The 58503-nt window shown below is 46.8% G+C and overlaps 1 protein-coding gene across 1 annotated transcript; it reads right to left on the bottom strand.

The window, feature by feature from the left end:
- Nucleotides 1-579: 579 nt before the first annotated feature.
- Nucleotides 580-58179, bottom strand: ABCC11 (ATP binding cassette subfamily C member 11). The gene is made up of 29 exons (XM_010982624.3): nt 58081-58179; nt 56464-56582; nt 53665-53823; nt 49629-49776; nt 47820-48053; nt 42913-43086; nt 41955-42102; nt 41650-41798; nt 40188-40295; nt 35783-36040; nt 33755-33826; nt 31333-31457; nt 29040-29112; nt 27161-27364; nt 25753-25887; nt 25578-25674; nt 23799-23888; nt 21509-21612; nt 19826-20023; nt 16623-16849; nt 16361-16498; nt 14948-15134; nt 10839-10928; nt 9080-9269; nt 7453-7612; nt 3605-3683; nt 2903-3013; nt 1179-1343; nt 580-1052 (listed from the first exon to the last, which is right to left on the bottom strand). Exons 1-29 carry the CDS (start codon nt 58177-58179, stop codon nt 957-959), a joined length of 4137 nt encoding a protein of 1378 aa, XP_010980926.2. The 3' UTR covers nt 580-956.
- Nucleotides 58180-58503: the final 324 nt, after the last annotated feature.

Raw genomic sequence — 58503 nt, 5'->3', positions numbered from 1 at the left:
ACAAGCATATAATAGACAGCTAGTATTTGGGGGCCTGCCCAGCATCCATGTCCATTTTTCATTAATGGAGTAAGCGCAGCCCAATTTTATTTTGGAGAAACCACCCCCTCCGTTCTCCATCCATGTGATTCAGGGCAGCTGACCCCATCCCCAGGCCCAAGTGTGGGCATGTGACCTGGGCCTGGCCAGTCGCTATATTCCAGCAGCCTTGCCCATGACTGGTTCAGGGATGAGAACATGACCCAAGCTGGCCCAGTGATATTCAGACCTGGAGAAAGAAGACCTGGGAGTGCTGAGCTGGTGGGGCATGAGCCTACAGCTACTGGCAGCCATGCCGCCACCATGAGGAGAGAAGGTCAGAGAGAGAAGCCAAACAAAATATTGCTGAGAGTAGAAGAAAGGCAGAGGCTGCAAGGTAGACATCCTATGATATTGACACCCAACCCAGAACTTCTGGACCTTTGCATCACATGAGCCAATCAAGTCCTTTTTTTTTCCAGAAGTCAGTTTAAGGATGTCTCTGTTCCCTGGAGTGGAACGAGACTAGCTAACATAGAAAGCAGAACAGAGGATGTGGCTTATTTTTACTTTTATTATTTTGCAAAATCAGTACATCATTTGTAATGCTTTTAACACCGATCAGAAAACTATAGTAAACCTTAACATTATTATGAAATTTCTCAACATATCAGTTAAAAAGAGACACATGATCCTTTGATTAACTAGTCTTCAGTAGGGCTGGGTTTCCCACTTTTGGGGAGCCACAGAGGGCCATGTTCTAAGTTTTGCTCCTCAGTGTCCTTGCCGTCCATCACCAGCACTCCTGAGCACGTAGCAGCCCCACTTTCCGGAGAAGCAGCCATCTCTGCACAAGGAGGTCATAGACTATGGTCTCCCAGCTGCGCTCCTGTGCGCCCTGGTGAGCTGGGACTCCCGCCTCCACTCGATCCCCATCCTCATTGGCTCAGAGAAGAACTGGCTGATGCCAACAGGGCTGCAAACACGGACCCAGGCTTCTTCTGCAGGACCTCAGGCCTGTCAAACTCCACCACCTGGGAGCCGGGGAGAGGAGAGGAGAGGACAAGGGAACAGCTGAGTTCGGTCATGAAGGATTCGAAGTCCTCCGGTGGTGCCAGCCTGAGAGCCATCCTCCCCGCAGTCTGGGGATACCCCCTCACCTTCCCTTTGTCCATGACCAGGATGCGGTCACAGTTGAGGACAGTGGAGATGCGGTGTGCGATGACCAGCACCGTGCAGCTCCGGAAGCCTTCGCGGATTGTGTGCTGGATCAGGGCATCAGCCTCCAAGTCAATGGAGGCTGTCGCTTCATCAATAACGATGATCTGGTGGACACGAGACGAGGGTGAGCAGCTCCCTCAGGCTGAGATCGGGGTCTGGTCCTGGCTCCGTCCACCACTAATCTACCAAGTCCCTCAGCTGGAAAACGAGACCTTCGGACTGGGTTCAAAACCCACCTGGAACGCTCAGTTAGCCATTACATTATGAAGAGAATGTTAGGTCTCAACCAAGAGCTAACTATTTTAGTGACTGGAGAATCTAGTTCTCGAAAATGAATATGTGCCAATGGCAACTTCTTGTTTTGTGAACCACCTTATTATTTGTCTGAATGAACACAGAGCAGTGTTCCCCGAAGAAGGGCCAGGCACACGCCGCGGGTGGCACAGGAGATGGTGTCGTCAGTATACGGATAAAGGTTCTTTTTACAATAATATGCACGAGAAAAATCTGCAGATAAATGTACTTTTTACCTTAACAGTTTTGTGTTCCTTTCATTAGCAGCATGGACCAGAAAAATCTAACTAGCACAGAAAGTGTGATTTTACACACATTCCTGTATAAGATGAGGCCGTGTTGATTTTTTTTTTTTTTTTTTTTATGGAGGCACTGGGGGTTGAACCCAGGACCTCATACATGCTAAGCATGTGCTTAAGATGAGGCCATTTTTAAAAGAGAGCATTGTGAGTAAATCACAGGTTAGGTGGTATCCAGATATGACAAAAATCATTAAGAGATAACTCAAATTTGGGAAACAATATACAGAAAGCAACTTCCGTGTCCAGCAGCTCAGTAACTGAAATACGGAGCTGAGAGGCTGAGGAAGTGCTCCATCCATATTTCAAGTCCCGTCACTCCTGTCTCAGGAAGAGGGGAGGGTCCTCCTCTGAAACCTGCTTCAGGCCCCATCGCGCTCCGCCTGCTCTTGCCCAAACTCTGACAGTCCACACCCACATGTTTTGCATTTATCACTAAGTAACCACGCTGTGTGTTGCGTGTGCGTGTGCAAGTACGTATACACGTGTGAGTGTGGAGGTGTCTGTAAGTGTGGATTATGGTTGTGTATCGCCTCCCTTGTGACAGAACGTTTGCTCCAAACTAGCCCCTGGAGCACCTGAAATTACTGCCCAAATATTTGGAAAACTTCAAGAAACATTGTCAGATGAAACATTTAAAAAATAGGTCACTTCGCCCCGGAACAGCTGTCATCTGATTCTCAACTCTAATCAAGACAAGGGAGTGCCCTGCATCCAAGTTTTAAAAGGAAAGCACGGTAGGTGATTTTTATTTTACTGCGTTTCTAACCTTGTGACTTTCTGTAGAAGTGTGTCATGACTTGGTGGTGTCAGCTTAGGTCAGGATGCCGGGGTCAAGGGCACCCAGGCAGAGGCCGCCCCCCGACCCTGGCCCCAGCACACCCCAGCCCACTCCCCACCCCCGCCTCCGTGCGCACACGGAATGGCAGAAAGTGACACAGCAAGCCCTTGTGGGATTTGCGAACAGAATCCAGCACAGGCCCAGAGTCCCGTGGTGCCCGAGGGAGACACGGCCAGCATGTTTCCCAGGCCAGGCGTCACCGGGACCAACACGCACCCACACCTCTCACCTTGGAGCTGCAAAGGAGGGCCCGGGCGATGCAGAGCAGCTGCCGCTCCCCTACTGAGAAGTTTGCACCATTTTCCACTTCTGCTTGCAGTCCTTGAGGCAGCTTTGAAATCTGTGACATCAGGGAAGAGGCCCTCCAGCCACTGTGCAGTGAACCCTAACCAAACGTCATACCCCCTCCTCTCTCATCCTGTGACACTCCTCCCATCTCTACACCCCCAGCCGATGGCCTTTCTCATTCTCAGCTGCGCCCGTCTCACTCCTCTGGGAGTCTCCGCATCTGTTAGACCCTGTGCCTGGAAAGTTCGTGAAGACCTGTGCCCGGCTGCCCCCTCAGTAATTGGTCTCAGTCATACGTGCGTCTTTACAGAGCCCCGGCCTGGCCCGGCACTGCAGTGTCTGCTGGTAGCATCACTACCTGCACAGGACTTGGTGGTGTCTGAAAGCATCTTGCGTGTTCATTGCTTATTGCCTTTGTCTCCCTCGAACGTAAACACCAGGAGGACAAAGTCATACCCGCCTGGCCCTTGCTGTGCCCCCTGAGCCAGAGCACGCTCACCTCATTGCTGCTGTCTGAGTCATCAGCCTTTATCTAGGGGTCCCAACCCATCTCAGCCCCACGCGGCAGCATCTGGAATATCCTTGAGAGGGGCCTGGAGGGTCAGCAGGCTGAGACCAAGGACTGGGCCCTGCAGCCACTCACCATGCTGCTCAGGAACGTCCTCTCCAAGACGTCCCAGATCTGCTCGTCCGTGCAGCGGTCAAAGGGGTCCAGGTTGAATCTGCCACGCAAGAGGAAGAGAAGGGTTCAACAAGCACACGGACCATTGAACGGTCTGCCCCCTACATAGCAAGTCACCAAGGATGGTTAGAGCTGGATCACTGGGTTTAGAGAAGCCCATGGAACTTCCATGAGTGGTCATTCCTTGTGCCTGCCCAGTACCCCTTCCTTCTGCAAACAGCAGCCCCCAGACCTTGTTGAGGGGCCACCTCCTCCCCAGCCGCCAAGCCCATGTGGTCCAGGTGGGGCTCCACCACCAGCTCCGGGGTGGAGCAAGGGACTCAGGTATAAGCAAATCAGCCTGTGGCCACAGTGATTGGCTGGGGGCGGGAAGGTAGCCAATCAGAGCGTATCTCAGGACTTGGACAGGAATCCCAGGAAAGGGACTTGTTCTTTCTCACTGACTGAGCAGGGGAGGCGGCACCACTTGCCTTGGGAGTGGGACACATGGAGCCCCCCAGGGCTCCCATCAGAGCCTGAGAATGAAGCCAAGGCAGGATGAGGAGGACACTGGGCCCTTGAATCAGCCTTGGTCTTCCCAGGGTTGGGAGCCAAAAGAGGCCCTTGTAGCTTAAGCCACTTTCGGCAGTGTGGGTGTTAGAATATACATCACATAGTATTTATCATTTTGACCATTTTTACGTATATAATTCAGTGGTGTTAAATACATTCATGATGTTATGTAACAATCCACTAAAACTCATCATTTCCAACAAAAACTCTGCCCATTAAGCAATCTCCTTCTTCCCCTCTCCCTCAGCCCCTCAGCCCTGGTAAATTCTTTACTTTCTGTTTCTATGAATTTGCCTATTCCTGGTACCTCATTTATGTGGAAATATACAGTATTTGTCCTTCTATGTCTGCTTTATTTCACTTAGAATAATGTTTTCAAGGTCCACCTGTGCTGCAAAATATATCAAATTTTCATTCTTTTCATGGCTAAATAATATTCTATTGTGCTTATCTATCATATTTTGTTTATTCATTTATCTGTTAGTGGAAACTTGGGTTGTTTCCATCTTTTGAATATTGTGAATAATGCCGTAAACACTGGTATACTGGTATCTGTTCAAATCTTGCTTTCAACTCTGTTGGGTATATACTGAGAACCAGAATTGGTGGATCATATGGTAATTTTATATTTAACTTTTTGAGGAACCACCAAATTGTTTTCCACAGTGGCTGTGCCATTTCACATTCCCACCAATGGTGCATGAGGGTTCCAGTTTATCAACATCCTCACCAACACTTGTTACATTCCTCTTTCTTTTTTCTTTCCTTTCCTTTCCTTTCCTTCCCTTCCCTTCCCTTCCCTTTCCTTCCCTTCCCTTCCTTTCCTTTCCTTTCCTTCCTTTCCTTTCCTTTCCTTTCCTTCTTTCCTTCTTTCTTTCTTTCTTTCTTTCTTTCTTTCTTTCTTTCTTTCTTTCTTTCTTTCTTTCTTTCTTTCTTTCTTTTCTTTTCTTTTCTTTCTTTCTTTCTTCCTTCCTTCCTCTCTTTCTTTCCTTCCTTCCTTTTCTCTTTTCTTTTCTTTTTTTAATTATAGCCACCCTAGTAGATATCCCGTGTGGTGAGGTCATTTTTTTCTGTCTCTTGCAGTGAAAGAATCCTAACTGATAATCCAGGTGACTGACATCAAGTTGGGCCCTCTCTGGACTTTACACCCATTAGGTTTGCACTTGCATTTGCTGTAGGCAATATTCTAAACACTTCCCTCTTCTGCAACCACTCAGTCCTGATTGAAACCTGTTCTTAACCTTCGCTTTATCTTTCCCCAGTTCTCGCAGCCACGCACATTTTGCTTGCAGGGCTAGACTGTGTTAAAGAAGCAGGGCTAAAATGCCTTAGTTGCATATTTGATGGTCTCCAGTGCTTTTTCACAGACGGGCTCACTGACACCCTCTTCCCCACGAGACGGGTATACCTTTCACTGATGAGAAAATTACGACTTACGGGTGCTAAGTGCCTTGTTCAAGGTCACACCACAAGGCAGTCGGAGAGGTAGAATGGAAGCATAGATACTCAGAATTAGACGGCAACTTAAAGGGCAGAGTGAACCCACATTTCCTGTACTCCAGCCCACACTTCTTTCTGCTGCAGCGAGGGACTATCACTGGTTAAGAGTTGGAATACCTGAGGTTATATCTCACCTTTACCATTTACATGTGTGTCTCCTTAAACAAGTCACTTTTCCTTGCTAAGTTCAGTTTCTTCCCCTGTAAAGTAACACATAATAATAGTGCCTACCTCATAAGGTGGTTGTGACAGTTAAATGGCGCAGAATATTAAGGCATAAGGCTGGCACGTACCTCAATAAATGTTAATTCATTTTACTTTTACTCCTCCTATACCAAGGCACCATAGATTGGCCAACTTCTACCTTAACATGGAAATCTGTCACTAAACGTTATCTCATTCCTCTAAAACAACACAATCATAAAATTCTGTTTGTACACATATATACTCTCCTTGGAAAGACTTTCTCTCCTTTTTCTGCCAGGCAAGCTCCTTCTTATCCTTCAAGACCCTGTTCAAATGTCTCCCCCCCCCCCTCCTCTGTGAAGCCCTCCTGGATTCCCCCAGGCAGAGTTATTTGTCCTACTTCTGGGCTCCCTCAGCTCTTGGTTCATATCTCTGATCTAGCAGTTGCCTCCCTGTATCATAATTTGATATGTCTTACATCTCGACAATGCCCCCACCCCCGATGACACCGTGCACTCCTCGGGCAGGGAGCAGTCATGCATCAGAGTGTCCCCAGTCCCTAGCACAAGGTGGGGACCTGGCAGAGGCTCCAAAAAGGCCAGTGAAATGGATGAAAGGATGAAGGAATGAATGAATGATGAGTAAGTAAATAAACGGATGATCAGAGCTCTGGGGTTAGTTTACTCTCTTGCCTCTAAGAATGCCCCTGGATTATCCTTGAAATGTGCGGGATCCAGCTTCGTTTTTTGGTTTTTTTGTTTTGTTTTGTTTTTTTAAATCTTTTTTTTTTTTTGGCTTTTTAAATTTTTTAATTTAATTTTTGGGGGGCTGGGGAGAGATTTGGTTTGTTTGTTTGTTTGTTTGTTTGTTTTAATGGAGGTACTGGGGATTGAACCCAGGACCTTGTGCATGCTAAGCATGCACTCCACCCCTGAGCGACACCCCACCCCAGCTTCATTTTGAATGCCTTCAATCTTCCTCAGTCTCCATGCCTTGGGTTCCCACACAATGAACATGCTCTGTCCTTCAGCAGCACTAATCCGGGTGAAGTTTAGTCCCCAAGCAGACTTCCGAGGAAACAGAAAGTGTGGAGAAGAGGCTAAAGGATGCAGTTCTGTCTGCTTCACTGCGGGGACTGCCTGGACTGGGAAGTATTTCCTAACATCCAGCCTAAACGCCCCTACTGGCTTTACCCATGGGAGAGAGAAGAAAATGAACCTCATGCCCACATGGAGGGATGTGGTGAGCCACAGGGAAAGTGCTAATAGTGACCTGTAACCTGACCAATACCATCAGGTGTCTAAAAAATAAAAATCGTGCACCTTTTGTCAAGGGCATTATGGTTTACAACGTGCTCTTGTGTTTATCAGGGCCTCATCCAGTCCTCAAGGACACCCTGGGGAGGGGAGCCAGGTGGGTATGTGAGGCCCCGTGTGCCCAGGAGAGAGCAGAGGCCTAGAAATCAGGGCTTTGGTCCCGGGTAACCAGAGGCAGCCCAGCTCCAGCATTCCGACCCGCAACTCCTGCTGGGAGCCGCCCTCCTCACGGGCTGGCCTTGGCCCCGCACTCACCTGATGGTCCCTGGCAACAGGACAGGATCTTGAGGGATAATGGAGAACTTGGACCGCAGGTCCTCCAGGCCGAGGCTGCAGATGTCCACGCCATCGATGAGAATGCGGCCCCTGGCAGGTTCGACCAGGCGGAAGAGAGCCACCCCCAGGGAGGACTTCCCTGCAGGGGAGAGACAAGTGGGGACTCTGTCCCCTGCATCTCCAAGAGGGGCAGCACACGTTGTATCTGGCGTCCAGCCCTGACCTCCCTGCTCTGTGGCCCATTCCTTGTCATCATGAGCCTGGGGAGAGCAGAAGAGGCCTGGCGTCTCTGCTCCAGGTGCTCCAAGCTGCCATGAGCGGCTTCCTACCGCCTATCCGGGAGGGCTCGAATGGAGCCCCTGGGTTCAGTCCAGCTCACATATTTGTTTTGTTTCATACACACAGTGTTACTGTTTTTTTAAATTCTTTTGCCCCCATTAAAAAAAAAATCCAAAGACCTTATAGACAAAAATTCAAATTGCATGCTTCTCTTGAAAGTCAGTGGAACCTGTAACACTGGTCCCATACCCACCTCGGCAACAGGCAGCTGGAGCCAAGTGTTGCCGCTTCCTTGAGACAGAACGGTGTTCAAGTTCAATGCTCTGCCCTCCCCAACCTCCTTTCATCACATCCCAGATCCACTTCACTCATCCGGGTTACTCGCCAGGCTCCCCGAGGCATTTGAGTCCAACCAATCAGGTCAATGGGAGGGGCAGCCGTGTGTCTCGTTCACCTTTGCATTAACACGCCTGGCAGAGAGTAGGTGCTCAGTAAATAGCTACTGGATGAATACAGTCAATTGGAGTGTATCTACTGAGAGCTTCTCTCTGTCAGACCCAGCCCTGCAACTGCAGGCAAGAAATAGAAAGGGAAGTACACACGAAAGAATACAGCTGGAAGCTCTTCACCTTGCAGTAGCGCAAGGCCTTCAGGGGTCCCGAGGAGGCGAGACACTCAAGGCTCCAGTCATCCTTGGGGGCTACCTGGAGGAGGCAGCTCCAGTGCATAGGGGTGGGACAGGAATTGCTCAAGTCTGAGCAGTGTCTTTGAACAATGCAAAAAGCGGGGTTGGGTGACCCTTGAGTCAGATCTCCCAAAAGTGATGGGGTTAGGGGGAAGGAAGGCAGAGAAGGAGGGGGCTGACAAGAGAGGTCTAGGAGGGGAGGCAAGGAGGAAAGGGAGGACCCAGAGCTCACCCTTGCAGAGCCCTGCACGCCCCCTGCTGGAAGTGCTCGTCCCCACACCCTGTTCACCCCTCAAGTCAGCTCAAACGTGGGCCTCAGGGCCCAGGCCACTGTAGGTCAAGGAGCCACCAACCCAGTCACTCTGGTTAATGCCACCCCTCCCCTTCCCCACGGCATTCACCACCTGCAGTCATCTTCCTCACTTCCTTATTTGATGACCTGTTAACATCTGTCCCCTCTACTGGAATTTCAATACGATGGGGACTTGGGGTTTCATTCTCCAGTGTCTGGCACAGGGCCAGCACAAAGTGAGGTCCCAATAAACACCCGTGGGGTTGCTGAGCAAACACCTGCCCAAAAATAGGTCTGACACCCAAAGGCCAAATTTGAGGTTCAGGGGAGACCCGGGACGCTCAGCTCACCAGAGCCCGTCCTGCCCACGATGCCCACCACTTCCTGGCCGTGAATCGTCAGGCTGAGGCCATTGAGGATAATAGGCGTGTTGTCTCTGTACTTCATCTGATAATCCTGGAATGTGATTTCTCCATGCTGAGGCCACCCACGCGGACAGTTCACGCCTTCTATATGTAAAGGAGCCTCAGGGACACACATCTCATTTTTAAAGAAAGAAAAATCACTAGTTATCATCAATCTCTGCCCATTCCCTGCTGACCGACCGGCCTCTAGCTGTCGGGTGTGTGTCCCACCCCAGCCTAAGGGTGAGCCACCACTATGTGATCAGAGTACACCCCAAAGGGAACGTCCTGCCCCCAGCCACCTGGAACACACATGATTTTTTTTTAAGTTTTTTGTTGTTGTTTGTTTTGTCTTTTGGGGGAAGATGGGGAGGTAATTAGGTTTATTTATTTTGATGGAGGTACTGGGGATTGAACCCAGGACCTCATGCATGCTAAGCATGCACTCCACCACTGAGCTATACCCTCTACCTGAAATAAACATGATTTTTTTATCCCCAAAGGCTGAGATACCATATTGCTAGTCCCCTTGTTATTAACATGGGAACTCTCCCTAGTTTATCATATGTGTTTTATATACAGATCCCTTGTGCAGACTTACCCTCTCTCAAGGCCCAACCTAGGAAGTGGGCAATTTTAGATAATTTCACAGGTGAGGAAATAGAGACAGTTTACAATCACACAGCTAATGAGCAGACTACCAGGGGACTCGAACCCGGGGCAGCATGACTCCACGCCTACAACTCTGCAACAAGCATAGCGGGTGCTTTGAGAGGAAAGACTGATGGGGAAGAAGCCCTGCCACCTGGCTGCAGGTCATGGCTCCTCTGCTGGCGCAAGGGTCCCAACAGCGCCCCTCAGTGTTAAATGAGTCTGTGATTCACAAATTCTGCTCGTGACAGGGGCAGAGGACTGGCTTTAAAGGGCTCTGCCAGCCCCTGGCTGTGTAATTGTAAGCAAGATGCTTAACCTGGCTAAGCCTTAGTTTCCTCTCCTGAGTAATGGGGCTAATGCTTCAGTCAGCCTTATTAAATTGTTTCATAATTCCACGAGATAATCTATATATAATAATATTGAGCCTTGACTACAGGCCAGGCACTATGCTAAGGGCTTTGCATGTTATGTTATTTAATCTTTGCAATAAGCCAATGAAGTAGATACTGTGGTCTGTCCCATTTCAGAGATGGTGAGCAGCGAGGCTAAGTCATGAGGTCACATAGCTGATTCAAAGTTTAGACCTGAACCCAGGTGATATGGCTCCAAAAATCTAGGCTCTTAACTACTATGACATGAGTAGAAATAACACTAATAATAATAATCATAATAATTATATATTATTATTATATTATATTATTATATTATTGTTATTATATATATAATAATAATAATATATTATTATTATTATTACTATTATTATTATAATACTTGGGCAAAACTCTCATTTCTATAAGGGCAGATCATTCCCTCTACATCCAGGAGCTCCATGAGGGATGCAGTTAAAATGAGCCGACAGTTTCAGAAGAGCTTCTGAGAGATGCTATACACAGGTCTAGGGGCGAGGAGGGGGAAGGGCCAGGAGCCCCAGGTGCCTCCTGGGGATGTCTCAGGGTCCCTAGGGTGCCGGGGCTTGCAGAGGTCACACAGCCCCAGCTTCGATGTGGAGCCGGCGAGATCCCCCTGCACAAAACGCAGACCTGTGTCCCACCTTCAGGTACTGCAGCATCCTCTCCATGGCTGTAAAGTACCCCTCTGTGTCTAAGCCAATTCGAGCAGCACCCTGGAACATGGACGCCAGCTGGAATGAAGGAGAAGCTTCAGGTTAACAGGCTTTGGGGTGCGCTCAGGCTCTCCCCACTCCCAAAAACCAGGAGTTGCGGTTCCCCCGAACAGTTCCTCAGACCAAGACAGTTTCCCTGATGGGGATGGAGCACACACTTCTGGTGCCCCCGAGTCCACTTTTGAGTTTAGCTGCAGCTGTGGTGGGCAGTCACAGGCGAGAATCCCACTGACACTGTTCCACCTCGTGTACCCTCTGCTTTCTGCTCAAAACCTTTGTCCATACCATGGAAGCCCACTCAGCCCATGTGCAGTGCAGCCCAGAGACATGGGAGCTCTGGCCCTTGGAAGCAACCCTCAGCTAATGGAAAAGGAGCTGGTAGATAAAGGCTCCTGTCTCTCAGACTTCAGGGGACAATCCTGGGACCATTCCATAGCTTCTCAGGAGATCTGGGTAGAGTTGAGGCTGGTGACCTAGGACAGTGACCTCAGTGACACACTTTCACAGTGCACTTGCTCCTTCCCTGTCTCACGCTCCTGCTCCCTCGGTCCTGTTTCCTGGGAGCATCTTGCAAATAATCTGTCTGCATCCGAGTCTTTGTCTCAGGCTCAGCCTTCAGGGAAACCCAGGCTAAGAGGGATTCTTGGGAATTGGAGGCACCAAACTGAGGAAACTGAGGCCCAAATAGAGGAAATGATACCTACAGAATCACCCGGAAGCTGGAGGCAGAGCTGGGATCGGGGGCCCAGTCTTTACGCTCTGTGCCCCCAGGCCATGCAGAAGGTGCTGGGCAACAACTCCATCATACATTCAGTCAACAAACTTGGACAAAGGTGCTAAACCAGGCTCCATGCTTCAAGTGCCGCAGACACAGGCCCTGCCCTCAGGGAACGCCCAGTCAGATAGGGAGACAGACAGGTCACCAGAGAACAGCAGCACTGAGGGAGGCACTCCACAACAGAGTCAGCCCACTGCTCCACTGTGGCCATGGGACAGTCACCAGATGAGGGCCACTAGGAAGGCTTCCTGGAGGAGCTGGCACTGGAGCTACATTTCTAAGGAGAGGTGGGATTTAGCCAACCAAACACCTGTGGAGAGGGATGTTTTGTCCTAAAAGAGGGACAAAGTCCTGACGGAAGCAACATGGCCACATACATGCACGGTCCCACAGGCCATCTCGCTGTGGCTGAAGCAAAGGGTAAGGACGGGCCAGAGAGGGAAAGCCTGTATAAGTCAAAGAAGGCGGCCACCATCATGAAACAACACTGAGCTGGGGAAGGAGGCCGGGGTGCGTTGGGAGGCTGCCTTTCCTCCAGTCAGGACATCAGACACAGCCGGCTGTCTATTAACAGCTGGTCCTGTCTCTCTTCCTTGCTTGTGCTCAGATGTTTGGCAGCCTGGAGCCCCTGAGTGGCTTGGGTTATTCCAAACCAATCCTGTTAAGCCAGCGACTGGTTTAGGAGTGAGCCATGACACAATCCTGAGCAATGAAGCAAGAGGAAGACTCAGCTGGGAGTATGCCAGGAAACTACTCCTAGTTCTTACACGGGGGCATGTGGGAAAAGTGATCTTGTCTCCAGACTGTGGCAGTTTTGGGTGGGGATGTGTTGCTTGGGGCTGCAGCCGCCATTTTGTGAGCTTGAGTGGACACTCCGGAGGGCAAAGTCAGGTGTAGGTGCCAGACCAGAAAGATAAAGCAATCACGGGTTCCTGCTAGGCCACTGAATCAGCCAACAGAGAACAGCCTTACCCCAGCCTTCTGGTCACATCAGATAATAAGTTCCCAGGTGGTCCAGGCCATTTTGAACTGGTTCTGTAGCTTGCTTTGGCTTGAAGCAGGAGCGTGGCTAGTATTTACTGAGAAATCTCTTAGGCCAGCAACAAGGTGTGTGATTCCTGCCTCCCAAAGCCTGAACGTGATTTTCTCAACAATGCTTGCAGAAGTCAGAGAGGTACCAGTCTGAGCAGAGGAGAGAGAGCATGTGGGATCTGGGGCCAGATCTGAGGGCCCGGAAGGCAGGTCCTGGCTAAGGTTTGGTGCATAACGGGACACGGAGTCTTTGGAGCTTCTAACCAAGGCAGTGATGTGAGGGAAACAGAATTAAAGAGCCCCCTGGAGAGAGTGTAAAGGTGGATGGAAAGGGTTTCGGGGGTGGGGTGAGGCAGGGAGGCCGAGAGGTTGTTACCCGGGATGGAGGTGCGACAGGGCAGCAGACACTAAGGAGAAAGGACGAACCTGGGGCCATTCTGAAGCCATCAGGTCCCCAGGCAGAGCTCCTCCCTGGTGTCCTTGAGTGTCTGTGCCTGTGTGCGCCTGGCAGAGCTGAGGCTCCGCCCGTCCTGCACCAGCACCGGACAACCTGCCAAGGGGTATGGCCGCCAGGGAGCGTCTCTGGCCTCGGTCACTCCACATCCCCCAGGACTTGAGTTGGGAGCCTGTCCCCAGAGCCCAGAGTTCTGGAAGGCTCAGGGCAACTCTGCACAGAGGCACATGTGGGCGTGTGTGTTCGTGTGTGTGCGTGTGTTCATGTACGTGTGTGTGTCAGAGAGAGGGGGAAAGGGAGAGAGGAGAGCGTGTCCCACCGTGGACAAACCTGCTCTCACCAGCTGTGGGAACGCAGTCACGTTATCTCACCCTGGAAGCTCTGGTTTCCTATCTGGAAGCCGGGAACAGTAATAGCAAATGTTTATCCAGCATGTATTCTGGGCCAAGCATTCTTCCGGGTGTGTAACGTGCACGAATCCTCCCATTCACACACATTCCTCACCAAGCTGTAATTTCAGAACTTCTATTATCTCCCTTTTACAGCAGAAGAATCCCAGGCAAACGGAGGGTGACAGACTTGTCCCAGAGTCACACAGCTAATCACTGACAGAGCCTCATGTGAACCCACATGTTCCAAACCACACATTCCTAACCACGTGGCTACATCTCACAGAACATGGGGAGAGTTCAGTGGAAGAAAGCACAGCGAGCGCCAGCCCCGGGTCAGCGCCCTGGTTATGGGACGGGGCGACTGTCTCTGGGCGTGAGCCCTGCACAGCCACCTGCAGGAGGGTCTGCGCACAGGTGTGGACATGTGGGCACAGCACTGTGTATGTGTGCAAAGGCCTGTCTGCTGCAGGGTTCCACGAGGAGCGGGAGGGACCCCCTCTTCATCCAAAAGGACGCCTCAGAGTAGGGCTCACAAGACCTGACCCAGTTAGAGAGAAGGCTGCCCAGGTACAGAGGGGATGGTTCATGAGTCCACCTGGGGACAGGGTGCCCTGGAGCTGGTGCGCCAGGGTCCCCAAGGAGGATGCTAGGCCTACCTCTGGCCTCACAGCTCTTCCCCAGGACTCTGGGGACGTGACCCCTGGCCCCATTGCAGCAGGCGAGGAGGAGCTCAGGACGTGGGGCACCCAACTGCTACATCAGGGTCCCCTTGAGAACCCATTTTTAAATATAGAGTCCAAGACCCCGCCCGCCCAGGACCTGACTCCGAATCCCACTGGAGGACGGGATGTCGGCCCCGCTCCAGGGCCCGGCTGGTCAGCCTGCCGGGCTGGGGCAAGCACTCCGCTTCAAGTCTGTGCACGTTGAAGCCTAAGGGGCCCTGCTCCAAGGGAGGACTGGAAACTGACATTTTTAACCGCCTTCCCAGATAACTCAGAAAAGTCTGACAACTGAATCAGAGTCTGAATAGTACAGTAAAAAGAAACCACACAGGAAACCAAGAGGTCAGGGGTCTTGCCCTGGCCCTGCTCCTAACTCTCTGTCCGTCCAGACAACTCCTTCCCCTCTGAGCCTCAGTTTCCCTGTCTGCACAATAGAAGGGTTGGAGTCTGTTGCCTGTGGGTGCCCTTTCAATCCCAATATTCTATGATTCCATTCAATAGCTTTAAATACAGACTTCCCAGTTCAGAGGTGGTAAGGAAACAGAACCAAGCAGCAGATTGTTCATAAGATCACAAATGCCCAAAACCCAAGATGTAATCAAAGTCCCACGGCCCCTAAGTCTGCCCACGCCCCCACCGTCTGAGAGTCCCTCCCTCACCCGCAGGACGAGGCTGATAGCCATAGCTTTGTAGGAATAGGGGGCAGAGGAAATGCTGAAGAGTATGAAGAAGGCCACGACCAAGGTCATCAGATTGGTCATGAGCTCCAGCCTCAGTGACATCCATCGCGTGGAAAACAGGAACATCAGCAGATAGTTATTCTCTGTATCCGTCAGCCATTTAAACCTGAGAAAGAAAGGACAACCCGAAAATCATACATGTCTGTCTAACCCAGGGCTTCCCGAGGGTGCTTCCTCCAGCATCTAGCTCCCGACTCTCACCAAAAAGGACAACAAACAAAATTTGGGGAGTGGAGGGGGGAGGCAATCCTCACTACCCCAATCTCAGCCATGACCCCAGATCTAGGAGAGGGCTCTGACTTTGAACTTGATGGGTAGTTCAGGATGGAAAACTTGGGCCAATGCGAGTGAATAAATGCCGGAATTCGTGAGTGAGTGAAGGGAAGCGCCCCCTTCCCAGCGCCCACCCACCCTGTGTCTGCCTTGCTCACCACTGTGTCCCCAGTGGGTGCTGAGCACCTGGTAGCTTCTCAGTGTTGACTGAATGAATGCATCGCTCCAGTATCCCCTTGGTCCTAGTGTCTTTCCAATGCCATTGGGAGAGCTGGTACCACAGTGCATCCAATATTCCAGTTAACTGAGCCCTCACCATCTCCCATGCCCAAATCTTACCAGGCTTTGAGACCAGCTCAGATGCCACCTTCTCCCCAAAGCCTTCCCTCATCCTCACAGCTGTAGATCCTCTCTTTCCCATCTGAACTCCCTGGCATCTTATCTGCTCCTCTCCTAAGCTGTCTATCATATTCAACCCTGTCTTATTACAAAATATGTATCTGTGTCTCCTGTCTTCCATTAGACCGTGAACTTCTTGTAGTTCAGTACAGACCAGGTTTGATTGATCTTTACATAGTTAAGCCTCAGCAACAATCATAGGGTCTGTTTGTTTGTTTCAACAAACATGTAGAAGGCAAATCTAATGTGTGAATAGTGAAGGAAATTCTGTTATTTAGAAAGCTGTTGTTCTTTTATTATTTTATTATAACTAGATACCTGTTTGGAAGTGAAAGAGAAAAAAAAAAAAAAGCAATGCAGTAAGTGCTAAGCCAGTAGCGCACCTTACTATTAATTGCATGAATATATGTATATAACAGCCACAGGTCTTTAAGGCTGACAAGCATTTTTCACTTACAAATATCACTTACATTTTTCTTATCCTTACAGCATCATCTTCCAGATGAGGTTCTGAAGACTCAGAGAAATAAATGGAATAAAGCAATGTTCTCTCTGATTCTTCTGAAGATGGTGCTATTCTCAGATGCTCTATTTCCTACCTTCCTGCCCCCCACCGCCCCACAGTCTGCATCACCCTCAGGTGGCAGCAGAAGGACTCACTCATTGATGAAGTCCTCAGTTTTTCCATAGACATGGATGGAGCTCAGGCCGTGCAGAGAAGTGAGGATGTGGGAAAATAAAGGGGAGCGGCTGTAGTTCCCCAGTCTCCTGAACAAATTGTTGGCCCTCTTTAACACCCTGCAGCAAGAATGGGGGTGAGTGACCTGGGCCATCCACCTCTGGGACCATCCAATTCTAGGTTAGTCCCAGACTCACACCGGAAGTCACAAACCTTGTTCCCAAGCAAAAAGAAATCACTCACCTGCAGTAAATGAGGCAAACAGTGAGTAACACAATTCCCATCAGCAGGATATAGGGGGACAGCACACTGATCATCAGCAGGATGAAGACCACCACCAAAAGCAGGAGCAGGACCTGTTCAGCAACAGTGGGCAAGAACTGGTCCAGCTCATCCAAGTCCCCTGAAAAGCAGTTCAGGAGCCGGCCTATCGGGGTCGTGTCAAAGAAACTCATGGGGCAGCGGAACACCTGCAGGGACAAAAGCACCCCAGATTATGACACTAGCCACAGGCCTTGCTCAGGACTTGATGAAGATGCCAGGTACCCTCAGGCTCTGAAGAGGTACAGGCCGCAGCCTAAAGGGTGTCCAGGGAAGGCTATGTAGAAAAATGGTTAAAAACGGGCTCTGGAGACAATTTGTCAGGGCTCCAGTGATGCCCAGCTCTTCCATCAACTGCTGTGTGATGGTGGGCAAGTTACCTAACCCTTCTGAGTCTCAGTGTCCTCACTTGTAAAATGGGGATGATAACGATGCTTCAGTGTTGGGATGAAGACTGCACAACTTTGCCCATATACTAAAGGCCTTCTGAGTTGTACAGTTTAAAAGGGTACACGACAACCTATGGAATGGGAGAAAATATTTGCAAAAGATGAAACTGACAAAGACTTGACCTCCAGAATATATAGGTAGCTCATACGACTTAATAAGAAAAAAACAAACAATCTAGGTAGCGTGGCCAAGTGTTCTAAGGTGCTGGATTAAGAAAAAAACAAACAACCCAATCCAAAAATGGGCAGAAGACCTAAACAAGCAATTCTCCAAAGAAGACATACAAATGATTAATAAGCACATGAAAAAATGCTCAGTATCACTAATTATCACTAATTTGAGAAACGCAAATCAAAACTACAATGAGGTATCACCTCACACCAGTCAGAATGGCCATCATTCAAAAGTCCACAAATGATAAATGCTGGAGAGGCTGTGGAGAAAAGGGAACCCTTCTACACTGCTGGTGGGAATGCAGTTTGGTGAAGCCACTGTGGAAAACCGTATGGAGACTCCTCAAAAGACAAGGAAGAGGCTTACCATATGACCCAGGAATCCTGCTCCTGGGCATATATCCAGAAGGAACCCTACTTCAAAAAGACACCTGCACCCCAATGTTCATAGCAGCACTATTTACAATAGCCAAGACGGGGAGACAGCCTAAATGTCCATCAACGAATGACTAGATAAAGAAGAGGTGGTATATTTATACAATGGAATACTACTCAGCCATAAAAACTGACAACATAATGCCATTTGCAGCAACATGGATGCTCCTGGAGAATGTCATTCTAAGCGAAGTAAGCCAGAAAGAGAAAGAAAAATACCATATGAGATCGCTCATATGTGGAACCTAAAAACAAACAAACAAACAAACAAACAAACAAACAAACAAAAACAAAGCATAAATACAGGACAGAAATAGACTCATAGACAGAGAATACAGACTTGTGGTTGCCAGGGGGGCGGAGGGTGGGAAGGGATAGACTGGGATTTCAAAATTGTAGAATAGATAAACAAGATGATACTGTATAGCACAGGGAAATTTACACAAAACGTTATGCTAACTAACAGAGAAAAAAATGTGACAATGAGTGTGTATATGTCCATGTATGACTGAAAAATTGTGCTGAACACTGGAATTTGACACAACATTGTAAAATGATTATAAATCAATAAAAAATGTTAAAAAAAAAAAGATCTTGTGGTAGCTCATGGTGAAAAAGAATGTGAAAATGAATATATGTATATTAATGTATGACTGAAAAATTGTGCTCTACACTGGTAATTTACACAACATTGTAAACTGACTATAACTCAATAAAGTAAAAAATAAAAATAAAATAAAATAAAAGGGTGCATTTCATGGTATGTGAATTATATCTCAATAAAGCTATTATTTTAAAAAGGAAGAAAGGCATAATACATTGAAAGTGTTCAGAACAGTACCTGCCTCCTGGTAAGTGTTCCATTAATAACCAACTCTTACTTTTTTCTACAGATGGGACCATTTTCACTCAGCATCATCAAAGATTAGCAGCAGCAATTCCACTGCGATTGCAGAAGACGGAACCTTGGGTAGATTTTAACCTTGACTGCCCCTTCCTGAAAATGGCATCCCAACCTCACTAAAAGCAGTGAATATGAGGCCCTTTGGAGATCAAAGAGCATTTCATACTAGCACAGGGCTAACAACAATCCAGTTCATCCTTCTCATTTTACAGACGAAGAAACTGAAGCCCAGAGAAGGGGTAGCAGCTTAGTGATTGCTCAAGGTTGCCCAAGTAGTTGATGGCAAAACCCTAACAGGACCAGGGCTCTCAAGACTTCCTTAACCCCCAGCACAGCCACGCTCTTTACAGAAGGCATTTCTTAAAGACTCAGGGCACTGACCTGCTGACCAACTGACCACTTTCATTTCCCCACGTAGTTCTTTATTTTTTATTTTTTGGGGGCGCAGGATAATTAGGTTTATCTATTTATTATTATGTTTTTAATGGACGTACTGGGGATTGAACCCAAGACCTCGTGCCTGCTAAGCACACGCTTTACCACCATTGAGCTATCCCCCACCTCCTCCCCGTGTAGTCCTTAAGCCATATCACAAAACAAAGTGAATAAAGGTTAATAGTATCTCATAAGACCAAAAGTAAAGGAAAGAATGAAAGGAAAGGGGAGGGAGGAGGAAGATGCATTGTGACTATTAATAAATGATAATTATTTGAGTCATAAAGTGTCATGGCAAACGTCTGGAGACAGCAAGAAAGACCAGTGGTTGGCAGGGGTCTGGGGAAGGGAGGGGTGAATAGGTGGAGGGAAACTATTCTGTATGATACTTAGTGGCAGACACATGCCAGTATACATTTGTCAAAACCCACAGAACGTACAACACAGAGAGCAAAACTTCATGTGAACTACGGACTTCAGTCAATAGTAATAACGAATCGATATTGGCTCATCAGTTGTAACAAATGCCCCACACTGATGCAAGGTGTTAATAATATGAGGAACTGTGGGCATGGTGAGAGGGATGTGAGAAATCGCTGTACTTTCTGCTCAATTTTTCTGTAAACCAAAAACTGCTCCCCCCAAAAATTGTCTAGTAATTTAAAAAAAAAAAGTTGGGCAAGGTCAGGTCTCAGACTGTGGCCACGCCCACTTCCCCGGGCCCGTACCTTGCTGAGGAGGTTGTTGTGCAATGTCGTGGACGCCTTCACCGTGACCTTGGTGAAAGCCAATGAGAACAGGATCCCTATGAAGACCAAGAACAGGGCACCGAGGCCATACACCAGCTGGTAAAAGGGCAGCTGGGGGTTGTCGAGTATGTCTCCTGGGTCTGCAGTGGTCCCGTTACTCTCTCGGCTGCGGTTGGTCTTCAAGAAAGAATAAGGGTGGTGGTATGATAAGAAATATGCTTAGTCTTTGTCCCCATTTCCTGGCACAGGGCTCCTAAAACCCTTGTGATTTCCTAAGTGCTGCGGGTGCTGGGAGCATCTTTTGTTGTAATAAGTGACCTTTGATTCTGGTCACTTTTAAGATCTTTGGGGTCTCCGGAGCAATGAGTGTCTTTTGCAGCTAATGAGATGACGGCACCAGGTATTTCTAGAATCTGCCAAGGTGGAGTCAGAAACTTTAGAGACCAGCTCCCCAGTGCCTGGGGGCTTCAGGTTTGGGGCTGGTCACCAGAAGGACCAAGCCATGGGTCCAAGCTTGGAACTTTCAGCCCTACCCCATCCTCTGGGAAGGAGAGAGGGGCTGGAAATTGAGTTAATAATTAATTATACAGATGTATTGAAACCACCACAAAAATCCCTAAAGCACAGGCTTCAAAAGGCTTCCAGATTGGTGAACACACCCATGTGTCAGAAGGGTGATGCACCCCGAGTCCATGCAGACAGAAGTTCCTGCACTATGGACCCTTCTGGACCTCACCCTATGTATGTTTTCCTCTGGCTGTTCATCTGTGTCCTTTATTAGATCCCTTATAACAAACTGGTAAAAGTATTTCTGAGTCCTCTGAGCCATGCTAGCAGCAAATTATTGAACCCAAAGGTAACGTCCTGAGAATCCCCAAATTATAGCCAATCCATCAGAAGTACAAAAGGTCTGGACTTGTGACTGGCATCTGCAATGGGGACAATCAGAAGCATCTCTTGTAAGGACCGGAGAACCATTCCTTTGAAATATCATCAGGAAGGGCAGGGCCCCGGTCTCCCAGTCTCTCTGGGAGGATGGACCGCCCGCTGGCCGCAGACACAGCGGGCCTAATGGCCTTGATGCTTACCAGCCTTCTGTACTGTTTCACTTCTCTGAGCTACTGGGGCCCCGCTTTCCCTCCTCCCTCATTCGCCCTTTGAAAAGCCCAGATCCCCTCTTGCACAAATCAGAATGGAGCTCAGCTGTTTCACCACTGGCAGGAGTGACTAAATAAAACCTTGTTTTCCCTGTTCTAACTAACGTCCGGCCATGTGCATCTTTGCTGTGGCCTCCCAGCCACCCACAGGGGAGATGAAATCTTATTTTAAGTAATACAGAACAAGGAGGCAAAACTCCAGCTGAAGGAAAGTCACTTAGGTGGACTGCAAAGCATTCTTGGGGAGCTGTCTGGGGACAGAAACCTCTTGGTTTTGCTCCAGCGAGACTGCCTAGGTGGCCACTCTGTGAACACAGGTGGCCAGATGGGAGGGAGCCCCAGAGTTCTGGTTCCCTCTAGAGCTCCATTTGTCCACTTGGCAAGGGCAGGCACTGGGCTTGCCATGGGCTTCCCTAACCCGTGCTTGAGGGGCCCTGAGGAGTAAGAAGCAACCCAACTCCACACAAGCCCACAGAAATGCACTCCAGTCCCCCATGGCACTCACCCCTGAGCCCTGCTCCAACCAATGGCTCAACCACCACATGCTGAACATTACGAGGAAGATCATCACCACTGAGAGAAGGAAAACCATGGCAGAGACCAGGTAACCTGGGGAGGGAGAAGGGGGTAACACACAGGTGCCATAAGAAGGTGCACGGCCATCCCAGGCCCTTGGATCTCCCTGACCCCTATCCATTTTGGACACCTTAGACGATTGGAAAGAGCTGGGTTCCGAGGTTAGAAAGCCCTGGGTTCATACCCTAGCTCTACTACTTAAAAGCGATGTGAGCCTGGGCAAGGTACCAAATGTCAGTGACACGCCACCTCCTTGCCTATGAAATAGTCATAGTAGTCCTGCCAGACTCATGGGGCCGCTCTGAGGATGATACGAGATAATGTGTGTCAAGCACCCAGCCCAGTGCCTGGTATAGAAGCAGTCTTCTAGAGGTCAGTTCCCCTTACGCAGGTCCTGAGGGTTCAATGTTCAAAATAACAACAGCTCCTTTTTACGTGGTATGTACTACTGTGTACCATGTGCCAGGCATAGTACTAAATATATGCATTATTTCTGAATTTGGAATTCCTATTCCCATCCACTGAGTCTCCAAGAGAGGATGTAACTTGCGCACAGTCACAGAGTGGGTGAGTGGTGAAGCCAAGGATGGGAAAACCCAGGGTATAGCCCCTCCTTTAGCATCTACCTCTTGCACCAGCACTCTGTCCACCGACCCAGTCCCATGCCCACATTCCTTTTCCTGAATTCCACCCTTCCTTAAGCTCTACTCAAGGACCACCTCTCTTTGATGGCATCCGAGACTATACCTGGTCAGAGGGATGTCTCTCGCTGCTACTGGACACACGTGTTATCATTCTCCAGCCAGATTCCAGGGTGGGCTCTTAGATTCTATACACCCACCCCTCCAGAGGTTGGCACAGAGCCTGATCCACAATAGGTACTTTGTAAATACCCATCAATTGTTTTCTTGATTCATTCATGCAGTTCACAAATATTTGCTGTTCCCTTGCACTGGCCGGGCCCTACAGGGATGCCCATGGTGGGGATGGTGGGAGTGGCGATCTCCTCTGCACAGTCTACCTTTTCATCCCCTAGACAGCTAGAGAGAAGACACATCTGGCCCGGGGTTAGGATCCAAAGTCAGTGAAGAGTAAAGAGCTGATGTGGAGTCACAGTGACTCTCAAAATTTAAATTACTCAAAAAGTACAGGATCATGTACTTGGTTTTGTGTGTACACCATTGTACAGTTATATGCGTGTGGATTTGGTAGTGTTCACCATTTAATAAAAGGAAACTTCTAATCACCATCCACCTTCAGAAATACAGTTTAATACATACCAAAATGAAAGCTTCACCAATGTTACCTTTGCAATGCATGCAAATATTTTCTATTCTATTCTCATTTCTATTCTCATTGATACTTACAATTCACTCAATTGATTTCAGAACCCACCAGTGGGTAAGGACCTGCAGTTTGAAAAACACTGAAATAAAGAGGACTGTTAGCACTCTTTATTTCAAGAAAATATATGGACTATATTTTCTTACTTTCTGTATTCTTACTGAGGTGTCCTTTGGGGTCTTCATCATGGAAAGCCTGCTCCTCTTAGGGCTAGCTAATTCCTAGAGACAGCAAATGACTCCCTGTGGGCACATCTTTGATATATAAACCAACCAGTCCAAAGCTCACACTCCCAACCACGTCTTTTCATCAAACCAATATTCCTCCTGCCCAAATTACCCCAAGACCAAGTATTAGACAACTAGGACCACCGCTATAGCCCAGAGCCCCCCAAAATCATTCAAACCATCCAACCCCAAGCTTACTCAGCACCCCTATCCTGCTTCCCCCAATTCTTCCCACAAAAAGACCCAATAAAGTCTCTGAAGCATGGTCTCCCTTCTCCCCCTTTTGCCTCCTGATGGACCCTGGTGTTTCCCATGTGGCTCTGCATGGCTTGCCATGCCTATTTCAAGGGATCTGTGAGTATAAATGTTTCCCTTGGTGAAAATAATTTACATGTTGTATGTCTCACCATATTTGATTTTTTTTAATGCCAGGTACCTTTTAGTACAAGTACCCATGAAAACCTAACTTGCAGCATTGACTATGGTGGTAGGGTTACCATAACTGAGTACTGTTGGATGAAACTGTGCATGTTAAACTCATGAATGGCATGACTTTTCTGCACCCCTCTGCCTCACAAGACCTTGCAGGGGTAGGGCTGGTCTGAGAGAGGGTCCTGGCCTGGCCTGGAGCAGCTGGCCTCACCATACCTCCGGCTGCCTGGATGTAGTGGTGGTAGACACTCCATTTCAGGGACCCTTCTTCCATCTTCTCCTTCCTGGTGAGCTGATTTTCCAGCCCTGGCTCAGGGAAAAGAAGAATGAAACAGTATGCCTCCCAATCTCCTGTATCTCCTTCCCAGGTCAAAAGGAGCCTTGCAAAGCCCTCTGCCCTGGCTTCCACCCAGTGCCTCACCCAAGTCTGACTCAAACCAGCAGATTTTCCATGGAAGACTACTGAAGGTAACCTTTGCCTGGATTCCAGAGTCTAGAAAGGGGGTCTATCCCTAGCCATTCATAAACTCTGGAGGGCCTAGGGTTCTCAAGATCTTGATGGGTAGAGAAAGATGGCAAGAGAAAATGAAGAAAGCAATGACTTGGGGCCAGAAAACCTGGGTTCAAGAATTGTCATCACAATACTGTGCAACTTCAGGCAAACCACTTAACCTCTCTGTTTCCTCATCTGACAACTCCTCAAGAAACAGTTGTGACACCAGCCCCGGCAGACTTTTGGCCTAGAGCAGAGCAGAGGGACCAGTATCTAGAGATATCAGTAGATGGTGCTGATGACAATCACAACCACAACAATAACAGGAAACAGCACTGTAGGGGATGCCTGTTGTTTCTGCCTGACACTCTTCCTTCCTCTAATAGCAACACCCCAGTTTTTCCTAGGGAAGAGGGCTTGCCTTATGGAATTTGACTCTTTAGGGGAATTATACCAGAATGGAAAACAATTGGAGTAGGGTTTTTTTAAATTTATTTATTTTTATTTTATTTAAATTTTGTTGGGGACAGGTAATTAAGCTTATTTGTTTTATTTTTTAATGGAAGTACTGGGGATTGAACCCAGGACCCTGCGCATGCTAGGCATGCACTCTTGCCATTGAGCTATACCCTCCCTTTCCCTGGAGTAGGTTTTCTTCAAAAGGATTCTGCACCTGTTCCCGCTACTTAGACCCCAAAATTGCTGAGGCCTGGTTCTTCAACTTTTCCTTTCATTCTGTCATCTACACTCTTTCCTGCCAATAAATTATTTTTCTGCCCAAATCAGTTTCTGATCTCTGCAGCTGAAGATTCTACTGGTGACAGGAACCTGTGCTGAGGGCTTCCCTCCACCTGACCCTATCTAATCTCCACTACAACCCTGCAAAGTAAGCACTGTTATCTCCACTTTTGCCAATGAGGGCTCAGAGAGTTTAAGTTGCTTGGCCAAGCTCACACAGCTTTGTGCACAGCAGAGCTGGAATTCAAATCCAGAATTTGTCTTACTTCAGAAATGGAAGCCTTTCTGTTCTGCTACTCTGTCTCAGAACAGAGCAAAGCCACAAGCTTCTGGATGTCCAAGACTGGGCCTAGATCATTTCTGATTTCCAATACATTTGCTGTCAACAAATGTATAATGAATGAATGTCCCAATGCCTTGAAAAGTTTTACATTTGAGCCACTCGTGGCCAAAACTATCCCCATCCTGTCTCTGCCTCTGCACACCCTCAGCTGTTCCCCCAACAACACTCACTTCCTGGATGCTTCAGGCCTCCATACCCTGTGGGTATAGGATCTTTAATCTGTATGTGTAATGTTTGGGATCCTGTTTGGCGAGAACATGGTCTGGTCAACTACTGGGATCTGTAACCTGTATGTGTAATGTCTGGGATCCTGTTTGGTGAGGACATGGTCCGGTCTAGGGTGCAGGGGGAAAGGTCAGGGCCTCTGGAGGTCAGGCAGGCAGGCCGGAAGAGGTTCTTATCCTATTCCCGGCATCATTACCAGCATTTTCATTGAGAGGCTCTTCCTGGCAAGTGGTCTGGGCCTGACCTTCCACCTGAGACTCTTCGGCTGCCTTAGCTACGCCCAGCAGCGTGCCCTGGGGAGAGAGCACATGCCGGGAATGCAGGGGTGCCCCTCCCCATCAGGAGTGAGCAAGGGACGGGGCGGAAATCACCTGTGTGGCCTCCGCTTTCATCTTCCGGATGAGCTGGGCATATTGCCCCTGGTTCTGTATTAACTCACTGTGAGTTCCTTTTTCACAGATTTTCCCATCTTCTAGCAAAATGATCTGATCACAGAACTCTAAATACTGAAAAGTCAGAAGAAATAAAGTCTTCAGTAAACATACAAAAAGATGTTTTTACCTCACTATTCAAAGGAAAGACACAAATTTAAATCATGATACAATGTTTTATCCCGCCAGTCTGGTAAAAATGTGAACACTGGACAACCCCAAGTGTCGGTGATGACTGGAGGTAAAGGGAACCCGTATAAAACTGGGGCTGGGGGGCTGTAGATTGGTACTACTTTGGAAAACAAGCTGACAGTATCTAGTAAAATTAAAGATTTTTGAAGAGTTATGAACCAGCCAATTCACTCCTAAAACGCTACCCTAAGAAAAGACCTCTCAGACATGTGCATCAAAACACAGACAGAAGGATGTGCACTGGAGCATTTTTTTGGTAAAAGTGAAAACTGTGAAACAACCTAACTGTCCATCCTGGAGAAATAAATTCCGGAATATTCAGATATTGGAACAGTAGACCAGTGACAATGAAATGACATTCCACGTATCAACATGGAAGCTCTTGAAAATATAATGTTGAGCAGAAAAGCAAATTACCGAAGAATACGCAAAGTAAAATATCAATTATATAAAGTCTTAAAATGTGCAAAAGGGCACTTGCTCCTGTCTGGAGAGCCACACATATGTTTTAAAAGGGAACAATGAACAGCAAAGTGAGGGAGGCAGGAGGGCGGAAATGGAATGTAATCCGAGGGCCATCGATGTGGGACCGTGTCATCTGGGTGGCAGATGTGTGGGCTTTCGTTAGACTATTTTCTAGCCCATTTTTATGTCTTAAATATTTTATACCAAAAAAAAAAAGAAAAAGTAAAGCCAAAATAGAAGAAGAAGGAGAAATAATAATAGGGTCTTGAGGCCAAAAGCAAGCATGAAGCCATCTAAGGAGAAGGGCCCGTGGGAGGCAGCAGCAGACACAGTGTGCACTTGACGGAAAAAGGGGAGACTTGGGGAAGGTTTCTTCTCTAAGAGAATGTGTTATTTTTTTGTTTGTTTGCATTTAAATTTTTTTGTAACTTCAAAAGCAGTGGCCCACCCTTACGATTTTGAAGATGCAGGAGACCTTAAAATTTGCTCTAAGTTTTTACCAGCCTATATTTTCCACATGGAAAGCAGAGGAAATCAAGTGCTTGCTTCACAACAGTCCCTGAATCCCTGGGTAGGTCTGAGCGGAAGGGGCGGCTGCAGTGGGGCAGTTACTGAATCACACTGGAGAGGCAGAGGCTGGAGGAGCTGCCTGCTCCGTCAACCATGTCCAGAGCCCGGGAAGGGCAGTTACCTGCAGCTGGTGGGTCACCAGGACGACGGTCTTCCCCCTGAGCGCCTTCTTAATACACTCCTCAAAGATGTGCTTCCCCACGTGGACGTCCACGGCCGACAGGGGGTCATCCAGCAGGTACAGCTCGTGGTCAGAGTAGACGGCCCGGGCCAGGCTGATCCTCTGCTTCTGCCCCCCAGAGAGGTTGAGGCCCCGCTCCCCGATCTGTGGACAGGAAGCCAAAGGCACCAGGTCTGGAGGGTGAGCCCAGCCAGGTGTGCTCACTCCAGCCAGGTGGGCAGATGGACAGACCGAACCCCGCCGAGAACACGCTCCTGGACCCCTAATGACTTGGCACCCTTGACATTTCAAAAATATTTTTCAAAATCTGCTCAGTAGGATATGAAAAACTGATTTTCCACTAATACAATTTGTAATTCACAATTTGATACAATTTTTCTCAATCTGTCAGTTTCTCAGGAGACATATTACACTTTTAACAATTTAGTTCATAAAATAAATTACTTATTCCCCCAAAACAGCACCTTCTTACATCTCATTCAGGTTTTAAATCTCCAGTGACTGTCCCTATCTGCTGGCGAGACCATGGGCCTGGGTTATGCGCTGTCACCTAAGACCATGTGTACCATGTGCAGCTACTTGACAGGGCAGGGCTGTGATGGCTGGGCTAGCCCTGCCGTGGCCGCCGTGGGAAAGGCCCCCTTATACGACACCCCTTATGTCAGGAGTCAGGGGGGAAAAACAGAGTTACTGGGCAGCGTGTCTGGGGTCGCCTAGCAGATTAGCACCCCCGGCAGCTGCCAGCTGGCCCACCCCTCAGTCAGGCTCTGGGGACAAGGCAGCTGGGGGCTAAGTCCTACCCGGGTTCCTCCCTGCAGAGAGGAAGCAGAGTTGAAAGAGCAGCAGGGTGACCTCTTGTCACTGCTCTGCCTCCAGCTCACCACCATGTGACCATGGATAAGCTTGGCCTGGGCAAAGCTCAGCTTCCCGACTTAGTCGCTCACTCAGCAGAGACTTAATAAATGCCTACTGTGTTCCTTTAATGAGAGCTACACCTGCTTGACACCGGGCACTATTCAAAGCACTTTGTATGCGTCACCTCCCCTAAACCTCACATCACCCTGACGAGGTCAGTACTGTTACTGATGCACTTTCCAGACCAGACCATGTACTTCCTACTGAAGACACGACCCTGAACAAGACAACTGCGCGCTCTGCCCTCAAGGGTGTACACTCCCATCTTTAAAGGAAGGATGACAAAAGAACTGGCCTCCTAGGGTTATCTGAGGCTCACCCAAGACAGTGCATTCAAGTTGCTAGAGGAGTGCCGTGAATAGAGCAGGTGTTCCTTACTGATTACTGGGCTAGTGTTCGATGATAAAATCAAGACAACAGTACTGCTTTGATCTTAACAAAGGTCTTGTGTGGATTAAGGGTGGCTACAGCCATGAAAGAAGGCGAGTTATCAGGAACATGTAACAGTCAGAACTCAAATTGCCACTGTGGGGCCACAGCTACCACTCCTATCGACATGGCCAGAGAGGGGCAGGGTGGGTGGATGGGGCCCAGGGGTTGGATGGAAGGTTTCTTATCTTCAGAGAGTCTCCACTCTTGCTTCAGAAGGAGTTTGAGGTCACCCCCCATCCTCATGGGGTAAGATAGTCTCTTTGTCAGCTCCCAAGGTCAGATGACCCCCAACTTCCCTCCCTCGGTGGGAGACGCTCTGAGGCAGAATCTGCAAAGCTAACTTGAGCTGCTCTAGGAAGGAGGAGCTGGGGTCCCTCCTCTACCTACCCAGGGAGATGGGCTGGGGACCCCAGAACACCATGACAAAGAAACAGTCACAGCAGAGCTGGTGGGGTGCTCGCCTCTCACTCACCTCTGTCATGTCTCCAAAGGGCAGGATTTCCAGGTCACGGTGCAGGGAGCAGCAGTGGAGCACCCGGAGGTACCTGGAAGGACAGAGAGCTAAAGAGACGGGTGGCCCGGCCGCAGGCCCTCCAGCCTTCCCAAGCTTGGTAGGGAATGGTCTTGTATTCCATGGTAAGAAATTTAGCCTTGATCCTGCATTTAATGGGAAGCTACAGGAGGCTTTTTTCAGTTCCTTCCTCCCTTCATTTCTTCCAATCCAATGAATGCACTTGGTAAATATTTGAACAGAACAAAAAGAAGAAACAGTGGAAAGTGAGTCTCCCTCACATCTTTGACCCTCAGTTGCTTTCCTCAGAAGCAGCCACCAACAGAGTTTATTTATTCAGAAATAATCTAGTGACATATGTATGTGTGCAGCATATAGAGATTTACACTGTGTTAATGGCACCACTGTATTCCATCATATGGATGCACCACAAATCATTTAACCAGTGCCCTAGTGCTGGACGTTTGAGTTGTTCCTAGTCTTTTGCTACTATGAACAATGCGACACAAATATTCTTGTACATGGATCGGTGTTTGTGGGTGACACTGTCTATGCATTCAATGCCTGACAGTGGATTTTCTAAGTCAAAAGTTGGAGCATTTTTATCTTCAGCAGATATTTCAAAACTACCCTTTTAGTGGTATCCGTCTGAAAGCTAAGCAGTGACAAGACGTCTTTTTGGACGATTGCCCTGGAGGCGGGATACAGAGTGGAACAGACCAAAGACTGGAGACAGGGAGCCAAGGGCAGGGGCAGTAGGAACAGTTCAGGCAGGAGGTCACGAACCAGCACTAGCAGCAGAGATGGAGAAGAGAAGGGAAAAACAAGAGCTGTTTAGGTGGCTGAGTCGTCCAGAGTTGCTGACAAATTAGATGTGGGAGGTAAGAAGGGAAGGCGTCAGGCTCACAGGGGTGCAGGATGGGGGTGATGCCACAAAGCGGAACTGGGAATTTGGGAAGAGAAGCAGCGGAGGTGGGGGCTGGGCAAGCAGAGGGCTTATGAGTTGGTAGAGGACCTGATATCAAAGAACCCACAGGACAGCCGGCCAGAGAGGACTAGTTTATACACCCACATAGCTGTGCCTTTAAGCATTGTTACTGGGGGCCCATTGCAAAATCATGTAAAGAGTCAAAGGAGGCCGGAGTCCACCAGAGTTGGAAGCACAGCTGTAGCATTCAGGGCAGTTTTCCTGAACCCTCCACTGCACAGACTTCACTCATGGCTTCCAAGTGCATGTCTCAGGCAAGTTTCCCTCCAGGACCCTGGGAGGGAGAGGCTGCAAAGGGCAAGCAGGGATGTGCATGGGAGGCGGGCATTGGGCCAGGAACCCAAACTCAGACTCCGGTCCCCTACGTTGCACAACCTCATCACTTCATTTGTTTTACCTCTTAATTTAGGGGTCAGGAATTAATTCATACAAATGAAGTTTTAAAGGAATGTTTTTGAAAGGGGAGGGTTATTTTGAGCCAGTAGAGCATCACAGTTAAGTGTGAAGTTTCTGAAAGCAACTGGGTTCAAATTCTGTCTATCATATTCTACCAGCTGTGTGACTTTGGGCAAATTATTTAACCTTTTCAGGCCTTAGCTGACTTGTCTGGAAAATGGATATGATAATAATCTTTCTTTCCCAGCAAGAAGGAAATTCGGTGATGCATACAAGTGAGCACTGATAAAAGAAATGTTCACACATTGAGATCTGGGAAAGTCATTCTGGCTTATAGATGAGTTAACTTGAATTTGATGCTCACTAGAACAGCCTGTTTGTGGCCTGTCAAACATTCATTGTACATCCACGTTAATTATGAAAGAAAAGGGCACACTGACCAGAAGTAAAGAATGTCTGTGTTAAAAATAAAGATGAAACGCCCCTCTTCCTGGGGCACCAATGCTGGCCCTCCCTCGATAAGACCCTTTCCCAGGTAGGTGCCAAGGGCCTAGTGTATGTGCTAGTCTGTTTTTCTGAAACCTCAAAGAAGTGTATCCCGGACTTGTTTAATGGTGTCTGTGCTGACAAGATATAAAACTGCTGAAAACCCTGCTTCTCTGGAGCAGTTTCTCAGTCATCTGGGAAGCAGGCTCGCGGGCTAGTCCTCGGTGTAGCTCCCATAAAACACTTCTCTATTCTTCTCATTGGTTGTTTATCGATTATTTTTGTCAACAGCACACCGCGTCAGCTGTTGCCAAGTCAGCTAGAGGTCCCTCCCCAAACAGGACACACCCCCCACGTCCAGCCCTGCCCCTCCTGGAAGCTTACCGGGCCTCATCATACTGGCTTCCCAAAAGGATGTTCTCCCGGATGCTCCCCGCGATGATCCAGGCCTGCTGGGGGACGTAGGCCAGGCTTCCGTGTACCCCCACCGAGCCCTCCAGCAAGTGCATCTGCCGCAGAAGGAGTCCAGCCTCAGGACCAGGGGACCTGGGACCGGCCCTGCCTGGCTCAGTAGCCGCAGTGCCTGTGGCCCCAGTGTGCCCCAGCAGCCTGGGGGCTCCCCAGTGTAAATGGGATCTTAACCTGGTCCTGCCAGGCCCACCAGTGAGCTGAGGAAAGGCCCTGAGAACAGGGGCAGTGGTTGGAGCTGAGCCAGGCTTGTTCCTGCTGCAATTGAATCCCAGGTTTGCAAGGAAGAACACCCCACACTTTGTTTCTTCTCTATTTCCCCAGCCCCAACCCCGAGCAAGCAGCACCTTCCTACTCTTCACTGTGAGATGGAAAGTTCCAGGCCATCTCTGACCATCTCTAGATATCACAGAATTATTACTAATTTGTTAGGCATGATAACATCACTGTGATGAGGTAGAAAAACCCTTATTTTTCAGACAGCATGATGAAGTATTTATTGGGGAAGGTGTCATGATCTCTGTAATTTCAAATTCTACAAAATATGTTTCTACATAAATGTGGCAAATATGCAAATGTTATCAACTGTTGAATCTCAGTGGTGGGTATAGGGGTCTTTAGTGGTCTCCCTGCTTTTCTATATGATATGTTAATTTTATTTTATTAAAAAAAATTTTAATGGAGATACTGGGGATTGAATCCAGAACTTCGCACCTCGTGCAGCCTAAGCACGTGCTCTACCACTGAGCTAGTTCCCTCCCTGCCATAGATAAATTTAAAAGCATACATTAAAAACAATCAAGACCATAATTCTTATGCCCATGACCCCAAGCACAGGACCTCATCATCCTGTGCTTCTTCCTCCTTCTCATCCTGCACTTCCTACTTCTGATGTGAAGCCAGGCTTTGATTAATAAGAACAAAACTTTAAAATGATATCATTTTGTTTTCCTTTATTGGAAGGCAAGCGATTGGTTCATTCGAAGAGGAAACTGACAAGCCTCTGGCCACGGAAAAAGGTGGCCTTGAAGGGAAACTGCCAGGAAACGGGAAACGTAGCTGTGATGAGAAGCAAGTGCCAACTGGGTGTCAGCCCTGTCTCCACCCCTCACCTGCTGGCCACCATGGGCAAGTCACTTCTCTCAACCTCATTTACTCATCTGTAAACTGACCTTCATGTCTGTGCCTTCCTCAGGGGATTGTTTTTAGGTTGAAGGGAAAAATGGGAAGCACTGAGCACAGGGCCTGGCATGCAAGTACTATGCAAACTATTTTTACTATTAAAAAAAATGAAGTCTTCTTCTCAGCTGTAAAGAAGTCGGGGAAAGGCCATCACATGTGGAGGACAAACAAATGAGCCATCAGATGGGTGTATTAGGAGACAATTGCTGTGGACAACTTGACCACATTCCAAGGAGGTGATGAGTGTGGTGGTGGGCACTCAGGAGGCAGAGCTGAGAGGGGAACACAGTAAAGGATGGATACCTGCGAATTCTCCCAACCATGCAGGTAGGAGAGACGGCGGAGAAAGAAGGGAGGAGAAAAGAGAGGAGCCCCAGGACTGGGTGAGGCTGAGGCTGAGTGGGGAAGGGCTGGCAAGACCCCCATGGGGAGGTGACCATACACATATACCAGATGTTATAGCCATTTTATGGTGGTGTTCCCTAAGAGCTGTGCAATATGACCTCAAATGTTTGGGGGGAGTGGGCTTGATTTTGAGGGGGAACTAGAGAAAGGGTGGGGCTGTGCCGCATGTCTGCACAGCTGCAGACAAAGCAGACCTCAAGAACATGCACAGGCCATGCAGTTGGAGGTTCAGATCTCAAAGGCAGGGGCGCCCAGCAGGATGTGAATTCTGCTGCTGGGGTGCGAATGAGACTGTCCCATCCCATCCGAGGGCCTCCTCTCCTCATCCCCTCCCTCCCTCCCACTCCTTCTTTCTCCCTCCACGTTTCACTCCCGATGCTTCCTCACAAGGGACACATGTCCCACTCTGAATTTGGCTTCACGAGATGATTTTTATTATCATATTAAACTTTGAGATCATCACCTGGTAGCTGGCTGATGACAGCACAGAGTGGGGAAAGCAGAGACGGATGAGGCCAGACCTCCAGGTGCTGGACAGGCAATACTCCCAGCCAGAGGGGAGAAGGAAGCACATTCATAACTCACCCCACCACCACCACGGTGTGTGCTCAACTGTTTTCAATACGTAAAAACTCTGTTGGTTGAGACCCCATCGGGGAAGAAAGTGGTGATGTGACTTCCTTGGGGAACTGGAGATTGGGAGCGCCTGGTCTGCCCAAGGGTGGATGTGCAAGGGTCCCAAGACACTCACCTCCCCCAGGATGGCTGACAACAGGCTGCTCTTGCCACTTCCCATTTTGCCACAGACCCCTAGCATGGTCCCCTGCAAAGCCAAAGAGGACAGACAGGCATTGGGACAGATGACTCGCCCAGGGCGGGTCTGTGTTTGAACACAAAATGACAAACAGAAAACAAAATACCCACACACACTCCCAAGGCCCCTCAGACAAACAAAGCTCCAGATGAGCTCTGACATTGGTCTCTACAGGTGGGATGGGACAAGCTCAAAGGAAGGAAGTCGCATGGACACATGGTCCTCTCGGGCAAGAAACCCAAATGCCAGGTCTGCATCTATGCTACTCTGTGATCCTGAGCAAGTCACTTAGACTCCTTGTGCCTTGGTGTCTTCATCTGTAAAATGGGGGTAATGAAACCAGCCTCACAGAATTCAACATATATTCGTTCATTCATTCATTCATCCATCAGATAGTCATTTGAGTCTCTTCTGTACACCAAGTAATGAAGAAAAGAACTCCCATTAAGCTGACATTTCTAGAGAGGAGAGACAGATCATGGAATAAATAAGAAAACAAATAATATCAGAAGGAGATATGTGACATAAGTAAAATGAAACTGGCTACTATGACAGACAGTTGGAGGTTACAGTCATGTTGGAAGGGTTGGCCAGAGAAGGCTTCTTACAAACATGTGTCATTGCAGCTGAGACCTGAATGACAAGAAGGAGGATCTAGAGGTTCCACATGATGGGAACAGCAAGTGCAAAGGTCCTGAGACAAGACCAAGGTTGGCTAGAATAGCTGGGTGTGGAGGGAATGAATGGGAGAAGACGTCAGAGGTCAGATGTGGACAGGGTGCTCAGGGAAACCTAGACTCTATCCTAAGTGCAGTGGAAAGTCAGTGAAGGTTTTAAGCAGGAGAGTGACTTGAAGCGGTCTGTTTTAAAAAGATCTCTCTGTCCACTGTGTGTAACGGATTGTAAGAGGGTAAAAGTGGAAGTGGAGAGGCTGGTAAGGAGGCTCTTAGAGGAGCTGGATAAGGCGTGATGGTGGCTGGGGTTAGGGCTCCAGTGAGAGGTGGGTGGGTCCAGGAGAGATATTGAAGTAGAGCTGACAGGCTTCGCTGATGGACTGGATTAGTGGGAGGAGAGGAAAAGAATCAGGTTTGACTTCTAGGTCCTCGACCACTGGAAAGATGGTGATGCCATCTCCTGAGATGGGGAAGATGTGGGCAATGGGTTCTTTTTCAGTCTTGTCTTGTTTGAAATGTTTGGTAGGCATTGAAAAGGAGGTATTAAATAGACAGTTGAGTCTGGACCTCAGAGACTTGAAAGCTAGAGATAATAGCATCAAGATGGAAATAAAGCTGTAAAACTAAAGCTGATGGACTGCAGGTGATCACCAAGGGAGAAAGCAGAAGTAGATAGTGGATATTAGATACTAATATCTATTGATATCACATATTATTAACAATCAGTATTAATATTGATTACTATTAGATACTAATATCTATTTTATATATAACCATCATTAGATATAATCAATGTCTACATCCTGTGTCTTATTATTAGACATTGATATATATGATATCTTGCTAGATATTAATAGATACTAGAGAAGAGACTAGATGTGGACAGAGCAGGGAAGCCAGCTCTTACAGAGAAGCCGGATGATGTGAGTTCACAGAATAACGAGGTTGAAACATGCATGACAGTGTTTGGCACACACTAGGAACTTAATGCATGTTAGTTTAGTCGCCTTCCCCTCTCCTTCCCTTGTCCTTGGTCCTTCCAAATACCAGCACACATACAGCATGCCCCTCTGGGTCATGTTATTACAAAACAAGTTTAGATGATCGGTTGAGTCACACTTAAATATGAAAGACTTCCTATTCACCCTCCATGGAAATTTTGTATTTCAAAGGGACATCTTGGAGAGGGCAGTTTCTAGCCAAGGAACTAGTGGGGCATTGGGCTGATGTCCCAACCTCAGGCCCCAACAGTCTGGCAGGCAGCCGACATGCATGGCCTGGACGAGGCTACCTTTGACACCACCAGGTTTATCTTGTGCAACTCTGGGGCCCAGCCGTCCCCTTTGTCCTCTGGCTTGAAAGCACCTAGAGGTGGCTGAGGCTGGGTCAGCGCCTCAGGCGTGTGTCCGTTCTCCAGCTCCAAGGCTCCGTTGACAATCCCAGGGCAGGTCTTTCTCCACGACAAGGTGGCCTCCTCCATAACCAGTGTTTTGCTGGGGTCCTTCAATGTCTGCACATAGAAGTCAGGGCTCTCCTGGAGGAAAAATTTCTGGACAGAAACAAAGGAAAGAGAGGGAGGAGGATTCAGTTCTTTAGTCCGCTAGGAACACGTACCCATTTTACTGGCCTGCCTGTGGTCTCATATGAACCTTTTATGAACTTCTAATGAACCATGAGAGTCTGAAGAGCCACCATCAACTGGAAGAGGCTAGTTTTTGCTGTCAAAAATTCTACATCGGAGGGGGAAGGTATTGCTCAGTGGTAGATTGTGCACTTAGCATGCATGAGGTCCTGGGTTCAATTCCCAGTACTTCCATTAAAAATAATAATAAATAAACAAACAAACAAACAAACAAACCTAATTACCTCCCCCTAAACAAATACATAAACAAAAACAGTAAATAAATAAACAAATAAATAAATAAACCTAATTACCTCCCCCCTAAACAAATATACTTAAAAAAAATTTTTTTTAGGTCTACATCAAAGTTTTCCAAATCTCAGACTACCAGCACTCTTTCATGGCTGTATTCTACCTACACTATGAGTTATTTTTCGTTTTATTTTACGTAGACTAAGGATATAACCTACATTAGCATCATCTTAAGTGAAAACAGCTGTCAAATCATAGTACTGATGTATGGTCTTTCTCATTAAATTTCATTTAAAACTATTAAAAATAAAAAGGTCTGTCTGTGCACCGCTCCGTGGGAGATGCTGTTTCAGGTCATATATTTCAAAATGTGACTATCAGCAGGTCACTTCTCTCTGTGTCTCCATCCCCCTGTCTATAAAAAAACAGAAGTTGAACTACATGAATTCTACTATTTCAAAAGGTGGGCTCATATATATAAAATAGATAAACAGCAAGTTCATACTATAAAGGACAGGGAACTATATTCAATATCTTATAGTAACCTATAATGATAAAGAATACATGTATGTACATGTATGACTGAAACATTATGCTGTACACCAGAAATTGATAAAACACTGTAAACTGACTATAGTTCAATAAAATTTTTTTTAATTTGAATTTTTAAAAAAGGGATAAATTGGGAGTTTGAGACTTGCATATTCTATATATAAAATAGGTAAAGAAAAGTTTCTACTGTATAACACAGGGAACTATATCCAATATCTTGTAGTAAGTTATGGTTAAAAAGAATATGAAAACAAATATATGTATGTTCCTATATGACTGAAGCATTGTGCTGTACACCAGAAATTGACACAACATTGTAAACTGACTATACTTCAATAAAAATATATTTTAAAAAAGAGTGGGTGGGAAGTGTTACTGCATTGATCAAATTGTGCTCACATGTCTCCACCTGGAGATACGTTTAGAAAGAGATCTAGAAAGACACTTACGGACATTTTGGACATTTGGTTTTATCTCTAGGTAATAAGTGCTGAGTGATTTTTATTCTCTATCTTTTCGCATTGTCCGAAATTTTTACAATGAGTACATAGCCTTTTACAAAAGCAAAACAAAAAAGCTGCTTTCAAAAGGCAAAAAAGTGGCCTTTTTTTTCTAATTGGACCTCAGGTATATTGAATATGATAAATTATAACATTTGGGTCAAGGCATACGGTCATCAGGGGGCATTGCATGGCCCTCTTTATTTTGTTTTAGTTAGTTTGGCAGTTACTTGTTGAGCTATTTTCCGTAACATGGTGAGTATCCGTGCGCCCACTGCTGAACCTGAGAGCCGTAACTTTCACCTATCGATGGGTCCTTCCCCATCTCATCTCCCTGCTTGGTGTGGACAAAGCCCTCCTCGCTTTCCAAGCTCTCTCCTTGGGAACCACTGTTCCAAACGTGGAGGCTTTCATTCCTGTGCTTAAAAAAAAAATTATCATGCTGGCTTAATGTGTTAGTGTGACAAGCACACAGATCTGGGTGTGAATCGACACCAATAAACTGGTTTATGGGGAACAAAAACAGGGAGTCTTTGACCCCCAAATGCTCTAAGTAAATTCTCAATCTAACTTTACGCCATTCAGTGATTTTTCACTTGTTTTTTTTTTAATAAGTAGCACAAAGGAAGCTGTGATCTGGAGTGCCCACTCGGGGACCTTGTCTGGAGCCCCCGAGGGCAGCCTCAGCAGCCCCCAGCAGCCAGCTCACCTCCTACCTGTGGGCACCTGCAAGAAGGCAGCCTCCCTGAGGGCTGGCAGGCTTCTCCCTGCCCTGGAAAGCTGGCTCCTCAGCGTTCAGGAGCCAAAGGGCACAGGGGACTGAGAGTTGGGTTACTGCCCCAGGGAACACAGAGGAGAAAGAAGAAATCCAGCCCTAAAGATCATTCCTTCCCCTTCCAGCCTGGGGGTCTCCACGACACGCCTACAGAAAAGTTAGCTGGCTGATGCAGGAAGAGTGGAAGATGCCCTGATGTGAGGGGACTTGGAGAGTAAGTACTTGTCCCCAGGTGATAGCTCCCTTCCTGCCACCCCACACCACCACTCCACCACACCCCCTTGATCTTGAGGGTCCAAGATCAGCCCAGGGTCAGAGGCAGCCCAGATTCCGAGATCTTTGCCCTGACCCCTGCCATTCCTGCCTCCTCATCTCCATGGTAACTACATCCATCCCACCCCCTTCCCGCCCTCTAGCTGTCTCTCTGGTCATTCCTTCAGCCAACATCCCTCCCCACCCTTCTGAGCCCAGGTTGTACTTCCTTATCTCTGCCCTCCCTGCAGGTGGAAACAGGCACAGACCGGATGGGGCAGGGCGGGGCAGGGCGGGGCAGGGGTGGCGGTAGTGGGGCAGAACTAGAGCACCAATGGGGAGAAGGAGGCGTCAGGGCCCCCAGTGACAGCGACTGAGAAGTTAGGGGAGCTCTTGGGGCTGTTGGTAAGGAAAGGACTGTCTTGTGTTACTCAGACAAGCCAAGTTCGTTCCAGCCTCAGGGCTTTTGCACTAGCCGTTCCCTCTGCCTTATCATCCTCACTCAGCTCCAAAGTCACCTTGGCAGAGAGGCCTTCCCTGACCAGCCAGTCCAGCGTAGCCCCAGCCCTCCCTGACACATGCTTTCAAACATCACTCCACTTTATTGGCACCACAGCTCTTCATGTGAACTGATCTTATCTTCTTTGAACATTAATTCACTTTTTTTTAATTTGATTTTTTGTTTGGTTTTGGGAAGGGAGGGGATTAAGTTTTTATTTATTTACTTTTAGTGGAAGCACTGGAACAGGACCTTGTGCGTGCTGGGCACACACTCTACCACTGAGTTATACCCTCCCCCCATAATTCACTTGTGAATTGCTTCTTTGAAATCCCAGATTGTAATCCTCTGGGAGCAGGGACCCTCTGGGTCAAGCTCACTGCAGTATTCTCAGTTTCTGGCTGGACATAGGTATGCAATCATTTTTTTTTTAATGAATAAATGAGTGAGCAAATGAATGAGACGGATTTGGGACTGCACGCCTTTAAGTGAGATGACTCTAAAATGCTTTAGAAATTGGTTTCAATTTGAGTTTTTCAACTCAGATGCTTGTAGGGGCAAGACCAGAAATGTCAAGAAGTGAAGGAAACCACTGCTAAGATGAGAAGTGATAAGATACAGCTCTGGAGGTGCGATGGAGCACCGTGGGAGGCCGCAGGACACCACACTTAAATGCCATGACTTCACCTGGGGTGGCTCTTATCTCCGCTCTGGCTGCTGTGGCCACAGGAGGATGTGGGGCCAATGTTGCCAGATCTTCTGATTATACATGAGAATCCAGAAATCAGAGTTTATAGATACAATTTCCAGGTTTTCAAATGCCAGCAACAGATATAATTTTTTTGGCAGGGGTGTGGGGGGGGAGGGTGGTAATTCGGTTTTTATTTATTTATTTCTAGAGGAGGTATTGAGATTGAGCCCAAGACTTCGATATAATTTTTTAAAAAGCAAAACCATCAGGGTAACTCTACACAAACCTGGACAGGGTCTGCAGGCCACCTGCCTGAGATGTGGTTTGGACCCACTCTCCTAAGATCTCCCCAGGGTCTGGGCGCCGGCCTGACTCACCTGTCTTCCCAGCCCCATACCAATCGGGCTCCGGAGGTCACTGAGTGAGACGGTCCCGCTCTGCCCAGGCTGGACTCCGCCCTGGCCTGGGGTCACGTGGGCGAGGAGCTTCACGGTGGTGAAGGCAGAAGAGCACGCCACGCCAAGGGCTGCGCAGCCAGGCCTCTGACCACTCACCTTGAACCTCTCCGCGGCAGGCTTGGAATTCGTGAGGCCTTTGATTGCAAAGGGTGCTAAGAACACGGACAGCTGCATGGAATTCAAGGTGGCCAGAGTGGTGAAGACCTGGATGGGGCAGAGAGGAGGCGGTAAGGGTCACAGCCCTGCTGTTCCCCTCACCCCCGGAGACCCCATCTCTCAGCCTCAAGCCACAGAGCCAGACCCTGTAGCTTCCAACCAGCAGGCCCTTCACGTGGCAGAGGCCAAGTTGGTATTTTGGGGAGACTGGGATAAGTAGGGGAAACAGCGCTCATCTTAAAGTTGCCAAGTGAAGGCCTGATCGCTTTTGCAGATAAGCTACTGGGTAACCCTGTGACTTGGGCAGGTCCCCCCAACCACAAGTGCAGTTTCCCCATTGGCAGAGTACACAAAACCCTAAAGTCGGTACAGGATTAGCTGACAAGCCCTGAAAAAACACAAATGAGAGAGCTTTGTCTACTGGCAACATGGCTTTGAACTACTATTGCCGTCAAAATCATATCTATTCTTTGCCATAGATGCTCTTTTCTTTTAGAATATTCAAAATCTCCCTAAGCTTCAAGCCTAATCCATGCCTCTCTCTCCCCCAGAGACCCTCCCTGACTATAGCAAATCACTTCCAGCTCTTAGGATCCCAGAATGTGACCTCCGGGATGAACCCTGGGCACTTTCCAATTCATGCCATTCATGCCCCATCTCCACCCTCTTCTTTGTCCAGCTTAATCTAAACTCCAGCAGAGCAGGAATGCTTTGGTCTAATCTTGCATGGTACAAGTGCAGCATGACCCTAAAGTCTCACCGAGAGTTCTCCTTACACAGTCCCCCTCCCACCCACAAACTTGCCAGGGTGTTTTCCTGGTGTGTGCCAGGGCCAAGCAAAGGTGGCTGCCATCCAGAGCACGAAGGAGACCTTGGTTGCAGGCTCCCCTTCTTGCTTTGGTGTGGTCTCCTGGCCTCTCTGGATTCCAACCTTTCTAAGAGCAGCACCCTGTCCTCTTCCCCTCCAAGAATTGAATTCCTAACCCTGAAAGGGCAGCTGCTGCTTCCCAAGGCCAGATTCAGACCATGAAGAGAAAGACAGGAGAAGCCAGACCTCTCTGAAGTGTAATTTCAGGGCCCTATTTTGGGAATCAGAGAAACCCCTCACTTTAAGATTTTCAACCTCAGCGTCATCTGGGCTTTAACTACACATTCCACTTCCCCTGCACCCCCAGATGACTCTGTCATCCCCCTGCCCACAGCTGCTTTCCAAGGGATGTCAATTTCTCCAGTGGACTGAGATGGAAGGAAGCTTCAGACTCTAAAAGTCTGGAAAATCAAAATCAACTTGTATTATTCATTTGCAAAAACTTCAGATCTTTCAGGAGCACGGGCTGGAAAAGGACATGGGAGAAAACTCTCTATCAATATGGGAGAGGAAACAAGCACCCCAAACACGCACTACTGAAGTTGTGAGTTTCAGTCGTAAGCCAATATGGATGAGGAACATCACGACCGAGCACACGGTGGGGCTTATGAAAAAGAAAGAAGTTGTCAGGCTCTGGATAAACCCAAATTTCTCCAAGTGCTTCCTCTCCTTTCTTCTGAAGTCTGGAAAAAAATTTTAAGGTTTTGAAATTAATCACAAGAACATTCCCCAAAGAGCACAGACCAAGCCCCAGAGCTTGAAAGAAATCCCTGGAAGGCGAGAGGATGGGTCCACCATGACCTCCCCAGGCTCTGAGCAGAAAGCCAGCTTTTCTGTACCTTTAATTATTTTTGCAAATAGTCTCTCCCACGTGCACATTTTAATCCACTTAATGCTGGTGAGAACTTCACTGGTCACACAGATGCGCTTGTCACTGACCTCAGATATGTGATTCTTTATCTTCACAATAGTTCTGGTCAGGAAGACCTGCAGTCAGGGAGCAGCAAGAGCTTCTTTTGACAAGGGCAGGAGAGTGCAGCCTGCGGTTAGTGCAACAACTAAGTATTTCCAGAGGTAAACTCCAGATGCAGAGTGAATACCTGTGTCTCATCCTGCACTGTTTGAATCCACTGTGACTCTAAGTTCCAGGTCCCTGCTGAAAGATTTCCAATGGAAGCCTCTACAGGCTGTCATGCCTTAGGGTACCTGCCTCACACATCCTGGAGGGGCTTTCTCTTCTGGGTCCCAAGCCAGGCTGTGGCTAACTAAACAGAAATGGGACTCTTCTGTCTCCTGGAACTCTAACCCCTCTACCAATTGCAATCACCTTCTAATCAGAGTACTTGTGCTAACGGAGGAAAACACTCAACTTCAATAATTCAGAGCACACTGATCCATGAGTCCCTTCCTCTTTTGCCCAATTTTATTTCAGCTGAATCTTTGGTAGCCAATTTGCTTCTCTCCCCTCTTTATACTGCGCTCAGCCAAATGTTCAGTGCATTCTGGGTGGAAGAGAAGGAACCACAATCTTACAAAGGATATCTATTGAGGAAAGGCTGTGCATTATCTGTCACAGAAACTTACAAGGTGGACACCCATCAGATTCACCTCTTACTTATTAGGCCAATGTTGTGGGCAGAGAACCATTTGAGGTAGGACTTGAAGCTGAATCTTACTCCCAGTGGAATGAGCAGTCAACAAGAGTCAACAGAACCATTAAGAAGCACCCCAGATTCCAAAACCCTAGGAGTTATGGGGAACGTCCAACATCAAATGGATGGCAAAGGAAGACATTACCTCCAGTGGTAGAATCAGGAGATAGCAAAGTGTGGCAATGAGCGCAGTGGGTCCAAGAGTGAGGCAGGAGGCGATGCTGGAGGCTAGCAGCAGTAAGCAGCTGAGCAAGGCCAGGGGCCCATTGTACACGGCTTCAAACAGGTAGTTTATGTCTCTGGTGAAGAAGCTGATGGCCTGTAAGACAGCAAGCCCAGCACCACAGGTGTCACTTCTCCAGGTACCCAGAAGAGGCTATACGTGCACGTGGCAGGGAGCTCCCCCGGGCCTTCTCCTGGCTGGAAGGCTTAAGAGGCAGGGCGGGAGAGACAGACACGCCAGGTTCACTGCTCTCCTGTTACTGGCTGTGTGACCCTGGATAAGTTACTTTGCCACTCTGAGCCGCAGCTTCTCCACCTGTAAAGCTGGAATAATAATACCTATTGAATATGATTGTCATGAGAATGTCAAGGAGACAGAAATATCGGCCCACATAGACTGTGCTCAATAAAGTTATATTTTTCTAGACTATCGCTATGACTACTACTAACCAGATTCCAGAGAGTTGCTTCCAGTCTTCGATTCGATTTGATTCTTTTAAAAATCTTTTTTTATTGAAGTATAATTGATTTACGAGGTTGTGTTAGTTTCAGGTGTACAGCAAAGTGATTCAGATATATATACTCTTTTTCAGGTTCTTTTCCATTATAGGTTATTACGATATTGAATATCGTTCCCTGTGCCATACAGTAGGTCCTTGTTTATTTTGTATACAGCAGTGTGTGTATGTTAATCTCCAGCTCCTAATTTATCCCTCCCCCCACCTTTCCCCTTTGGTAGTCATAATTTTGTTTTCTACATCTGTAAGTCTATTTCTGTGTTGTAAATAGGTTCATTTGTGTCTTTTTTAAAGATTCTGCATGTAAGTAATGTTTATTTGTCTTTCTCTGTCTGACTTACTTAGAATGGTAATCTCTAGGTCCATCCAAGTTGCTGCAAATGGCATATTTCATTCTTTTTATAGATGAGTAATATTTTATATATATATACACAGACACTCACATCTTCTTTATCCCATCACCTGTTGATGGACATTTAGGTTGCTTCTATGTCTGGACTATTGTAAATAGTGCTACTATGAACATGGGGGTATATGTGTCTTTTCAAATTAGAGTTTTCTCCAGATATATGCCCAGGAGTAGGATTGCTGGATCATATGGTAAGACTATTTTTAGTTTTTTAAGAAACCTCCATTTTGTTCTCCACAGTGGCTGCACCAGTTTGCATTCCCACCAGCAGTGCAGGAGGACTCCCTTTCCTCCACACCCTCTCCAGCGTTTGTCATTTGTAGACTTTTTGATGACGGCCATTCTGACTGGTGTGAGGGGATACCTCATTGTAGCTTTGATTTGCATTTCTCTAATATTCTATTCTATTCTATTCCATCCTATTCATTCTCCTACTACTAATAATAACTGCATTTTGGGGGCAGGAGCTGAGTCTTTCCTCCTTCTCCTTTCTCTCTCTCTCTTTTTATTTTTTGCTATAGTCTTCTGCCCACTCCCTCCTTCCCAAATATATACTGCCCAGTTCAGTGTATAAAAGCTGACATTCCAAATCACAACATATTTAAGGAAACAATTCACTAATTACTGTCTTTTAGAATTACCAATCTGAATCCCTAAGAAGTGATTTCCTTCTAAGTTTAATCTGATTTCCTTCCAGTTCCCAGAATTTGCCCCAGGCTGAGCCTTTAAAAATGTTACAGTGTATGCGGGAGCAAAATTTGGTACAGCCACTTTGGAGGGCAATTTAACAGTGTCTTTTAAAATGAATAATTGCAGAAACCCCATGACCTGGCGATTTCCTTCTTCCGTTGGGGAACATTCACATGTGCTGAAGGAAGCACGTACACAAGATGTTCATTGCAGCATTGCTTATAGCAGCAAACCTGGAAACATCCTAAATGTCCATTGGTGGGAAGAGTTAAAGCGTCCACCAAAGAAGATTAGTTAATATTGGGTCCTGGAGCAAACTGTCAGTGTTCATGTCATTTACTAGCTGTGGAACCACAGAGACATTACGCAGTCTCTCTGTGCCTCCATCACCTCACCGGTAAAGTGGGAACAATAATAATACAACCTACTTCATCGTGTTGATGTGACATTTGAATGAGATAATACATATAAAATACTGTCTTTTCACACATCGAAAGGTCTGTGTGGGGGGTGATGGAAATGGGTAAAAATGGTCAAAAGGTAAAAACTTTCGGTTATAAAATAAGTAAGTCCTGGGGATGTAATGTACAGCATGGTGACTGTATTTAAGAATACTGTATTTTCTATCTGGAAGTTGCTAAGAGAGTAGATCTTAAAAGTTCTCATTACAAGAAAAAAAATGTACAACTATGTGTGGTAATGGAAGTTAACTAAATGTGTTATGGTAATCGTTTTGCAATATGTGCATATATTAAATCATTATGTTGTATAGTTTGCACTAATACAACGTTATATGTCAATTATATCTCGGTAAAAATGAGAGTTTTCCAAGAAAAAGCTGTAATTATGGGTGAGCATCACTGAAAAGGAAGGAGGATGATCTATACATGCATGGAAAGTTAAGACATAATGAGGAGGGGAGGAAAAGCTATAAAACAACACAAGTGATGTAGAACCGTTGATGGAACAGCCCACCCAAACAAAGCTGTATCACACATTTTCTATCAGTAAAAGCAAGTTGCAGAACACAATGTAAAATGTAGTATCATTTATGTAAAAACATGCACACTAAACACAATATATTTTCTATGGGTAACTTGCAGGTGTACTTAAATGTACTTTTAAAAGTCTGGAACTACACAAGTCAAACTGATAATGGTGGTCACCTCCAGGCATAAGGGGAGGGACCAGATCTAGGGGGTCATCTATACTATATTTTCTTTCTGAGAAGAATGTCTTCAGGTGTTTTAAAAATTAATTTTAATATAAAATTTATGGAAGCAACTCTCTAGAAAGCCTCATGTGAGCAAGTACTTCCATCTCCAATTCCAAATGGGCCGTCTTGTTTTATGTTTCCGCAAAGATGCTTGGGGAAAATGGGCCTTGCCTCCAGCAGGGGCTTAAGACAGAGGCGTTCAGAAGGTCTCCATTGCAAGGCAGGACTAGGACCTGGAATCTGCAGCCAGGGTCTGCGGCTCCCCAGTCATGTGACCTTGTGCAAGTTTCATACACTTTCCTGGCCTTAGTTTCCACCCCTGTGACAGTGGGAACAATAACAGAAACTGTTGCATAGAGGGTAGTCAGAGGACCGACTGAGCTAAAGCACCTGTGACAATGCCTGGCAGTTACTGTGATGATTTTGCTGAGATGAGCAGGGAGAAGGGCTGCCACGGATCCTTGGACTTCAGTCCAGTGCAGGAGGACAGGGCAGCCTCCGTGCTTAAGGCCAGACAGAAATTAATGACACAGTTTAACACATGAATCACTGCCCCCTTCTACACGCTCTTTTATTTAATCCTCATTTAATTCTGTGAGACAACAGTCCTGCAAGGTGGGTCCTGTTATTACTCCACAGCTTCAGAGAGGATGAACAAGTTGCCTAAGGTCGCAGAACTAATCAAATGGTGAAGAATTAACAGTAATGATGATGACAATACCTTACACTGGCTAGCACTTGTGTTAGAAAAAGCAGCTGCTTGGTGGCAATGGTTAATTTAGCAGACATAATTTTGGACATGGTCTTGTGTAATTCAGATGCTGGGCTTTCTGAGGGATAGAATAGTGAATCTGAAATGATTTATGTCTTTGAAGGGGGCTTATCTGAGTGGAGCAGCCAGATTTGTGCTTGGTGGGGAGTGGGGGCAGAGGGTGGGGTCCAGAGACACTCTCACGAAGGAGCGCACATCTAAGCTGGGCCTGGAAGGATGAATGGGATTTTAAAAGGGCAGTGATGTGAGCAAAGATGCCAGCAAGTGGGCATGCCTGGTCTATCTGGGGACTGGAGGTTTAGCCCCGCCTGGCCCGGAGGAAGGAGGCCAACCTAGGACCAGAGGAGGGAGCCTAGGAGGAGGCGAGACCGGAAAGTTGCCAATGCCGGGTCACCAAGGCGTTTGGCTTGAAGGTAAAGAAGCCAAAGCGGTGCTGTCTTTTCCCAAAATTAAAACGTCTGTTTCAATATAAAAGTAATCCATGCTCCTCCGGCAACTGGTAAGCAGTGAAGCAATAGGGAAATTGAAATTAAATATGTAAAATTCCAATGTCGCCCATGACTCCAGGTCATAGTTGGAATACCTTCCTTCACTCTCTGTCAGTATTTGTTTGTGTTATGCTGTGAGGAACGCCAGAGCAAGGACTGACCAATAGCCCATCAGCTGGACGTATCCCACCTTTGCAAATAAAAAAGTGAACATTCAGGGAGGTTATCTCAGCCTGGCTTCTCCCAGATTGCCCTGCGCTAGCAAGTCCTCCCATCCCTTCCTCCCTGAGTAGTCTGCAAGGATATGGTGTCCAGGGAGCTTCCACTAAGGCTTTGTGTCTTTTTGTTCACTGCTTATCCCCAGGGCCTAGACCAGGGGATCAATGAGCAGGTAAATCCTCCCTAAGGCTGTGAATACAACTGGCCTCTCCCTGGATTACTGTTGACTTCCCAGACCGCCCTAGAGGCAATTGTTGATGGTTATTTTTGCAGTGGGGCGGAGATGGGAGGAGGTACTGGAGACTGAACCCAGGCCCTCCTGCACGCTAGGCACGCGCTCCACCACTGAGCTACACCCTCCCTGTTGATGGTTATTAACACTCACCCTGTGAACTATTTCCTTTCTCCCTCTTCCTTCTGTTCCAACTCCCTCTTCTCCCTCCCTTAGTCTCCAGGACAGCGATGTCTGGAGGAGGAGGAGGGAACTAGGGCCTCAGCGGGCAACCTCAGTCACTTACCTCTCCCACAGTGATGTGTGTCAGAGACTTAAATTGTATCAGCCTCTCAAAGGCAAAGGAGAAGATGGCCGTTCGAAACCTGACGCCCGTGCGCTGGTTGAGGACCCAAAATGAGCACAGACCCATAGACTTCAGACACTCGGTGAAAAAAAGGGCAAAGCAAAGCCCTATTCCATAGGCAATGCTCCCCGACTGCTCTTCGGAATATTCCAGGAGCTTTGGTATAACCAGCATCTAAAAGGAAACAGGAGTTTGGGTCATCCCACCTTCCCAATCCTGCTTTCAGCCAACACATACCCAACACGGGCCGTGTGTGAGGTCCTCGAGTCAATGTAAGGGGCTTACTGAATGATTGAAACTGACTACACTCAGGGAGGTCACAGTCCGGTTGGAGGAGACTGAGAAATTCAGCTAACCCAGATCTGAATCCATGTCCACCACCTCGTAGCTGGTCCTGACAGGGAACAGAGGACACCCAGAAACAGGGTAATTCAAGGGTAATAACCTGACTGTTTACAAAGGTGTGGGTAGAATTTAGGCAGGAAACCCGCCAGGGGTGGAAAAGCACCCTAGTGCTTAGCAGCAGCAGAGAAAGAAGGGCAGAGGAGCGAGTGAGTTTACTGAAACTAGACAAAGCCATGCAGACAGGGCCCTTCGTTTTAGAAGTCTGGTCACCAACCTCCAGTGACAGGGAGGGAGGCAGTCAGAGCAATAAATATCCTGCCCTCACTTCTCCTTCCCTCCAGCCTCCAGTTGGAGTCTCCCACTGGTCAAACCCAACCAGAAGCCAAAGGCAGGGGACCCCACAGATGTGATCCATCCAGGTCACATCACGTACTAGGGGCGCAAGTGGGGCAGTGAGGACGAGGGTGGAGAGTGGGTCTGGAGGGACGAATGGGGAATATCCAGGACGCTAACTGTCACCCAAGTCACTTATCTCTGTGGCATCATCAACCGTTGCTTCTTCCTGATCTGTATCCCTTCTCCCTTCAGCTGGTAACAGCGCCTTGGTTTTTCCCTAAGGGGACTCCCACCCGCCCCAGTGCATGCAGTCTAGGCTGGACTGTCAATCAATCACAGTCTGCAGGCCCACCGGTGAACATGTGGCCCCACTGGGGACAACCAGAGTCACTGACTGCAATCAGAATCTCGGGCTGAGGAACTGATAGGAAATAGAACCAGTTCATCCCAACCATGGTACAAGGAGGAGACCAACATTCCCAGAGCTGCTCCGCTGTTTCTCAAAGCAGCTCATACGTGCTGAACCAGGTGGAGTCCTAAGTGTTTATCTCAGTGTCACCTAACGAGGCAGGTAACTTTGTGCTCTCCAATTTACACATGAGGATTTCCATTAGAACTACTATTGAGAGGGGGAGGGTATAGCTTGGTGGTAGAGTGTGTGTTTAGCATGCACAAGGTCCTGAGTTCAATCACCAATGGCTCCACTAAAATAATAATAATAATTTTAAAATGCACAAATAAATCTAAATACCTCCCTCCCCCCCAAAAAAGACAAAAAACAAAAACAGAGCTACTACCGAGAGTGTCATGGGGTTCTATGAGGAAACAAAGGCACAAAGGAGATAAACAAGTTGCCCAAAGTCACCCAGAAATTAAATAGCAGAGCCAAGTTTCAAACCCAAGTGGTGACTACAGAGCTCACACTTCTAACTAATACCAGCTTAACTGCCCCAAAGGGTCTTCATTTTCTGAGCAGCAGCTGGGAGACAAAGACATCCCCATTTCCTGGCATGGACTTGAACATGCTCACCTCCAAGTCCCCACAGCCTCACCGAACCTGCCGCTTACCGGCCCAAACACACTTGCAGCCGAGAAGCAGCAGCCCGCAAGTATATTGAAAATAACCCTTGTTCTTTGGAATCTTAGCATCACCCGAAACACTGAAGCTTTGTCAATCCCACGCCTTGAGACTTCTTCTTCCCAAAGGAGACGAAGCCTTGAAAAGAGTAAAATTGAGCCAAGTGAAATCTCTTTGTACATATCACCCAAATGTCCTCGTCTGGGAGCTTTGTTACAGAAATTTTCAAACATAGCCAAAGTTGAGAGAAGAATACAGGGAGTCTCCCCAGATATCCATCCCCAGCTTCAAGAATTATCAACATTTGACATTTTTGTTTCATCTCCTCTCCCCTCCACTTTTTTTTTGCTAGAATATTTCAAAAAAAAATCCCAGAGATACCATTTCATCTATAAATGCTTTAGTGTCTATCTCTTCCAGATAAAGCCTTAAAAAAATCCATGGTAACCATAATAATTATTAACTGTTAATATTAATATTATTAATAACTTTATTATTAATCATTATTAATTAATAAGTGTTACTGATAACTATTCATTAACAGTTATACATTAATAACATCATAACACTAATTCCTCAATTGCATTTAATCCAAACTTCTCTGATTATTTCAGAAATACATTATTACAGTCAGTTTGCCTAAATCAAGATCCAAGCAAGGTCTACCCATGGCAATTAAAAGACAAATCCAACAGGCCTCTTGCATCTCATTTTAGTCTGTAACAGTTTCCCTTCCTCTGCATTTTCCTGCCATTTACTTGTTGAAGAAACTGAGTCATTCAACCTGCAGGATTTCTCACAGTCTGGATTTGACTGATTGCACCCCTGGTGCTGTCTAACATAATTTCCTATGCCCTGTATTTCCTATTAAACGGCTAGTTAGATCCAGAGGCTTAATAAATTTCAGAATTCAAGTCAACTGGCAAAAATTCTTAATAGGTGACGTAGTACTGTACGTCCTTTTGCATCACATCAGACAATGCACAATGTCTGGTGTCCCATTTTGAGCAATGTTAAGGTGGATCTGCGGGTTAAGGTGTGTTAACCTGACTCATTTGTTGCTAAGTTCCCCATCACGGATAACCACTGCCGAGACCCACTGCCAATAGGGCTGGCAGAATGGTGGTTTTTCTAATTCTATCATTCTTTCTGTACTTAATAGTCTGAATTTTTCTGTAAAAAAAAAAAAGACAACTTTCCCTCATCAACTATTTTGTTACCCTGAAATACAGTTAGTTGAGGAAACAGCCTGAGACTTTGAATAATGTCCCTCTTCCTTTTTGTACACAAATTAAGATTTATATAACCCAGAACTCTGACCTCCAAAAAGTGTCCTGATTTATTTCAAAGTCCCCAAAAGGGTGCCCCAGTGTTGGTTCATCCAACCAAAACTGTACCCTTATTTTGACATTCCCAGCTGGGATATTTGTGTTAACACCAGCAAAACAAGTACACCAAAAACATTTCCTTGGGGGGTAAAAAAATATAACATACAATATTTTTTAAAAGCATCAAAGAAGTTACCATGAAAAAAATGAAAATTTTGTTGACTTTTACACTTCTTTTTTATTTTGAATTGTATTTGAGGCTGGGAGAGGTGACTGGACAGTAGTCATTGTGATGCTTAAGGCTTCCAGAGCTCTAATCTTGGATGCCTTCCTTGCATCCACAACCCAGTCTGTCAGCTGCAGGCACCATGCTGGTATCTATCTGCCTTTTGACCTCCTGGCTCCTGCCTCCCTGCCTCCCTGTGTCCGGCTCCACTGTCTGGAAAGCAGTCACCATTGCCCAGGATGAAAACATCAAGGACTATGCCAAGGGGCTCCAGGTCCTCCCCAAGGCTTCTGCCCCTCAGTGAGCAAGAACACAGTGGGCAGAATAGCGTCACTTGTCCTGCCGCCCTGTGCCCCCATGCCCCGACAGCAGCACTGTTTGCACGAGATCTCCAACAGCCCTATCAGCGTCTGGTTCTCAAACTCTGCCTCGAGTCTCACCCAGCCTCTCGTGGCAAGCGGTTCTCGCTCTTTCTACTCTTTGCTCCTCCAGCACTGGATGCTCATCCCAATGCCAGGAGGATCTTACTGTGCTGCTTTCCTTCACCTGCAGTCAAGGTTCAGGCTTCCCCTTGTTCCTGAGTTATAAAAATGACCCCATCCCACGCTCACCGAAGTGGACCAGACAACTTGAGAAGTCTGGGCTTCAGTGAACAGAGCAAAAAAATGTCCCCACAACACCTGCCTGTGTGGGAGTCTTTGCTTGTGGACGGTATTACTCAGGCCAAACCCTGGGGCCACCACTCCTCATCGCAGCCCCACCCCCGCACTTAACACGATCCACAGAGACAACAGCTCTAGGGTCAATTCGACTTGGTCTAAACAAACCCAAGCTTTCCACAGCCTGCCCACAGCTCTCCTGGCAACTCTATACATTTCTGGCCAGGATTATTAGACTCAGATTCAAAAGATTTGGATTCAAATTTTACCTCGCCCATTCGTTAGCTATATGATGCAGGGGACGTCATTTCCCTTCTCTTAATCCTGTTTCTTCATTGGCAAGACGGGGAAGATAATATCTGCCCTGTTTATTTCATAACCCTATTGTGATGATCAAAGGAGGCCATGGATGGGGAGATGCTCTGTTATTGTAGAACAATACAGACGCGAAGAATTATGATGGTGATGAGGATGAAGATGATGGTGGTGAGCTACGGTGAGGCTGCTGCCAAGAGAGGAACCGATGATGATGGTTGTCAGTATATCCTCTGAGGAAGCAAAGTAGCTCTTTGGAAGGGTTAGGGAAGACACACCCCAGAACTCTACCCGTTCAATGGTGAACATATAGGAAGGAACCCCTCTAAAGGTGAGAATGCCCAGATAATTACTTTTTCAAATAAACATCCAACAATGGAGTGATTGCAGAAGTGTTGGCGGTCAGGCATTGTGAATTGTAGAATAAAAAAGGCAGCAACAGTGAAATGGAAGTGAACAGAAGTAACTCAGGTGACCTGGCACTCATCATGTTAGGGAAAGAACGAGCCAGCTAACATTTAACTGATCGCCTATTAGTATCTGGCATTTTTCCATGTGCCTCTCTTATGTCTTTTGATTCTTACAACAATCCTGTGAAGCATCGTGAGATAAATTTTTTGTAATTCACTATTTTGTATATAAAAACACAGGGCTGACAACATAGCTGGTAAGAGGTGCAATTCCAACCCCCAAATCTGGCATTATCCAAGAGGTGCTCCCTGGAACTTTTTTTTTTTCCCGAATAAGTCTGAGAAGCAATGAGTCAAAGTTTAACCAGTCTCTATTTTCTCAGTGCCTTCACCCCACTGATTTTCTTTGTAAATCTCTGAGACCTGGTGAGAACATGGCAATCGTTCGCAAACTCCCTGACCGCCGAATGCTCTTTTCAGGGAGGCTCTTAGGGGACTGCCATTTCCCGGAACACATTTGGGAAATGCCCTTCTACACCCTGGTGTCTCTCATGAAGTAGTTAGAGGGAGGAACATGAGTACAGGACATTTCAAGTCACTCACTCCCCCCCTCCCCATTTGCTCTTCCTGTCACCTTGTGAGGTGGGCAGTACAGGAAATTTAATCACACAACTAGCTAAGGATTAAGAGGCAGGGCCACCAACCCACAATGTAATGATCAGTGACCCAGATCAGTGCCTGATCCAGGAAAAAAAAAAAAAAAAGCAAAGGGGACAAGCGGTCATTTCTAACTTTCTCAAGGTCCTGGGCTCCCAGGTAAATCTGATAAAAGGTGTTAATTCTTGCTCCAGAAAAAGATCTCTAGCCCATACTTAGAAAATGTATAAATCATCTGAGGAGATTCATGAACCCCAGGTTAAGAACCTCCAGAGTAGAGTGAGGCCTCCTGCTACAAAGGAAGAACTTACATTTTTCAGTTGTCTGAGGATGGACCACCACAACCCACTGCCATATTCTTAGCATCTCTGGTCACCATCCACCAAGACGTGGTCTTTAACCAACCCTACTGGCTTGCCCAACACAACTACCTTTCGCCATTTTTGGTTGAGGCGTCATGTACTGACATCTGGGGGATGGTGTTCTCATCCAAGCAATTCCGTGCACCTCGGATCATGAGTGGGGTGAGCCATGACACCATGAGGTAGGAGAACAGGCCAGCATCATCCAGGGGGTGTGGTGCAGGAAACCTAGCAGGGAAGTCACAGGCAAGGTGGTCACACTTACGATGCAGGCTCCAGAGGCAGACTATTAAGTCAAGGGCAAGATTTGGAAGGGATGGATTATAACTATGTAAAAACCGCAATGTGGTCATCTGGATGTACAAAAAAGGCCTTTTTTTTTTTTAAGAATCTATTATTTGCAATAGTTAAAAACTAGAAACAACAAAAACATCCATGAATAGGGGAATGATTTAAAATGAAAGAAGACAAGTATAGTGTATCCTGTACACTTGTGGAAAACAATGCAAAAGTGTCTAAAAAAAGAATTGATCCATATGGAGAACATGGAAAGGGCTCTAAGAATATTAAATAAGATTTAAAAAAAAAGCCACTTGCAAATCAAGAAATTCCAGGGGAGGGTATAGCTCAAGTGGTAGACAGCATGATTAGCATGCATGAGTTCCTGGGTTCAATCCCCAGTATCTCCATTAAAAATTAATAAATAAACCTAATTACATGCTCCCTCTCCAAAAAGAAATTCAGTAGTTTTTTACATAAGAAAGGAAGAAATAAGAGAAAGCAGAAAAAACTATATATATATAAAATATATAATATATATCAAATTATATAACAATTTATATCAAATCATTAATAGTGATCGACTTTGAAGTAGGGGTTAGGATTGGCAAAGGAACATGAAAAGAGACTCTCATTGTTTTAATTTTTCTATGTTTTGCTTCTGTAACTTCCACAAAAACAATAAAAATGAAATAAAAAGTAAATACATAAGAATGATAAGGTCATATCTCTGGGAATGATTCACAAACACAGAATATAGAAAAGAGTGATCGGATTAGGGTGTTGAGATTGTGCGTCATTTCCACTTCTTTTTTCAAAAGTGCCCTTAATGCCGTATGTCTCAACAGGAAGAAAAGTCAATTTAAAAAAAGATTTGGGGAGGGTGGGAGGGGATAAACTGGGAGTTAGAGATTTGCTGATACTAACTGATATATAGATATAGATATAGATATAGATATAGATATAAAATAGATAAACAACAAGTTCATGCTGTATAGCACAGGGAACTATATTCAATATCTTGTAGCAACTTATGGTGAAAAATATGAAAACGAATATATGTATGTTCATGTATGACTGAAGCATTGTGCTGTACACCAGAAATTGACACAACATTGTAAACTGACTATACTTCAGTATAAATATATATAAATCAAAGAAAGAAAGATTTGGGGCAAAAGGTATGTAAACAAAAGTGCCCAACTGGTGGGATGTTTTGTTTTTGGCTGTGGCCTCTTTATTTCATACTCTGGTCCTTTTTCATATTTTTATATTCTCACAGCCACCAGCAACCGTGGCTGGATATTCTGGGCAAGGCTGGCCACGTGTTTGCCTGAGATGTTGGAGTGTGAGGGACAGAAGGGAGGGTGAGACACTGCAGCAGATGTGTGGGGCCATCTGTGACCGCACAGGTAGGGCCAGAAGTGACGCGCCAGGGCTGATATTCTGATAGGCCCAGCAGAAACACTGTGTCTCTCTAGATAAGGCTGCCTGGGTGAACTCAAGCACCAAGATTCTTTGTTCCTGGTGGAGATGAGATCAATTCAGTGGGTTACAATGTAGCTAGTATTGATAGGAGCTCAGATTTTAAAAATTAGGAAAACAAATGCAGTTTGCTTGATAAAACGTGGGAGAGAAGAGAGACTTGTAAACACAAAACGGGCTCCTGCTGATGAAATGCTGAGGAATCAGACTAGAAGTGGTAAGATCCTGTCAATAAGGGATTAACAAATGAACGTGTGCATGGCCCCTGAAACCAAGGATGTATAAATTAGAAACTCATTTGGGGATGGTTACTTTAAACCATGGTTTACTAGAGAAGGCTACATAGAATGTCTTTAGCTCTTAAGTTTAAGGGTAACATCACAGGGCATTTGGCCCTATCAGTGGTTCCCCATTTCTCTTGGAATGAAGACCAACATACCTAATGTGGCCTGTGGGGACATGTATGATCTTTGAGCACCTGCCTCCACCTACAGCCTCATCTCGTACCTGGCCCACGCTCACACAGGACCATCCAGAGACAATGGCCTCCCTCTCAGCTCCCAGACATATCTCTTGTGTTCCTTTCACTGCAAGGCTGGGCCTTGGCATGTGCTGTCCCCTCTGCCCAGTTCATTCTTCCTTGACTCTTGCCTAGGAAAATCTCGTTCATTCTCCAGTTCTCGGTATCACTCAGAACCTGTCACATTGTCACTGTTTCATTGCCCCTCACGCCCCCACCTTTCTTCACAGCAACTTCCTCACACAGCTCATAATCACATATTTATTTACAAGCTTACTGTCATTCTCCTCCATGTGGGGTCCAAGGTGGGTGAGGATCCTGTCTATCTCGCTCACTGCTACCCACCCACAGTCTAACACAGTGCCCAGCTCCTGTAGCTGCTCCACGAATCCTTGCTGAACGACTGACTGAATGAATGAAAGAATGAGCCCTGATGTGCCTCAGGCTTCTCTGGAGGTGCTGGCTGTGGTGTGTGACAGGACTGTGTTGGGATATGGTTATGTAACCTTTGGGAGGGGTCTGGGTGCAAGGGTCTGGGAGCCACTGTCCTGGTGAGTATGACCTCATCTCCCCTCAGGACTCACTTTGGCTTCAGACGGAAGGGAATCATGGTTCTCCAGGCAGCATGGTACTTCTCCCTTCCCCGTGCCTCGGGCTGCCTCACCTGCTGGCTGCAGCAGCCGTCTCTGACAGTGAAACTTTTCTTGGGAAAGAAAAACCAAAAGAGCATCAGTTTCAGACCTCACAAATACTGTCCAGAGGGAGTGATGGACCAGCCACCCAAGGAGGATGGATCTTTCCCCATCCAGCCTCCTAGAGAAAGGCTGCAGGGATTAGGCAGAGAAGGACAAATACTGTGTGATCTCACTCCTATGTGGAATAAAAAACACCCCACCAAACAGAAAACCTGAACTCACAGATACAGAGCACAGACTGGTGGGTGCCAGATGCAGGGGTGGGGGATTGGAGGAGTAGGCGAAATGGGTGAAGGGGATCAAAAGGTACAAATGTCCAGTTATAAAATGAGTAAGTCATGGGATATAGTGACCGTGGTTAATAACGCTGTATCGCATAATTGCAAATGCATAGTGGAAAGTTGCTGAGAGTAGATCTTAAAATTTCTCACCACAAGAAAAAAAAATGTGCAACTATGTGTGGCGACAGACACTGTAGTGATCCTTTTGCAATCCATACAAAATATCAAATCCTTACATTGCACCCCTGAAACTAGTATGCTATATACCAACTGCATCGCAAAATAATTAATTAATTAATTATAAGACAAATAAAATAAAATAAAATAAATAAAAGGCTGCCAGGCAGGGAATGAGCACCAGGCCAAGAGTCAAGACAAACAGGTCCCAGCTCTGATTTGGTTCCTTATCCACTAGGTGACTCTGGGCAGGTCACTCCACCTCCCTGGGCTCTCATCTGTCAATAAACACTGCAGACAAGAATAAAGGGCGAGGCAGAGAGGATATAGCTTGGTGGTAGAGTTTGGGCTTAGCACGCATGAAGTCCCGGGTTCAATCCCCAGTACCTCCATTTTAACAAATAATAATAAATAAATAAACATAATTATCTGCCTCCCAAAAAAGAATAAAGGGTGATATAGTCAGTCACCCCCAGGATGTGAGACTAAGTCACCCTCTGAGGTTAAATCTACTAAAAAGAAATCAATAAGTAAAAAAGGAAATCTCAAAACATTACATGTTACCCTTTTGATAAAGTGAGAAACAACTAAAATAAAAAAGATACATCATTTCTAGGACTTCATATAGAGTAAATAATACTCTCTTGAAAGCATAGCAAATGACCAGTGGGAAAGGATTCAGAACAGAGATTTCTTCAGGTAGGGAGAGCTGGGGAATGAGATGGGGGAAGACCAATAGCTGGACGTGACTGTCAAAGTCCAAGCTGATGAGTTGGTGGTGGGTTTAAAGATGCTTATTATATCATTATAAGTAAATACATAGATAAATAGGTGATAGACAGACAGACAGACAGATAGGCACATGAACCATGAATGTGTGTCCTGACCAAGGATCATGATTCATCTGATTGTAAATGCCTGAGTTCCATTAAAAAAAAAAAAAGGCTGAATAACTATGGAACAAAATTCTTTGACCTAATTTATAACCACTGAGAACACCCTGTCAACTCAGTATCCTGGTGTTTCGATGCAAAGGACATCTACTTACATAGCTAAGTCCTGAAACCATGACATCATCTGCATCCAAGCCGAGATTCACAAGGCCACCAGAAGGCTTGGGGACCCAGGATATCCTCCTCCTCGTCATTTTCAGTTGTGCTGCCAGTGCTTTGTTTCCCAGAATCAGAGAAGCTGAAAAGGCAACAGGTAAGAGCAGCTTAAATCCAGCCCTGAGTGGCTAAGAGACAGGGGATATCACCCTGCGGGGTCTGTGCCAAGGGCCACTGTCCCAGCGCTAGCTCTTCTCTCTGCCAGGAATGGGCTCACCTCTTCTGAGCAGTCCCTTAGAGCTATCTGAGAAGCTGTCTCCTGGGCTTGAAGTCCTCAGAAAATCCGCTAAATAATTCTCAACTTTTATGTTGTGCATTTTTTTTTCAGTCAACAAGATACAGCTTTTGCCATTCAAATAAAT

Source organism: Camelus dromedarius, chromosome 9 (genome assembly GCF_036321535.1).
Source record: "Camelus dromedarius isolate mCamDro1 chromosome 9, mCamDro1.pat, whole genome shotgun sequence".
NCBI classification, from domain to species: Eukaryota; Metazoa; Chordata; class Mammalia; order Artiodactyla; family Camelidae; genus Camelus; species Camelus dromedarius.
Note: the sequence above shows the minus strand (reverse complement) of the source record. Positions and strands in the feature narration are given on the sequence as shown.

Coding starts and splice junctions, on each gene's coding strand:
- ABCC11 (XM_010982624.3), bottom strand. CDS start 58,179: ATGACGAGGAGGAGGATATCCTGGGTCCCCAAGCCTTCTGGTGGCCTT. Junction 33,827..35,782: donor TAAACCTGGTGGTGTCAAAG/GTAGCCTCGTCC, acceptor TTGGCTTTGCAG/GGGACCATGCTAGGGGTCTG. Junction 3,014..3,604: donor GGACGTTCCTGAGCAGCATG/GTGAGTGGCTGC, acceptor CTGATGTCACAG/ATTTCAAAGCTGCCTCAAGG.